This window comes from Lycium barbarum, chromosome 12 (assembly GCF_019175385.1).
Source record: "Lycium barbarum isolate Lr01 chromosome 12, ASM1917538v2, whole genome shotgun sequence".
NCBI lineage: Eukaryota > Viridiplantae > Streptophyta > Magnoliopsida > Solanales > Solanaceae > Lycium > Lycium barbarum.
The window spans coordinates 18,451,910-18,523,998 of NC_083348.1; the positions used below are offsets into that span (position 1 = coordinate 18,451,910).

Below are 72,089 nucleotides of genomic sequence, written 5' to 3' on the forward strand. Positions count from 1 at the left end.
GTGGACACTTATTTTGAACCAAAATAAAAATAGTAAGTGGACACTTATTTGAACGGGGCGAGTACTATGAGCCTGTTTGTCTTTTTCATATTTTGACACTCAAAAGCACTTTAAAAAAACTTGATCAAATACAATCTACTAATCAAATACTGAAAAAAGTATTTCTCAAATGAATTGGCCAAACACAAACTGTTTTTCTCCGGAAATAATTTTTGAAAGTTGTTTTGACAAAAGTGATTCTCAAAATAAATACAATTTTTAACTACTTGACCAAGCAAGCTCTTAGTTTATTCAAGTTTACTTTTACTATTTTATCTTTAACATTTTTTTTAATTCTCAAAATACGTCTAAAAAAATCTCTGACTTTCTCGTTACCCTGTGTAATTTAAACCCTTAAACTTATAATGTTTTTGTAAAATTTTTAAGGGTATCTTAGTCATGTTAGTAAAGGAACAGTTCGTTAGTATTTTTTAACAAGCACATCAACTGCTCATTATCTGTTTAAATATTTATATTCAAAATGTACGTAATTATTTATTTATAAAATCAATTGCTACACTTTAAAACATTTTTCAACACTTTGAGACTCACCATTTACCCTCAGCTAATCCAAATGAATTGGAATTAACTTTTTTCCGTCACTAGATGAATTAAGGTACTCACAACAGTCACAAGTAGGGCTGGGCATAAATACCGAAAATCGAAAAACCGAATCAAACCGAACCGAACCGAACCGAACTAGTTTGGTTTGGTGTTTGGTGTCCATCGTCAAAAAACCGAAACCGAAATAGCCGAACCGAAGTTTAATAAAACCGAACCGAAAAATCGAACGCGCACCGAAATTTAATACATTACCCAAAAAAATTTAAAAAGTCCAGGCCCATTAATTAAAGCAAAAAAAAAAACTCAATTGTAATAAGTCCTCTTTTGCATTTGTATCCCTAATTTTCCACTTCAATTAAAAAAATCAAATATCCTTAACAAAGAAAGGTAACTAGGATGTCTCTTTAGGATTAATGTATGTCCTTTATGTGTTTTCTTAATTATTCTTACGGTATGTATAAAACACCTAGTAATCCTATGTCATGATTATAGTTTTCTGTTCTTGTGTATCCTGTTTGTTTGATTTTGATTTCAATTTATCAGTTTTATGTTTTATTGCTTTTGAGAATATGAATTAGTGTCAATGGAATCACTTCTAATATTATATTAAAAAAACCGAAACCGAACGGAACTTTAAAAAATCGAAACCGAACCGAATTAGTTCGGTTCAGTGTTTGGTGTCCACCTTAAAAAAACCGAACCCGAAATAGCCAAACCGAAATTTGATAAAACCGAACCGAAAAACCGAACGCTCACCCCAGTCACAAGTCATAAATAGATCAACCACTACGACCTTCTCCAAAAAAAATTAATTAAAAGGAAATCAGACTAATTTGATCTTTGGACATTTAATTTAAATTAACTAGAGCAATTGTCATCTTTAGATCCGCGGAAATGTTGTGAATCCAGTGAATCGAAAGAGGAAAGTGACAATAACTTTAATACACGTACAGTCATATACGCGTTCTCAAGACTCAGCAACAACAAAACCCCAAAATACTTTGCAATTCTCGGCTCCACTCTTACAAATCGTATACCACAAAGTCAGTAAAAATAGAGTCAGATCGGAAAAGGAAGTTGAAGACATCGATCTCTTCAACAGATCGACCACCAGATAAGCACAAGAAAAAGTCCAAAATGTCCTCCTCATCTGAAAAAGTGAAGGCATCACACATACTCATTAAGCATCAAGGTTCTCGTCGTAAGGCATCGTGGAAGGATCCAGAAGGTCGTGTTATTTCCAACACCACTAAAGATGCTGCTATATCTCAACTGAAATCTCTACGTGAAGATATTGTGTCTGGTAAAGCTAAGTTTGAGGATGTAGCAAAGAGTTATTCTCATTGTAATTCTGCCAAACGTGGTGGTGATTTGGGTTAGTATAAACCCTACACTCCTTTTACGTCCGCCCCTCTTTTTTTTTTTCCGCTTTTGTGTTGTTCCTGTTTGTGCGCGAAATATGCTGATGGGATTAATTTGCGTGGAAATTAGTTAAAAGGGGTCTTTACAAAATGAATTTAGGTATGCATGGGCGATTATGTAATAACAGAGAGGCGATCTATTATATTTTGTAGAAGGTCATTTAATCAATTCATGAGGAAACGTTTGACCATGAGAATTAATCACTTTATTTTAATCATTTTATTTGAAAATTAGTGTTTGGCATGAAAATTCTAAGTAGGCGTTTGTCCATAGAAAGTAGAACATTTTTTAACTTTATTTGAAAATTTTGAAGTTGAAGGTGTTTGGTTATAGTTTTTTGCAAAGAATATTTGGTTGTTTTAATGTCTAGAAAGTGAAAAAAGTGAATACAGGGTTTGAGGTGCTTTCCAAACCAAATACAACTTACAACTTGGAATTTTTATGGCCAAACGCTGATTTTCAAATGAAGTGAAACAAATTTTTGGAAAAAAGTGAAAAATTCTCATGGCCAAACGGGTCCTAGCGTCTGGCCATGAAAATTTTAAATACAACTTGAAGTTATTTGGAATTTGGAAAGCACCTAATACCCCGTTTTCACTTTTTTTCACTTTCAGTATATTTCAAACAACAAAATATTCTTTGCGAAATCTATATAACCAAACACTCCCTCTTCAACTTCAAAAATTCCACATAAAGTGAAAAATACTTGTTTTCTATGGCCAAACGCCTATTTAGAAGCTACAGGAAAGTAGGCCAATTTCTTTTATAACTAGTATACATAGAAGAATTGGTGAGAAAAATAGAATTACTTGAAATTATATGAAAAAGTTCGTAGTTAAAGGAAAATTGTTGGACTTTGTAAATAGTAATAGTGTCATATAGGATCTGAGGGATTTTGGTGAACTAAACCCCCTTCTATTGGAGTACTATTTTGCTAGTTATCCATCAACTATATAGAAAAATGGGAGAAGTTTTTGAACTGTTTATACTTTGAATTACTCTTGTGAAGTGATAGAGTCACCATGAGGACTTTTTTTAAGTTTCTTGTTTTTCCATTATGGGAAACCCATTTACTTGCTTAAGGCTTCATGACCAAGTGGTTTCTGATTCAATACATTCTTAGTTGGGTTGTCTTGTCTTTGCATTTTCTTCCGTCTATGTTATTTGACTTGATCTATGGAAGCAAGTGATGGTTCTTTTAGTTCAGTTACTCTTAAGGAAAAATAATCTTTGCATTTTTGACTTGGTTGATTTAGTTTCCTAAATTGTCATGTGAGCATGAAATCCCTGCATAAGACTTTTATTTTTGTTTTTGGAAAAAGAACTTGCCATGAAAAATGTGCAAAAAGAAAAAAGCCAATTCATTCTTTGAGCCCCATGAGGACATATATTTAGAGACCCTCAGTCTCCTTGTGTAATATTGTTTCCTGTGTAGTTTCTACTTAGTTGTAGAGGGCAAAGTTGGTCACCATCTTCTTTCCTTTTCTTGTCCTCCCCAGTGTCACCTCCCATTATATTTTGAATCGGATCCCTGCCCTTTGTTTGCATGCTTTCCCATAAGAACTAATGCAAACGACACAAATAACTATGCCTCTCCATCCCAGACTAGTTGGGGTCGGGTATCTGAATCAGTTTTGCTCTATTTGGGCTAATTTCATTTCAATGCTCAAGTTGTCTTACAGGACAAACTATGTAGTGCTTCTCTAAATCTCAAACATATCCCTACACTGGCATACACAGTATCTAACCAAAAAGAATAAAAACCCTCCCCAGCAAAGAGTGGCAGTACTGCTTCTAGTGATAAGATTCAATCTAAGGAAACTCTAAGAATTCAAAAACAAGAAAATAAAAGGAACTTGGAAAATTGGAAAAGAGGAGATAGAAGGATAGATACTAGACCCAAAGGATAGTAAATCTATGGGCAAAATTGGGTATATCAAACCCAATCCCTCCCAATTTGATTCAACCCTAAGAACCTAAGTAATTTGAATTCAAAGAAAGGACTCAAGTGATTCCACAAATGAGCAACCTAATATGAATTCAATGGAACTTGCAATTCAATGCACACCTAAGAAATTACACTTAGTCAATAATCAACCAAACAAACTATCTATTAACTAATCTCTCAAAATATAGATTCACACAATATCCAAGCTAACTTCCAAATGGATGAAAAGAACTATTTATACTAATGTCTATTACACCAAAAGGCCCTAAAGTGGCTCTTTCGCAAAAATGCCCACATGGGTCTTCAATTGCCTCCAAAGCCTCATAACTTGCAATTATGACCTCCAATTGCCATTCTAACCCCATAACTTGCAAGTATGACCTCCAATTGCACTCTTAGCCCCATAGTTGCAACTTTAGCCATTTTGTGCTTCTAGCCACTTTGCAACTCTTCCAATGCCAACTCCCAAACGTTGTAAATCCGCGAAGTCTTCTCTCCAATCTCCTCCAAGGCATCCTTTTTCATGAACAAGGCTTGCAACTCTTGAAGTTCTCTTGCTTGACTTCTAGTGAAAGGCCTTGTGTTTGTTGGGTTCATATCATCCTCCCCTTCTTGGAGAAGATTTGTCCTCGAATCTAAGGGCATACCTACAACACAAGAGGAAAGATCACTCACATTGAAAACATTATGAACATTATACTCACTTGGCAAGTCGATCTTGTAGGCATTGTCATTGATCTTTTCAAGTACTTTGAATGGTCCAACCAATCTTGGATGTAAAGAGCAGTTCCTTGGACGCCTTATCTCTCTATCTTGGATGTAAAGAGCAGTTCCGGTTGAATTTTATTCAATCCAACCAATCTATCTTATCTCAATCTTTGGGAGCAGGATAATCATCACTCTCTAGCCAGATAGTCTTCTGCTTCTTGATAAATATCTATTCCAACTTTGGTAGAAACTAACTAAATGACGAAGTGGAGAACCCATAGGGGCTAGAGATATTGTCTGTTTCCTCCTCTCTCCCCCTCTTTTCTTCATTAACTATGTTAGCATTGTTTTTACATGATAAAACATGATCTTAAAGGGATGAGATTTCCTGTCTTTTGTAAAACATCTCTTGCTTCTAAAGAGTCAGTACCTCATGTTCTTCAGTATCTTGTCTGCTATGCGTTTGTTGGAGGTGTTCAATGGTACACCATGTAAGATCTGGAGATAAGGGTTTTTGACCTCGTTCTTAAGGCTCCATTTGGTTTCATGATGTTCCCCTACATGTATTGAGCTATAAAGCATAATCTGTTTCAATTCTTACTTTTTGTATCTTAGTATTTCAGGTGCATTAAATGTTTTTCAACTCTCCTTAGTTTGTGTGTTATTTGATATGCTTTATTTTGTGCTTCTATGTCTTAAGTTTATTTTTTCAAGAAAAAGTTATAATCTTAAGATTCTGCTTTTAGATGCTTTCTACTGTTTCCCCATGAATTTTGTTTGACTAATGCAACAATTAAAAGAAGAAAGTTGCATGAATTATTACATTCAGAAATATGTTTAAATAATGGGTGAAAATGTTAGGAGAGGGTAAGGAGGTCATTGGAAGTGTAAAATAATACAAAGCAATAACTCTCATATGTTTTAATCTTTGAAGGTTGTGATTTTGTCACTAGAAGATAGGCCAATATTTGTAGAACATAGTACAAGAATAGAAGTGGTAGTACAAAGCGGAATGGAGGGTATATTAATCTTAACCTTGCAAGGATTTAAAATGTAGCAATCTACATGAAAGATGAGTGTTCGACTGAATGTATTTTGATGTTCACAGCAAGCTGCTGCCAACTGCAATCAAACTTCATGATTGCAGAGTTCTGTTTAAACTTTGGTATATGTTTATTCTGCAGTTTTATTTGATGAAATAAGCACCTTTTTTTTGTCAAGCAGCAAGAATGCTGTCTTTATCTCTTTTCCTGAGGAACTTTACAGTACTCCAAAAGGTGGCTCAACTTCTATTCCTCGTCTGACAGTTTATGTAATTTGGTGTCATGAAATTCCATCTCTTTCTTCATGCACAGACTTTCCACTCTGCATACTGCATAGCATGCCCAAGGTTTAGGAAAACTTCTACAGGTGTTATGTATTTGGGCACTATTTTGGCAACTAGCAGTTTTAACTAAAATAGTAAAATTTGATTGTTATTAAAAGTCCTTTTTTTTTTTCGCTTTGTCTTTTCTTTGGATTGGTAAAGGGTATTGTATTGGTAAGCAGCAAAACTGCTGGCAAGAATTTACAGAGGAAAGCCTCTTTTAGGAAAAGCCTCATTACAAGTTGTGTAATGAACTCAAAGCCCTGTTTTTTGCAAACACTCTGTATTCTAAAATAGTGCCCAATATAGCCATTTCCTCTAAAAGAGAAGCAATGAAGAGGATTTAATGGCCGGACTTATATTTTGATTGCACTTACACCAAGGTAGCAAATTTTAAAGCTATCATAATGAATGGATGAATAGACAAATTGGTATTTTCCTTGATATGCGGTAAATTTAACTTACTAATTGTCGCATGGTGACCTAATCCATGCTCTCCTAATAATTCCATTTTAATTCTCGTAGGCTTGTAATGCATTTTAAAAAAAGTCATTGTGACTACTACATCTTTGACACACAATTACATTGTTATCTTACTCGCCGGAGGCATTTCACAGTCATTTATCCTATTTATCTGTCAAGAAATTTTGGTTAAATGAAAATTCCTACAAGGAGATGATTATTAAGGAAGAAATATGTCAAGTTGTCAACGGCACCTAATTGTTTCTTTCACTTGAGAAGGGCTGCCTCCTGTGCATGTACTAAGATGTTCTAAATGTGGCATTGAAAGTCTGTTACCTTATTCAAAAAAATAAAAATAAAAATAAAAAATTGAAAGGCTTTGAGCTTCTGGAGCTGTGGAATAGAGCAATCTGATACATTTTTTCTCGCTAACTGAATGTTTGAAAGATGACAAATAAGTTGTTCGCACTTGTCAAAAAAGAAAAGGAAAAAGTTGTATCCAGATTCATGCAGGTCAAGTTTTGTATAGTAATTTTCTCTATAAGATGTTGCCCGATTCCAAAGCTCAGCATCTGTCAACAAAGATGTTGCGGGTGTTAATTTTGTCTCGCTTCTTTTGGGTTCTTATGGCTTCTTAAAAGCCACAAATATGGAGTAACTTTGATTCTTGGTGGATAACTTAGTTCCGGGTCGCATATACTGAAAAAAGAAATTATGTAATTCTGAATCAGCTGCTGTTGCAGGGGCCTTGCAGAACTAACCTACTACATAAAGCACAGATACTGCTCTATAACATCGAATGGATCTGAGCAAACGCTTTGATTGCCAATGCTTTTAATAGACATGCGTATTTTTTTTACTCCCACGGCATAGTTTTGGTTCGTTAATGATCTTTTTTGCCTTGGAAATTGCTTGCACTGGTTATCAAGCTATACTAACCTCTGAAGAATTCATGTTCAGGTCCATTTGGCAAAGGTCAGATGCAGAAACCTTTTGAAGAGGCAACTTATGCTCTAAAAGTTGGCGAGATAAGTGACATCGTGGAAACCGACAGTGGTGTTCATATCATCTTGAGAACGGTGTAATTGTGAATGTAATTGCAGAAGAATGATTTAGCTGGGTGGTGCAATAGGCAGCCATAAAATGTTGCCACTATAAATACTTAATCGATCATTATTGACTATTAGAAGATTGCACAAAGAATTTTTTTCTTAGGCTCTTCTGTTCCCATGGGTTGGGGGTGAAGAATTAAGAAAAAGAGAAGAGACTTTCTTTGGTTGTCTTTCAGTTGGTATTTTTTGGGCATTTTTTATTTTTGCCAGAAACCTTTTGACCTAATTTTGTGTGTTCATGCATGCTTTTGATGTGTTTTCTCTTTCTTACAAGCTTCTATAGTCATCCATGTGAGATTCAGCAAACCTATTAATTTGGTACTCATTCGTTTTCATTTTATAGCATTGTCTTTTGACCGGGCACCGTTAAAAGAGAAAAGACGGACTTATTCATTATATATACTTAGAGCTTGTGACAGAAATAGGTCACACGACGTTTCTACTATTATAAGAGCATGTCATAAGGGTAAAATAAGAAATATAAATTAAAATTTAAAGAGTTTTCAAATGAAGAAAAAATTGCTACTAATTTTTTTCGATTATACTATATATTTTTTCAAGCATGCTATAGAATAAACTGTCATGTAATAGTAGAGTTGAGGATTAATTAGCCAAGCTGATAGTGAACATATGCTAAAAATGTAGAATATTGAAATGAAACAAGCTCTAATGAAAGAAAATATCTAGTAAGAATTCATAACTGAATCGAGTTAGGTTGAAATCGAGGCAAACTAATTGTGATGGTCCATTTTGAATGCCATAAAAAATTAGCGTCTTCGAGTATCCAACGTCTTCACTACTTATCTGCCGCCCTTCACGATCTTCCCAAGGCTGCGTTTTCGCCATCGTATGGTCTGACTTATCTATCTTTTCGCTAGTTACACTCTCGTATTCAATTGGAATACTTTTAAGGGTTAGGTCCAATTCTAATGCCTTCTTTTCCGTCTTTTCACACCTCTGTCTTTTATGACTAACGGTTCCTAGACCCGCAAGTTAATGGGGACATTGAGATTCACCGCGTCATTTATGAAGTCTTCGATTATACCTTATTCCTCGTCTCTTTTCCCGACTTTATTTATAACATATCTAAAACTTCTTACCCTGAGTTCTTCTTCCATTTATACCATCATTCTTTTGTCAATATTTCCATACCCTTCCATCCATCACTAGTCCTTTCGCCCGTTTAACTCACTTATTTATAATTCTTCTTAACTACGCGTTTGTGTTGCAGCTGTGCATCCACGTTTTCCAAGTGTCCTGCTACTTTTTGCTCTTAGCATAGAATTCTTACAATGTACACTATCTCTATCCTCGTTCATCGAGTCTTCATCCGTCTTTCTGATGTCACGGCCAGGTTGTCCTCTATGCACGTTCCCTACATTACACTTTATTCCCTTTATAATTGAATCTCTCGGTCTTTACAGGAATTCTTGCCTCATGTCATTAATTTTCTAATCATATGTATCGGCCCACCATCCTCGTTCTTATCTCGGTGATTGATCGGTTTCCTACCGCCAACTCGTTAAAGTATCCTTCTTACTTCCATGGTTAAAGATTTCCAGTTACTTTGCTGCTAAATGCTCTCCTTTTTTTTTTTTTTTTTTTTTTTTTTTTTTTTTTCCGATCAGCCCATTGGTATACCTTTCCTATTTTCATCCTTAACCTTCCTTGGGTTCCTTCCTTCTCGAGCGTTCTTCTCCTCTTGTTATTTACAGTATCGCCCCTGAAGTTCATGAGATATTCCTTTAAACGTGCGAATCCGTCCTATTTTTAAGTCATCCTTTAAGAAAGCTTCTCTATATCTGAGGCAACCATATCAATATGACTACAGATTTATCCGTTTATATATATATATATCTTTCGAGAGTTGGAAATCTCTTAGCATCGTTGCAAGGCCTAATCATTCTTTTTCTTACTTCACATTCCTCATCGTGGGCACTATCCTTTTAGGCCCACTTATCGAAATTTGTTTTCTGACCCCACACATTCCTCTTTTGTTCCATACTACCACACTTTAATCCCTTTCACATGCCTACCTTTGAATGTTTACCCAAATAGTCTCGCCTTTGCCCGTCGTCTCTCTCGGAGGCTTCACTTACTCATGTTTCTTACTTTTTACTTTTTCGACACTTTGATCTCCTTACCTTCCATATATTCACTTTCTTTCTTTTCCAAATGTCATTGCATTAGAACTCTCCAAACCTATCCGGTAGTGAAAGTAACGTCAACTTAATTGGTAACGTTCTTCTGTCACTTGAACTTTATTACCCTGTTCGATCAATGCCTTCAATATACCGCAACACCGGTTGCTGGGATACACATACCCGCTGATACAGCCATATATGGGGTATCATACGCATTCATATATATATTTTCTACGCCTCGCTTACAAGGTATTTCCGAACACTATTCAAACTCATCCTAATTCTAGAGTTGTGATGCACCTTCTTTCTCTTCACCGGTCTAGTCTGCCTCGTCCTACGCGACCTCTTATGGTTTGCAACCATTCTGTATACTCCAATTTCCTTTAGACTACTCTAGCTTCTCATTTGTCTCCTATGTCTGAATTTATAGGACCTTTAGTACACTTCCCAGGGGGTCACCCATCCTAATATTTCTCTCACTCCAGCACGCTTAACCTCAAAACTCTGATGAAATCCGATGCGTTAATGCTGGTATGATCGCATCCACCTCACCGCATGACCTTCATCACATAATCTGGAGCAGGTTGAAGTCTTAACAGATTCCAAAACATTCTCATAACACATCTCCCTCCGGATTAGAAAGGGTCTCTTACTCTTCCAACTACAGGATTACTATTTCGGCCTTTTCAATCCTCAACATTCACCTTTCACCTATATGTATGACTACTTTCCGTCCTAGATTTCCAGATCCCCAATGGTGGCGAAAACACCTTGGTCGCCGTTACTTATAAATACTTGGTTATCGGCCCCTTTGGATTTCCGCTCGCCGCTTTTAATTAATAATTTATAGCAAATACACACACATAGAAAATTCCAATAAAGGCCCATAAACCTATAGCCGGTCGGTCTCTGGTCTGATCTGGTGGACTATAAGGTGAAGTGTACTCCTCATCATCGTCTACCCACTATCTGCTCGTCTGGCCTTTATCATCTCTCTCATCTGAGTCCGAGGGATATAGATAACCGGGTAACTCCTGGTTTACCGACGGCCAGGATAGAGGGCTAGAGTAATTCGTAACACTCACCGGGGAGGCTGGTCTGACGTAGTGCTCTACTATAGGAGCAGCTGGTACGACCTCAGGGATCTCCTTCTCCGGTGTCTCAGACAAATACTCAGATGGATCTGTATCATAGCTGTCCTCTGGGGGCTCCTCCTCCCTGGGAGTCAAAAACTCTAGAGGAATCGCTGCTGGGTCCTCCGAGGGATCAGTCTCAATGGAATAATTGAGGCTCCTCCGACTCGGTCCTGGAGCCTGGAGTCCTGGATATACTCTAGGGGCCTTCTTAGCACGCCCACTGTCTGAAGATGATCTCTTCATCTCTTGTCAGTCTGCACTTACCTGCAGGAAAAGGATCAGAAGCGATCTTTCTTAGACTCTAGCTCTATTGCACTATCTAAGATGGAAAGAAAGGTCAATGATTCCTAGATGCCCTGCAGCCTCCAGTTTATAAATGTGGCCGGCTTCACACCCATAAACAGGACTGTGATAGACACGTCTTGCAGACAACCCTAGGACAGAACTGCTCTGATACCAATTTATCACACCCTACCCTTGGTAGGGCGTGATTGGCACCTGGCACCTTACGGAAACCGAGCGAACCAACTTATAACTTACATCCTTTGTGTCTCAAATGGAAACAATTGGATCGAGAGGCTAAATGCGAACATAATATCATGCATGAGTATATGTACATTGGACCCATGATGACAACATTAATATCGTCACACTATGACTAAGACGTACACAGGAACTGTCTGCAAAGCCTCTATGAACATGACTGAAGTATACAAGTCGGGACTGGGCCCCCGACATACCCTGAACAAAATCATACATATGTTTATATATCTATACTCGGTAGTGCTCCAGGAAGAGATGGAGATCACCAATCAGAACTGGTACCTAAAGGCAGCCTTCTATGGAAGATCTTTGTCTCGTCTATCTACACCTGCGGGCATAAACGCAGCGCCCACAAGAAGGGACATCAGTACGAACAATGTACTGAGTATGTAAGGCATGAATAGTAACATATTAAGAAATACCGAACACGGAAAATGCATATAATGAACGTATGGGGATAAAGTAACATAAACAAGATCAACCTGTGCCTTTGAATGCCCTTTTAAGGCGAATGTCGTGCATGCTTAGCTTTTTAAGAATTTTTCCATATATATCCATACATATATAATATCTCGTCCGGTCGTTGAGGCGCGGTAATATGTATATAGATACATATATTTATATACATATAGCATCTTACATGGTATTATCTTACCCGGCCCTTTCGGGACTCGGTGTTATCTTACCCGGCCCTTTCGGGACTCGATGTTATCCCCAACTGATCAGTGGGATGCAATTCATACATACATACATACATACACATAAAAATACATAAATGAAATCAACATCATCATTAGCATTACCATTGTTACTATATCATTACTTGAAGGATCAACCATCGTAAGATGAAATCGACGATGTCACGGGAGTCTCGAGAATCATGAACTTAGGTAATACTGGAAATAGAATCGTTATCATCGCTATGTCTCACCTCGAATGAACGAGTAACATGAGGTGAGACCATCAACAATAAGTATGGTTAAGGGATTCATGGAATGGCTCAATAGTCTCATAATGCCTTCAAATCATAGCTTCGGAGTTTCAAACGAAGAGAATCATCATCATCATCATCACAATCATCATAGAACATATTCCATTTAACATCATAAGAGGCTTTAAGAGTCATGAACTTCGAGCTTTTGAAAACAAGGCGGTTATGGAAACATTTATGGAATCATAACATAGGAATTATGCCTTTGAAAGAAAGGGACGAGCCTTAACATACCTGTTCGACCTCCTACTAGCTACGCTTATGCGTCTGATCTCGCAAGTCTATATTTAAGAGGATTTACACTAACGTTAGCCTCTTCATCGCACAGTTGTACCAAGTTTCAAATCAAACTATTCTATATTCTGCCGAAAATCGGGCAGCATCTCCCCTGTTTATACGCCTAGCCCGAATTCTCAATTCAACAACCAACAATAACAACAATACCAACATCAATAGCATCATTTTCAACACCAAATTATTCCATAGAACAGCCCACACACTGTTTTCTAACTTCCATAACTAACCAACCCATTATACAATTATTTAACCACGCTTTCTTTATAAATAAGTCGGTATTAACATAAATAGAAAGAGATTCATACCTCTCTCTTGGTAATACTGCAATATCTTCACTTATCCACCATAGAATTAAGCCAAAATGCATTACTATACAATTTTGTAGTTGTAACTATACGTCGCCTGGACTGGAATTTGGGAATTTTTACCTGGTTTGGGCTAAAAAGTTGGCTTGGGGGTTTGGGGAGAATTCTCCAGATTTTTGGAGAATATTTGAGGTGTTTGTTGGGGAAAATAAGGGGTAAGCCCCTTAAATTGCGGTCCAGGTTCTGCCTGGACCGACTTAAAATTCCTTCAGCGCGATTGCGCCCCCTTTGGGCGCGTTCGCGCAGGCCTAATTTTCCTGACTGCGCGTTCATTTAGTAAAAAGGTCATAACTCTTGATCCCGATATTGTGTGAGGGCCCACGACCTATGTTTGGAAAGATATTTCAATTATCGACAACTTTCATTCTTGGTGTTTGTCCAAATTCCAAACTTATAATAGCGTTTTGGCCCCTCCAAGTCAGATTATCCGAAAATGTTTCCTTAAATCGTCTTTTTGGAGGGCTTATGCCCATATTTGGCTTAAGGGTCCGTCTTAGGACTTGCTCAACTTCCCATGAACTACTCATATATCTCCTCATATGTCCTTTATAAAACTCCCGATGTGTGGGCCCCACTTAGCTTAGAGTAACGAGGGCTTTTCGTCAAGTGATATATGAACCGATTCACCCCATATGGTCTCCACATATCATATATGCATATTATTACACTCTTATAATATAACCTTCCTCCTTAATCCCTGTATAACTTTACTCTTGTTCGGGCTCACACTAAGCTGTCTACAGTCTAGGTAGCGCGAAATGTTCCAGGGTGTAACATTTCTATCTTTTGGTACTTTTCTGCTAGTGTAATACATATTCAATGTACACTCTCAGAGGCTCATAGACATAGTGGGATATGTAAATATTGTGTATGGTCATGTTGGCCATGTTTTGGTCTGGGATGCTTTCTTGTTAGCCTTGCCGGCTTTATGATACTCGTGATGTTGTAGCGACCTTGTCGGTTAGCATATTTTACTTGCGTTTACATATTAAGGGTTTCGTGCATACAAAACCATATACATATCACTTAGGTCGTCGATTACATTATAACACCTAAATAAATCAGGTTATCGTAGTATATAAGAAAGCCGGACGCAAACCATACATACATCACAGAACTAATGCGACCCACGACCCACATACATGTCTACAGGCCTCTACAAACCATAACAGAAACATATGACAGGACAGGGCCCCGCCGTACCCCTGAATAGTCACATACACAAAAATATGTAAAACGGAAAGATCTGTACCAAAAGTGTGGGCTCCGGATCAAAGGAGCACTCCAAGTAGCAGAACGGCACCCTAGACTGGCGGATCACCACAATAAATGTCTGTACCTGCGGGCATGAAACGCAGCCCCCGAAGAAAGAGGGTCAGTACGGAATATGTACTGAGTATGTAAAGCATGAAGTATAGAAAACAGAACCATAACCGGAACAACGGTACAAAAATAAGTACATTACCCAGATTACCAAAGCGCTGTTTTACCCAGTCACAAATCATATATGCAGATATCATATGTCAGAAAAGTGCAGACTCAGAATATCAGAATGATTGCTTCCACACGCGGATCGTATATGCTGAGGTCTTATGTCAGAAAAAGTAAGGATCCGGAGCGTCAGAATATTTTCTTTCCAGACACAGATCATGTATGCTGATATCGTATGTCAGGAGAAGTACAGAGGATACAGAATGCCAAAATGCTTACTTTCCGAACACAAACCAAACATATCAGAGTCATATATCGTATATACACATATAACAGATCCCGGCCCACCTGGTAAGGGACGCGGTGGACAGAATCATGTAACAGATCCCGGCCCTCTGGTAAGGGACGCGGTGGACAGAATCATCAGATGCCAAAATCGGATACCATATATGCATGTAACAGATCCCGGCCCTTTAGTGAGGGACGCGGTGGACAGAGTAATCAATGCATGTCAGAATCATGTACCGTATATGCAGATAACAGATCCCGACCCTCTATTGCGGAACGCGGTGAACAGAATTATCATGTGCCATCCTGGCCGCCATCCCCATATCATCATCTACAGACATACATATAACAGAACCCGGCTGCAAGGGAGAGGGACGCGGTGAACAATGTAGAGGAAGATGCACGATAACATAACAGAACCTGGCCCGGGCGCAGTGAATAACATACTGAGGCTTGCACGAACAGAGCAGTGAGAAACCATATGCACACATATCCAGACTCGACAGATACATACATTTACCGACATTTGAAGATCATAAACACGTTCTGAACCAATCAGAGTTTGTATGTGAAAGTTACGGACAATCTTTTTATCACATAACTTTTACGGACATTCAAAGCAAATCCGAGATTACTTACGGAAGTTAGGGATATCCAGACTTACAGAACTCTTTAGGAACAAAATTCTTTATGCTTATGTTGTTATTCATTCATATAATAAGCTCCATTATGTCGAGCGTACTCATATCGAATGTGAACAAAATCGTGGACAACTCGCAAAAATCTCAAATAGAGCTTCAAAAGTCATAGATACGTATTAAAACTATATGCATGTAACTGAATAAATAAATTCCAAGACTCGATGGACAAATACATTCACGACATCCGAAGGTTCAGAAATCAGTTTCGGGTCAATCGGAGTTAGTATGCGAAAGTTACAAACTTTTGAGGTACAGAACTTGCTAAAAGCATTTCAGAAGCTCTTTTTAGAAATTTCCAGTAGCAATCATATTAGGGAACTTTCAACTATCGCTAAGGAGCAAATCAAATGGGGTCTTAGAATCATATGTACATATCAAAATACATGTATCCAAAACTTTAGCCATATCAAATATTTTTCGGACATCATTCGGAAGTATACCAACTAGAATCTTTCGAACATCATAAATGCGTAGCAAATCATATGGAACAACTCATGGAGATCAAAGACGTCGGCCATCCTAGTGGCGCTAAGAATAGAATTTTTCTTTAGAAGCACACACATATGTCATTCGTTCATTTCATAAAGGTCATGCCAAAAGAAAGAAAGGTAGACTTTACATACCTCGATCGCTCGCTAAACAAATCCCGACTCAAGTCTCGGGCTCTCCAATATCTACAATAACGTTATCAATTGCCAAACATTAGCTACAAGTACTTAGAACTTCAATTCTAACTAGTACTTGTCTACAAAAATTTCGGCAGCATCTCCCCTGTAAATTCAACATCCCCGAGAATTTAATTCGGCCAAATTCATCAACAACCACACCAACAATACCAACAACCATAATAATAGTCATCAAGAATCAATTTAAACTCATTCTAACATTAATAACTTTCCTTTCTACATATTTCATCATTATTCAATTCAACTACGCATTTTCAAGCCAATTCCAAGGCTCACATATTCATTATTAATTCAAGATCAACCAAATACAATTCAAAAGCATTTCATACAATTCCACCAAATATTCTACAATCCCACTATCACCATATTCCATTCGAAATCTCCACAAATGTGACAAAGTCACAACGTCGCATTTTCTTCTTCCACTTTCATCAACAACAACAACAATTTGCACCTTAACAACTCCATTCCCATAATTACATAAACTATAATAAAATCACATACTTTCCTACAACAACTTAACAACAAATTTTCATGCCAACTTGAACTATTATTCTTCCATTTACATCACAAGGCCATAACACACAAATTTCATACTAAATAAATTTAATTCATCCTCCTTCACCAAAAGACACCACACGGCCATAACACACACACATACACACACACACGGCTCACACACTACACACAACATCTCCATATTTTCCATTCAATTCTACTCACTATAACATATATAAATCTTCCATAAAAAAAGATAAATTTTTTCACCTTTTTCCTTCAAATTCTTCACTTGCCACTAAAGTGATTTTCTTGCCTAAAAAATTATACCACGTTGAAGTGAGTCTTGAGCTTAGTAGGAATACTAGAAAATTATAGTTTTTGGACCAAGGATTGATGAGCTAAATTATTTTTTTCCTTGTGTTGGCCGAATGGCCCTTCTCTTTGTGCTCTCAAGTCTTGTTTCTCTTGAAGATTCTAGATGAAGACAAATGGTGGCCCTCTTTATATATTTATTTGATCAATTAAATTTAGCACATGGGCTTGGGCCCTTTTTCCCTTCTATGGCCGGCCACACACACACCTTGGGCCTCTTTGTTTTTTTTTTTTTTTGATTTTTGCTAGCCCAATTACTTTTGGTTCATATTTTGTAATTCACGAAACTAATTTCCGAAATTCCAATTTTGCCCTTAGCCTTCCTCGATATTTCCGCATCAATATTTTCATAACAACATCTATATTAAATAAAATCAAAATATTTCCTTATCTCTTACTAGTCACAATTATTTCGATTTATCCAAATGTGCGAAATTACGAGATATAACATCTCAGTTCAAGTCTATGTGAAGCTTCTAATCCATAAATACATCAGGTAACCAAATAAGCAACTAAGTCCTTAGTCTATCAAGAAAACAAATAAGCACCCAAGTCCTTAACCCGTCAATCATCAAACGCCGAAAAAGGCAATCCAAACCACAATAAAGGCATAGTAGACAATCAATTTGTTCAAACCATTATACAACAAAGGAGATAGGATGACTGATATGATATAAAGGGCAAATGTATGTAATGCCATGCAATGCAATGAAAGGCCTTTCCATCACCCGGTATACACATTTTCGAATATCAACGAATCATGATCCATGGGGGACTCGCGAGGTCCTTGTACCACCGCTCCGATAAATCCTTGGATCACGGTCTCCACATATCACATCTCAGTCCCTTAGGCTCGTATAATTCATGTCTTAGCCCTTTAGGCTCATATACCTGTCAACTAGCCCATTGGCTCATAATCATCATTACTTCATTAGGAATCATCTCCCTTCGGACCTTTCATTAGTGCCATCAATGCATATGAGATACCATGATAAATATGAATGGGACATGATCAGCAACAAGAAATCAATGCATATAATAAAAGACCTTATATTTAGTCATGATAAGTATGCAGGAGATATATGATAAGCATGGATATGGCATGCATCACAATAAGAAGCATGAATACACATAACATTCCCTTTTTCAAGTTCTCATAATCACAAAGGTTCCACCTTTAGCTTCTTATACACAATAAAGTTCTATCTCAAGATATCATCATCACTTCGTCCGGAAACATTTCCCCTCAGACCCCCATATGTATACTCAAATATATATAAAGCATGAGATACCAAATGAAGTATGATTATGACATGCACAATAACAAGAAGCTAATAAATACAGTAAAAGATATCATCTTTTTTCATTATAAGCTGTAAAGGTCTATTTTTAGTTGATTACGCAATAAAGTCATTATCTTGACATTTTTTCCACTTTTCGACGAGCATTTAGGAGTGAGGAGTACCACACATAACAAACAAGACAGACACACAATCAAAGAGATAGAAAATACGAGCTATATACCCCACTCACATATCCATAGGATCATACTATCTACCAGCTAATACCAAATACATGGCATCCAGACCAATTATATAATTTAAATTGCACAAGTTCCCATAACATGTCACTAGTACCCAATACAAGTTCTCGTCACCTCATGAGTATCGGGACCCCCATATTATCCCCGTTACACCCTCTCATTTAGTCCAATTTATCAACCACAACGCTTAAGTTAGAGTTTAAAGTCTCAACAGGCCTGTTAAGAAGTCCAACCAAATAATAGCAGAACCTTGCCCTTGGGTAGAGCTTCCGAACGATCCAATCTGCTCAAATACTAGACAAACGACGCTCATATTACCTTATAAAAGATTTGGGTCCAAAGAGTCAACCCATAGACCCCGTTCCAAAGGTCAATTTCATAATTTTATTGGAAAATGGTTTCAATGTGGTCTAATTAGTATTCTAGGAAGTCATACGAATCCATTGATACCCATAAGGGCATTCTAATCTATTACACCTCGCACTTTCATAGCATGAGCATGCCACGTAGTTCACCGTATAAATGGAGTATCGGAGACGTCCCATGAAGTTTTGGAATGAACAAGCCATGGAAAGTATGTAACAATGAAGTAAAGGATGAATTAAGATCTCGTAAGTCCTAACCGAGAAGGATAACCTTGGAACAAAAGGACATGACAATTATCAAGCATGATTAATAATAAATATCATGTATGGAGAGTTTCGGAAGGTTCCGAGACCAAGCAAATCAAAGAAAATAAGTTTGTCGAAAATTTGGAAAAAAAGTTAGCAGAATTTTGGACAGAATTTTGGGTCAACTTTGGAGGGGTATATCTCTGGGTATATTAGGAGTTTTAAGGTGTATCAAAAGCCTAAAATGAATTTCGTCGAGTCTAGTTTCCAACACAATAAACCGTTCGTCAATACGACATCGGAACAGGGAGTTACGGGCGTTTTAAAACGGACAGTCAGAGGAACCCGAACCTGGGCGGAAAATACGGAAAGTTCACTTAAAAGCCCACTTATGTTTTGACCCAACCCAATCCGAGTTTGGCACCTATAAAAGGGCCTCTACACTTCATTTTAGTGATTTTCTTCAACTCCACAACCCTCTAGAACTCTCCTAACATCTCCACACCTCTCTAGAATTTCCCACACTTCTCTCTCCATTATAAGAGTGTTCTTGAAGGTTCTCCACCATTCCAAAACATTCTATACCATCACAAAAGAGGATTAAACTCCAAAACCCCAAGCTAAGTCATGGAGAAGGATTGTTCTTGTCTCTACTTAATGTTGGTCTTGGATGAAGTTGATTGGGGTGAAGTTCTTCTAGTGTAAGGTATGTTTTCCATCCTATTTCTCATGATTAAGTTGATTTGAAGGTTTAGCAAGTCCTATAAAAGAAGAGAATCATAGTAGAGAAGTTGCAAAGTATTAAAGTGAAGGTGATGACTATGGAATGAATTTGAAAGGAGATTTTGGATTAATTTGAGATTAAATTGAATATAATTCTTTGATTATGATATTGTGGATATTCTTATGGTTGGTTGAGAAATTGGGAAAAACATCGTGTGTGATGTTTTATGGAGTATATTGGTGTCGATGATGATATTGTTGATATTAGTATTGCTATTGTTGTTGTTTTGTTGGTATTTTGATTTCGGGCTAGGGATATAAACAGGGGAGATGCTGCCCGAATTTCGGTAGATTTTAAAAGGAATTAATTTAAAGACTTAAGATAAGCATATGACGATAAGCTTAACAGTGGTATGAACTCTCTTGAATGTAGATTTACGAGCTTAGGAGGACAAGCGTTAAGTAGTTAAGTTAAGGCGACCGAACAGGTATGTTAAGGCTAGTCCCTTTCTTTCAAAAGGCATGATTCCTATGTTATGATTCCATATATGTTTCCATAACCTTCTTACTTCCAAAAGTTAGAAGTTCATGATTCTTAAAAGCTTCTTATGAGACTAAAAATGAGAAGTTTTCTATGATGAACATGGTGATGATGATTTTAATTCTAGAAATTCCAAAGCTTATGATTTTAATGCTATAATGAGATTATTGAGCTTATTTCATGATTTTCTCGATTTTATTCATTGTTGTTGATCTCACTTTATAATAATTGTTCCTTCAAGGTAAGATATAGTGATGATGATTGTTCCATAATATAAATCGGAGGTTACCGACCTTACGTCACTTCGATAGAGACGTAGCTTTTAGTTGGGCTCTCATGCATGCTTGATGTAAGATATTAACACCGTGCCTATACGGTCGGGCAGCACCACTTCGGTGGGCGGCTATGGATAATGATTGTAACACCGTGCCTATACGGCTGGGTTGCACCACTAGTGGGCGGCGAGAGATGGTTACCCCGGACTCGGGAGGCCCGGACGCGGGCTAATGATTATGTTATATATGTATATGAGACATGTTTTCTTTTGAAAGCTAAGCATGCATGGTTCTCGCCTTATGAGGCAATAAGATGTACAGGTTATCTTGATCTCCTGTTATGTTATATATTCTTATTATGCTATTATTTATGCCTTACATACTCAGTACACTGTTCGTACTGACGTCCTTTCTTGTAGACGCTGCGTTCATACTCGCAGGTTCAGGTAGTCAGCCAGACGATCCAGACCAGTAGGACCTCCCCTCAGCCGCAATCAGTGCGCTCCATTTGGTTCGGAGCTGCAGCCCTTTTTGGTATGCTATTTTGATATGTAGCTATGTGGGTATGTGTCACGACCCAGCTCCGTGAGCCGCGACTGGTGCCCTATTTGGACACCCCAAATAAACTCACATACCAACTCGTCATTTTCTAATTTATCTCAGATTTCTTATAAATCATTTTAACAGATTGGAAACAAAGATTATCTTAAGCGGTCGCACGTGCAACAATATCACATCAAGTTAGAAGGGACGGCAGAATACACGTCGCCGAATATATACACATATACAAACATACAAACCATTTAGGCCGCATCCAAATCTGATGGATTGGCGGAATATACATCGCCAGATACATGCACGTATACAGACAATTAGGCCGTTTTGGCCATAATAGCAAACGGGACCGCATTAAGACGTAGATCATAGACAAACGAACACACATATGACCCATTACCCACATATTTGACTACAGGCCTCTACAAACCAAAACGGAATCATATGACGGGACAGGGCCCCGCCGTACCCCAAATAATCAAATATACAGAAGCGTATACATCACAAAAGATATGTACCAATATATGGGCTTCGGATCAAGAGGAGCACTCTGTAACAGCAGAACGTGTGGCCTACACTGACAGATCACGAACCTCTGTACCTGCGGGCATGAAACGCAGCCCCCGAAGAAAGGGGGTCAGTACGAAAGATGTACTGAGTATGTAAAGCATAAGATACAGAAAACCAAACTATAACTGAAGTGAAGGGTACAGAGAGAGAATACTGGATCAAAATATCGAAATCTGTACTGAAGACACATGTACATAATGCAAATAGAAAATCATGCATAAGGCTCAGGAACGTGGTCACCACTCCGACGCTGGTGCCACAACACAGCATACTCCAGAAGGTTTCAAATCTCCGTACAACCCCGGACACAACATATGATCACATCATATCATATCATCAAAACATATCATAAGCCATATCACAGCATAACTCCATAAACGGAACCCGGCCCTATGGCGAGGTCTCGGGAACCGTAACACATCATACTGCCGAATTTGTCATAGTGCGCACGATCACAAACCAGCCCGGAAACCGGCGAACGATATCATAGTAATAGGCACGAGCAGAGTAGTGCGGAAACCATATGCATATACACAATTAAATTCCAAGACTTGACAAATAAATACATATATATATATATATATATTGAGATCAGAAAGTTCAAAATAAGTATCGAGTCTGTCAGAATTAGTATACAAAAGATATGAGCCTTCAAATTTACAATACTTTCGAAAAATACCTCATAAGTCATTTTCTGAAAATTTAGTGTCGTTCACATTTAGGAGCTTTCAAATAACTTATGGAACAAATCAAACGGAGCCTTCAATTCATAGGCAAAAGTCCCCTCTTTATATCATACGAAAGTAGATTAAGTAAGACAAACGAAGGAAGTCTCGGGGCTAGTGGGCCCACCTCGGGTCAAGTCGAGGTGGCGAACATAAATTACGAACATTGGACTCCATGGAGTCATCCATGTAAGTTTCAAAACGATTCTATCACATTTGTGCAAATTATGGATGTTCGAATAGTTTTCCAACAAAACATAAGAATTATAATTCAATTACATTGAATGAATAGTACCTAAAATCGGACTCGGATTTCCATGAACAGAATTGCCCCCGAGGCTCAAATCTCAACCTAGTATGTTTAGGACATGCCAAAAGAAGGAAAGGGATAGCTTTACATACCTTACTTGCGCCTTACGCTCGCCCAAACTCAAATCCCGTTTCGTCCGAAATCTACAATTCGTCATATTTACCAAATATTAATCATAAGGCTTTAAGAATTCAATCTTGACCAATTTTTGTCTACAGAAATTTGGGCAGCATCTCCCCTATACATACAACATCCCCGAGATTTAAACTCGGCCAAATTAGCAGCAACCATACCAACAACAACACTAACAACATCAACAATCGACTAGAAACGCATTCTAACATAAATAGCATTCTTTTCCAAGTAATGCAACAACTTCCAATCCAACTTGCACTTTCAAATCTATATTAATATTTGCATGTCCATATACAAGTTTAAGGTCATTCAAACATAGGCCAAGGATATTCCAAGCCATATATCCAATATTCAACAATTCCATCAATTCCATATTCCACCCAAAATTCCTACATATGCAACAAAACCATCACGACACATTTTCTACTTACAAATTCATAACCAACAACAATAATCCACACTTTAACAACTTCATTTCCATAATATCATAAAATCATACTAAAATAACATAATCTTCTACAATCAACTTCAATGCCAAATTAAACCATTTAGCCTTCATTTACATTATAAGGATCACAACAAAACAACTAACATACTAAACAAAATTAATCCATTTCCATTCTACCTCCCTACACCACACGGCTACATTCCATATTTCCAACCTCAATCAAACTCATTCAACTTTCATTTCCAATATGAATTCCACCATAACCACAACTAGAATAATACATAAAATTCAACTCATCTTAACTACACAACAATACACACACACGGCCACATGCACACATGCACACCCATTTTGCAAACTTCCATATTTCCATAAATTCTACTCATTTCCACCTACCACAACATAAACAAACCTTCATAACATGATAAAAAGGAATTAATTCTTACCTTTTTGTCCAAGCTTCTTCACTTGGCTAAGGTGTTAAATTGATGAAACAAGTTCCCTATCTTCCAAAATAATTACCCCAAGTTGTAAAGGACCCTTGAATTAGTGGGAATACCACAAGAAAATAATTTTTGGGAGAAGATTTCAAAGGGGCAAAACTTTGGAGCTATGGCCGAATGGCCTTCATTTTTGCTCTTCTTGCTTTTGTTTTTCTCCTTGTCTTATTTTCTTGAAGTTTCTAAGGATAATGATCCTTATATTAATTTGGCACATGGAAAATTTATTAGTTTTGTGGGCTTGGGCCATAAGATGGCCGGCCACCCCTCTCTTTTGGGCTTCTTGTTCTCTTTTGTTTTTGAGCCTAATGACTTTTGGATCACATTTTGTAATTCCCGAAACTAGTTTCCAAAATTCCATTTTTGCCCTTGGCCTTCTTCCGTATTTCCACATCAATATTTTTCATGAATATCACACATACGTTAGATAAAATAAAACATAGCCTTATTTCTTTCAAGTCAAAATCATTTCAAATTTTCCGAATGCACAAAACACGGGTTATAACAGTATGACAGGGCCTTGTCCTGTCTTTTCTACAATTTATATTTCATAGAGGTCTGTAGACAGTTGTATATTGTCACGACCCAGCTAGGGGCCGCGACGGGTACCCGGGGCTAACCACCAAGCACCACTCATTCTGCTACTCATTATACTCATTAACCCTCGTTTACCGAATCCATGTACAAACCATAATAGAGATCACACTTCATTTGGAACATAACCACTATTATATACATAGGCCTCTCGGCTGTCAAAATGATAATACTACATATACATGAAAACTGTGAGACCATACTATACTACCCACACTGCGTATCTACGAGCCTCTACTGGAGTGGTAGACATAAGGACGGGACAGGACCCTGCCGTGCCCCAAAACATGCATATATATAAATATATCAAAAGAATAATCAAGGCACCTCCGGAAGATGGAGTGCTCCTCAATCAGCTGGTAGCTCCTATAAGTCTGGGTCGCCTCCCTGTCTCCCTGTGGGCATGAACACAGCGTCCAAAGAAAACGGACGTCAGTACGAATATTGTACTGAGTATGAGAGGCATAAACAGTAATGATATATGAATGAAATAAAGGAAACATCAATAAGGAGCAACTGTATATGATTGTAACTTATAGAAGAGAGTAGCACATGCTGACTTACCCATAACCATCAACATCTCATGCATACAACAGTGAATAAGCTGCCCGTCCATATAGGATCGGTGTGTAAGCCCGCGTCCAGGCCTCCCGCGTCCGGGGTGATATTAAACGATGTGGGATTCGCCTAAGGCAAGCCCTTACGCTCACCCCCCTTGGGACTCAGCGTCTTTGTTGAGGTTTGCCCCACCACTGGGTTTGATACCAACTGATCAGGTGGCAATGCGTCTATAGCGCAACATGTGTCCCTTTTCCCCATATATATATATACATATATCATATACATGTGTCATATATGCAGCACGCATGAGAGCCCAAAGAAATCCATGTATCTAGCGGGGTGACGTATGGTTGTTAACCTCCGATTATATTATGGAATACTCACGATCGTCGCGTCTCACCTTGAAGGAACAATCATTATAAGGTGAGACTATCAATGAACAATGGCACTAAGGGAAAACATAAAATAAAATCATAATCTCATAAGACATTTATTCATACATTTAGAAATTCTTAAGGAGTAGTCATTATCCGTGAATAAAATTGAGAAGCCAAGAAATAACTCAACATTCTTATGTCGTCACTGAAATCATTACTTGGAACCCTTCAACATGAAATCATTCTCATCATAGTCATCATAGAAATATTCTCACCCTTTACATCATCGTCGTCATTGTAAAACATAGCCATCGTTGTTGTCATAAAAGCTTACGGAGTCATAAACCTCTGGTTTAGGAAATACGAACATTTTGGAAAACATTCATGAATTATTAGGAAAGGCGTTATGCCTTGGAATCATGAACATCTAACTTTTGGAAATAAGGAGGCTATGAAAACATTTATGGAATTATAATCATAGGAATCATGCCTTTAAAGAAAGGGACGAGCCTTAACATACCTTTGAGGTTTACTACTCGTATCGCTTGTTCGTTCCCCTTCAATGCACTCGTGTATACCTTCAAGAGAATTCATGTCGTCATTAGCTAAACAATTATAAGAACGAACTACTAGTGTTAGACCCCGTATTTTATACGTCGAGTTATTCACGGAGGAATCGACGTGAGATAGAAACCTCGGATTTTTAATTTCTAAACTAGAACTAATCGGTTATAAATTTTACTTAGTATAAAAATGTTATTGGAGATTAGGAATTACTTAATTGTGGTGTTAAGTAAAAATTTGTGACAATAGTGAGTCAACAAGAGCATCAACGTCCAAGGTAAAAGGATGACTCAAAGTCATCTAAAATAAGGCTAATGGAAGACATACAAATGTGCAAATAAATGTTGATTCATCCACTACATTTTCAATATATTGTGGACAATTAAATTGGAATAAATATGCATGTTACATTCGGCCATAGGACTGAAAAATTTGAGGAGGAAAAAGTTGAAGCCTACAATTGAATATTTGGGCATCCACTACTTTATGAAAGTATACATTATTTTAGGAGGACATAACATGATGGAGGGATCACTTCACATTAAATATTGCTCATCCATCTTGGCATGATTAAAATAGACAAAGGGTGGTGTATGAATCATTCAACACACATGAGATTGTCTTGTAAAACAATTTAAAAGAAAGAAGAAAGGAAACAAAGATGAAAAATCAGGCAACACACTTAGCCGAAAGTTGTGAGAAAAAATATTGAGTTTTGGTGTAAAGTTAATGGAGTGAATCATGGTCATGATGGAGCATGTGTTGTGTCCAACTTGTAGGAATTATAGTGAACCAAATAATAACTAAGGAAATCAGAAAATACATTCATTTCAACTACACAACACAAAGGAAGAAAAACCTAAATCTAGAGAGAGAAGCATTCGGCCACCTTGGATGATTTTTGAGCCCTTTGAGTCTTGATCCAAAAATTATTTTCCAAGGTGTTTCAACCCTTTAGAAGGTCCCTATAACGTGAAGATATTTTTTGGAGAAACAAGAACCATTTTCATCTCAAGTCACAAACTTTAGCAAAGTAGAGAAGTCAAGTTGTCAAGGTAAGATCTAACTTTCTTTTGCTTGTATTAAGGGTGATGTAGATGATTAAATATAAGTTGTATACATGAAATGATGTGTGTTGATGTTGTAACATGATAGTAGTTATGGGGCTATATGTGTTGAAGTTGAAGTATGGTTGTAACTTGATGAACATGAATCGCATGCATAAAATCATGAAAGTTGGTGTTGGAATGTTAGTTGGCCATAGGGACTGTTTTGGTGGAATTAATAGACTGATTTTCTTTAATAAATATGGTTGTTACTATCATAGATCTCATGGTAAAAAAAAATGAAAAGAATTGGAAGGTTAAAGGTGAAGTTGTGTTAGTATGAAAATAAAGTGAATCTATGATTTTATGTGAAGTGATGTTGAAGCATGTTGAAACCGTGTGTGGACTGTTTTGTGAGGAAGTTAATGAACTGTTTTTACTTGATATTTTGATTGTTATTATAATGAAATTTATGATGTAAATGAAGGTGTTTAATGATTGGAGTTGAAACTAAAGTCGTTTGAGAATTGTTGTAAGGATTATAGAAATGACGATATAGCGTAGTTGCGTATGAATTGATGTTGTACTTGTCGTGTGGATAGCTGGTCATAACTTACTGAAATTATATGAAAAGAAGACATGAAATGATGTGTAAAAATCGTATGTGGTTGGCTTAGTATGTTCGTAAACGTTTGCAAGAATTCCGAACACTGTTATGTTGTCGGTTAGGGACTGTTTTGGATGTGTTGTTGGTTAGGGACTGTTTTGGACTAGTGTTTTCATTAAGTTGGAAAGACTAATTATAAGTTAAGAGTATACATAATATTGTATGTTGGATGGGCTGTTATAAGTTATTACATGCAAACGTTAAGGCTACAAAACTATTAGAAGTAATTTGAGAATGTAGTAGCCGTATGTGAATCGTTATTGCATGTTGTGAATGTGGGCTGTTTGGAATATTGTGTGGGCTGTCCGGTTTGATATTGAACATATAATTATTGATGTTGGGTTGGTTGTATGTACTTGGTTTGGATACAAGAGCAAACGTCGCCTAAACATCTAGAAAGGAGTTATTAACGTTAGAATACGTTTTGAATCTCCCCGTAACATAAACGTAGTTGTTGGCATCTTAATATAGGTTGAAGTATTACTGGGCAGCGTATACATATTGTGTGACGAATAAGCGCTAAAGGTATGTGAAGCTAACTCTTCTTTCTTTTTGGCATGATCGTTGTGAAATGAATATACGATATATATACGATTCCAAAGGAAACTCCTATTCCTAGAGACACTAGGATGGCTATTGATTTTTGATTCCCATAACTTATGTTTTGATTCATCTATATTAATGTGTACACATGATTTCAAAGATTCATTTTGATATAATCCACAGGGACATCCGAAAGGTATATGAGATGACTATTATTTGAAATTGCGAACGATGGTTCGTGTTGACTATTCTATTGAGTCTTTAAAAATGTTTTGAATTGCATATAGTTTCCCATTACTCTGCTCGTGCATATCTCAATATATCTTTCACCGAGTCCCGGGCCGGGTATGTTATTGTCACACCCCGACCTTACTAGGGTGTGATGGGCACCCGACCCCATATCTGGAGCCGAGCGAACCCGCTGACTCTTGTTACATACTTAACTTTCTTAGACTCTTATATCAATAAAAATGGAAAACATAGTAAAACTTTCAAGAGATTTTTTTTTTCCATCGTACTCAAGTCAAACAGAATCTGCAATCACATGGACTTTATGATACAACATATTATCGACACTCTATACCCACGACTCTGTCTGCAAAGTCTCTAACATCAAAAAAACATCATGGCTCAGACACTCTGACTCGGCAGCACTCCAGAACAAGTGGAGCCTGCCAACTCCGCTGGAACATCTTCTATGATAGCTGTGGCTCATCTGGTGTACCTGCGCGACATGAACGCAGCCCCCGAAGAAGAGGGGTCAGTACGAGTAATGTACTGAGTATGTAAGGCATGAATAGTGACATAATAAAGGAATATACAGTATGATTAATAACGGAATAGACATATGGAGATTATCTTGGACAGAAGTAACCTGTACATATGAAGGCCTTTCAGGCAGATGCCATGCATGCTTAGTCCCTTTTTCAGAAAAACAGTACTTCTTACTTACATGTACAAAAAATAGAACATTTCAGAAAACGGTATCCTTTATTCACATTTACAGACGCCGAGTACATCGGCTCTCCCACCCCCCTCCCCAACAGTGTCCCAACATATTATATATAAATATATATATCACATATACAGACGCCGTATCCGGCTCTCCCATATCCCGCGTCCGGGACGAAATCCAGCTGAATCAGGTGGTGATATAACAGTGGCCCTTTCCCTTTTCCCCGTATACATATACATATACATGTTCACATTCATATACATATGTCATACCATTGGCATGCATGAGAGCTCAAAGAAAGTCATGTGTCCATCGGAGTGACGGAAGGTCGGTAGCCTCCGATTACATTATGGAACAACCATAGTCGCTTTGTCTCACCTTGAAGGAACGAGTATTATGAGGCGAGACTACCAATGAAAAGTGTCATTATGAGGAAAACATCAAATAGGGTCATAGGGTACAGTTTCATATACATAGGGACCTTTTAGAGTAGTCATTACCTGTAATAGAGTTGAGATATCAAGAATTAGTTTAACGTTTCCATATTTTCCTTTTCATAGCAGAACATTTTGCCAACACATCTACCGTAGGCATTTTCTCATCTTGGACTACATCGTTATCATTATAAGATCATATTCATCATCTTAGTCATGGAATCATCTTTGTCATACTTATCATAGGCATATTCCCTTTCTTAACATCATCATTATCATTGTCATCATAGAAGTATCCTCATTAGCATAGTTACAGTACTTGTCACTCGGTGAACGGGATAAGGATCAAAAGTTTTCTTTGGATTCTGCTTCAAAATAGATCAAACGGAACAATAAGGAAAATCCGGGGACCATGGGCCCACCTCGGGTCAAATGAGGCGGCGTACCAAATTTACATAAGTTACATGTCATGGCGTTACTTGTGAGGGTTTTAGGGTAGTCGGGTCCTATTTATGCGAGTTCTGGAGGTTTAGGAAATTCTTCCAACATTTTGCACACTTTTTAGTTCAATTCTACTGATTGAAAAAGAGAAAACTTTAGGCGCGGATTCCGGAGGGTAGAGTTATTCCCGAGGCTCATATCCAACATATTCCGTCTAAGACATGCCATAGAAAGAAGGGTGAAGCCTTACATACCTTTTCTGCTTCTTATGCGACTCCAAATTCACGTTCCAAATCCGCCAAAATCTACAAATTGGTCATGTTTACCAAAACTTGATTAGAGCCTTTAGAAGTTGATTCTTTAAAGTAACACTTTGTCTGCCGAAATTTCGGCAGCATTTTCCCTGTAATATGCCACCCCCGAGAATATGGCTCGGCCCAATTCAACAGCAACCCAACCAACAACCAAGCTATAAAGTCAATAATCAATTCAAGAATACATTCTAACATTAAGCGCTCTTCCTACATAGTCCGACAACATTCACAATATTCACAATGATTTAATGCTACCCGAAAACTTCAACAAAAGTGTAGCCACACATTTTTATTCTAGATTCATAACCCACATTAAAACCATGCATTGCTAACATCATATTCATACAAACATAAAGAAGCATACTAATATTACATTAACTTCTCCACCAATCTACAACCAATTTCCATTTCGTTCCAACCCTTTAAACCTTCATATAATATCATAGAATCCGCAACGACATCGACTAGAATATTACATGAAATCAATTCATCATAGCTTACCACACAATAACCTTCTCGGCCACAACAACTACACCCCTATTTTCATGAATTTCCATCCTTTTCCATACATTGCAACAACAACTAACATACTACATAGAATTAATCCATTCTCTTCCAAATCACACTATGACCACACGGCCACAACTACATATACACGGACAACTATTCAACATCCATATTTTCATAATATTCATGAGTTCCATTCACTCCCACACACCACAACATATACAACCATACATAAAATATAAAAGAAGATTAAGTTCTTACCCTTTTTCTTCAATTTCCCACTTGGCTAGAATGTTGATCTTGCAACAATAAATGTTCTACTTGTTCCAATGACCTCTTCTCCTTGCTAGGGACCTTCCAATTAGTAGAGAGTAATTTTTGAGAAATTTTTCCAAGGTTCTTGTTTCCTCCAAGCTTGGCCGAAATTGGCCCTTTGTTTTTCTTCCAAAGTGTCTTCTTTTTTCTTTGTTTCTTCAACTCTCCAAATTGATGAATTAGTCCTCTCCTTATATATATATATATATATATATATATATATATATATACATATATATATACTCTCCTCCAATCTTATGTGGCCACCTATCCATCTCTAGATTCTTCTTAATTTGGTGGCAAAGATGACTTATTTGTCATTTTGTTTTTCTAGAGTTTTCTTGAAATTTTAACAAAGAAGACTAATGTCTTCTTTGGCAAGCTTTGCCCCTTATGTTGTTATAATTTACCATTAGCCCTTATTAATTAATAAAAATGTGGGCATATAGGGGCATGCCACAAGGCCAAGGGCCCTTCAAGAACATTCTTGATATTTTTTGTGAAATTCCCATTTTGCCCTTAGTCCTTCGCAATATTTTCCATGAACCCTTTTCGCGAATTTTCTTTTTTACCCTTAGTCTTCCTCACTATTTCCATACTACCAATGTTCGTAAATAATATTCACAACAACTTATACATTATAATAAATTTTTGAAAATGGTCATTCCCTTTACTTCGTCACGACTACTTTGGGATATCCGAACGTACGAAATATGGGATATAACATCCTCCCCCCCTTTAGAACATTCATCCTCGAATGTTCAACTGGTCTTATGGAGTGTCATAATATTTCAGGTGGGTCCCTTTGTAGTCGTCCTTTCCTTCACGCTCACTCCTTATCCTTTACCTCATTCCTTTTATAATCGAACTTCTCGGTTTTTACATGAATCTTCTTCCCGTGTCGTGGATTTTCTACTTTGTTGGGCCAACGTATTATCCCTGTCTTTCTCAGATCATCTCTTTTCCGTTACTGTTTCGTGACCATATCTTAACAAAAGCCACACCTTTGGATTCTTACTACAATTCTTCTTCAGTCTCCTTTCGTACCTTCTTGATACAGGTGTACTTGTCTTTGACTTCATGTGTTGGTGCTCATTTCATTCATCGTTATTCCTTGTAAGCCTGATATGGCTTCCCCCCCCCCCCCCCTTTAAGGGGTTCCTTATATGCTGATAGTCCTTTATGAAGTCTTCGCTTATACCTTATTCCTCACCTCCTTTTCCAACTTTGTGCCTACATATCGAAAACTTCTTATCTTAAGCTCTTCTTTTACTTCCTGTCTAGGTCCTCATTTGTCCACATTTCCATGCCTTTCTATCCTTTATTCGTCCTTTCACTTGCTTAGCTCTCTTGCTCGTAATTCTTTCTTAACTACGTGTTCGTATTGTAGTTGTGCGTCCATATTGCTTAAACGTTCCGTTACTCTCTTAAACCTCTAAGTATATTACTATGGCTACATACTTGTCCTTTTACAGACCTGTCACCTCAACACCATCACCATCCTGAGCATTCCTTTTCTTACTTCACATTCCTCTACCCTGGTCACCATTCTCTTAGACCTACTTGTTGAAATCAACTCTTAACCGCTCCACATTTCTCCTTGTTTCCTTTTACCTCACTCTATCTCATCTCACATGCCTACTTGAATTTTCATCCTAGTGGTCTCGTACTTTTACCATTAATTTCTCGCGGGGGTTTCACTTACTAAGGTTTTCTTAACTTTCCCCTTTTCCGACATTTAAGCTTCCTATCTTCCATTTACTCACACTCTCTTTCTTTTCCGAGTATCGTTATATTGTAATTTCCAACCTCAACCTATCGTAAAATAATAACAGTTCACTCGCCGCACTTGTACCATTTATTCTTGTTGTCACTCGTACTTCGGCATCTTTGCGTAATTAATACCTTTCCTCCCGTAGTCTCGGTTTTTGGGGCTCGCACGCCACCGATACAGTCGTGTGCGGGATATCTTATACATTCACATATACATACATATTCACTGTCAACTAGTTCACCAAATACTTCCAAGCGCTGTTCAAGCCTATCCTAATCCCGGGACTGTGGTGCACTTTCTGTCCTTTCACCGAGCTAGTCTGCTTTGTTTCACGCGTCTTCTTATGGTTTCCAACCGTCCCATATACTATAGTTTTCCTTAGGTTACTCTATCTACTCATTTGTCTCTTATGTCCGCATATGTAGAATTTCCTGTAAACTTCCCAGGGGGTCACCCATCATGGAATTGCTCCCACCTGAGCACGCTTAACCACAAGACTTCACTGGAATTCGATGTCTTAATGCTGATATTTTCGCGTCCGCTTCCTCACATGACCTTTATTACATATTCTGAAGCAAACCGAAGTATTACAAGCTCCGGGACATTTCCGTAACACGTCCGTTCTTTCTTAATTACCATTTTACCCTTCTTGGTTCCCATTGTTCACCTTTCACCCGTGTGTATGGCTACCTCCTGTCCCGGACTTCCAGATTCCCCATGATAGCGACCCCACCTTCGTCGCCACGTCCAAGGCCATAACCTTTCTGAACTAACGCATCTCAATTACTACCTATTCACACCCGTTCTGGCAGAACCTCTTTTACTGTTTCTATTATTCAAAACCTGCATGCGGCCAATGTCATCAAGGCCTCACAGAACGTACGACTATATGGCACATTCCCGCCATCCAATACTTCCAGTTCAGGTAACAGAACAATTACGTCGGGACTTACCTTCATAAGCTTCCGCAGCCTTGCTCGTTTTCTTTCGTTATACATATAGCTCATATAGGGAAACCTTATTCCTTATGACTTGGCTCTATCGCACGATCTAAGACAGAAAGAAGGTCAATATTTCCTAGATGTCCCGCAGCCTCCTGTTTATAAATGTGGCCGACTTCACACCCATAAACAGGACTCTACTGGACACGACTTTGCAGACAACCCCTTGGACCGACCAACTCTGATACCACTTTGTCACACCCCGACCTTACTAGGGTGTGATGGGCACCCGACCCCATATCTGGAGCCGAGCGAACCCGCTGACTCTTGTTACATACTTAACTTTCTTAGACTCTTATATCAATAAAAATGGAAAACATAGTAAAACTTTCAAGATTTTTTTTTCCATCGTACTCAAGTCAAACAGAATCTGCAATCACATGGACTTTATGATACAACATATTATCGACACTCTATACCCACGACTCTGTCTGCAAAGTCTCTAACATCAAAAAAACATCATGGCTCAGACACTCTGACTCGGCAGCACTCCAGAACAAGTGGAGCCTGCCAACTCCGCTGGAACATCTTCTATGATAGCTGTGGCTCATCTGGTGTACCTGCGCGACATGAACGCAGCCCCCGAAGAAGAGGGGTCAGTACGAGTAATGTACGGAGTATGTAAGGCATGAATAGTGACATAATAAAGGAATATACAGTATGATTAATAACGGAATAGACATATGGAGATTATCTTGGACAGAAGTTACCTGTACATATGAATGCCTTTCAGGCAGATGCCATGCATGCTTAGTCCCTTTTTCAGAAAAACAGTACTTCTTACTTACATGTACATAAAACAGAACATTTCAGAAAACGGTATCCTTTATTCACATTTACAGACGCCGAGTACATCGGCTCTCCCACCCCCCTCCCCAACAGTGTCCCAACATATTATATATAAATATATATATCACATATACAGACGCCGTATCCGGCTCTCCCATATCCCGCGTCCGGGACGAAATCCAGCTGAATCAGGTGGTGATATAACAGTGGCCCTTTCCCTTTTCCCCGTATACATATACATATACATGTTCACATTCATATACATATGTCATACCATTGGCATGCATGAGAGCTCAAAGAAAGTCATGTGTCCATCGGAGTGACGGAAGGTCGGTAGCCTCCGATTACATTATGGAACAACCATAGTCGCTTTGTCTCACCTTGAAGGAACGAGTATTATGAGGCGAGACTACCAATGAAAAGTGTCATTATGAGGAAAACATCAAATAGGGTCATAGGGTACAGTTTCATATACATAGGGACCTTTTAGAGTAGTCATTACCTGTAATAGAGTTGAGATATCAAGAATTAGTTTAACGTTTCCATATTTTCCTTTTCATAGCAGAACATTTTGCCAACACATCTACCGTAGGCATTTTCTCATCTTGGACTACATCGTTATCATTATAAGATCATATTCATCATCTTAGTCATGGAATCATCTTTGTCATACTTATCATAGGCATATTCCCTTTCTTAACATCATCATTATCATTGTCATCATAGAAGTATCCTCATTAGCATAGTTACAGTACTTGTCACTCGGTGAACGGGATAAGGATCAAAAGTTTTCTTTGGATTCTGCTTCAAAATAGATCAAACGGAACAATAAGGAAAATCCGGGGACCATGGGCCCACCTCGGGTCAAATGAGGCGGCGTACCAAATTTACATAAGTTACATGTCATGGCGTTACTTGTGAGGGTTTTAGGGTAGTCGGGTCCTATTTATGCGAGTTCTGGAGGTTTAGGAAATTCTTCCAACATTTTGCACACTTTTTAGTTCAATTCTACTGATTGAAAAAGAGAAAACTTTAGGCGCGGATTCCGGAGGGTAGAGTTATTCCCGAGGCTCATATCCAACATATTCCGTCTAAGACATGCCATAGAAAGAAGGGTGAAGCCTTACATACCTTTTCTGCTTCTTATGCGACTCCAAATTCACGTTCCAAATCCGCCAAAATCTACAAATTGGTCATGTTTACCAAAACTTGATTAGAGCCTTTAGAAGTTGATTCTTTAAAGTAACACTTTGTCTGCCGAAATTTCGGCAGCATTTTCCCTGTAATATGCCACCCCCGAGAATATGGCTCGGCCCAATTCAACAGCAACCCAACCAACAACCAAGCTATAAAGTCAATAATCAATTCAAGAATACATTCTAACATTAAGCGCTCTTCCTACATAGTCCGACAACATTCACAATATTCACAATGATTTAATGCTACCCGAAAACTTCAACAAAAGTGTAGCCACACATTTTTATTCTAGATTCATAACCCACATTAAAACCATGCATTGCTAACATCATATTCATACAAACATAAAGAAGCATACTAATATTACATTAACTTCTCCACCAATCTACAACCAATTTCCATTTCGTTCCAACCCTTTAAACCTTCATATAATATCATAGAATCCGCAACGACATCGACTAGAATATTACATGAAATCAATTCATCATAGCTTACCACACAATAACCTTCTCGGCCACAACAACTACACCCCTATTTTCATGAATTTCCATCCTTTTCCATACATTGCAACAACAACTAACATACTACATAGAATTAATCCATTCTCTTCCAAATCACACTATGACCACACGGCCACAACTACATATACACGGACAACTATTCAACATCCATATTTTCATAATATTCATGAGTTCCATTCACTCCCACACACCACAACATATACAACCATACATAAAATATAAAAGAAGATTAAGTTCTTACCCTTTTTCTTCAATTTCCCACTTGGCTAGAATGTTGATCTTGCAACAATAAATGTTCTACTTGTTCCAATGACCTCTTCTCCTTGCTAGGGACCTTCCAATTAGTAGAGAGTAATTTTTGAGAAATTTTTCCAAGGTTCTTGTTTCCTCCAAGCTTGGCCGAAATTGGCCCTTTGTTTTTCTTCCAAAGTGTCTTCTTTTTTCTTTGTTTCTTCAACTCTCCAAATTGATGAATTAGTCCTCTCCTTATATATATATATATATATATATATATATATATATATACTCTCCTCCAATCTTATGTGGCCACCTATCCATCTCTAGATTCTTCTTAATTTGGTGGCAAAGATGACTTATTTGTCATTTTTTTTTCTAGAGTTTTCTTGAAATTTTAACAAAGAAGACTAATGTCTTCTTTGGCAAGCTTTGCCCCTTATGTTGTTATAATTTACCATTAGCCTTTATTAATTAATAAAAATGTGGGCATATAGGGGCATGCCACACGGCCAAGGGCCCTTCAAGAACATTCTTGATATTTTTTGTGAAATTCCCATTTTGCCCTTAGTCCTTCGCAATACTTTCCATGAACCCTTTTCGCGAATTTTCTTTTTTACCCTTAGTCTTCCTCACTATTTCCATACTACCAATGTTCGTAAATAATATTCACAACAACTTATACATTATAATAAATTTTTGAAAATGGTCATTCCCTTTACTTCGTCACGACTACTTTGGGATATCCAAACGTACGAAATACGGGATATAACAGTTATCGTGCTCACTTTCACTGTATTGTTCGCCGAGTCTCTCATTAAAGGGCCGGGTACAATATATATATATGTATATTCTGAAGTTATGCCGTGTTATGAAGTTATGCTGTGATATGAAGTTATGCTGTGTTATGGAGTTATGCTGTGTTACGGAGATATGCTGTGTTACAGAGATATATATTATATTCTGAAGTTATGCTGTGTTATGGCGCTAGAGACGGGGTGGCGACCATGTTCACCGAGTCCCATAATGGGGCCGGATATGATATATGATATTGACATGCATGATTTATGTTTCGAAAGCAAGTACTTGGTATTCTGGTTATTCTACTCATTTTCTGTACTTCTTATTTCAATTATGATCCCGTTTTCTATATTTCATGCTTTACATGCTCGGTACATATTCCGTACTGTCCCCCTTTCTTGGGGGGGGGCTGCGTTTCATGCCCGCAGGTGCAGATACTCGCTTTGGTGATGCGACAGCTTAGGATTCCCCTTCTGCTATTTTGGAGAGCTCCGTTGTTCCGGAGTCCAGATTTTGGTACAAATCCTTCTCGGAGATATATATATATATATATATATATATATATGCATATGTTGACTATGGGTACGACGGGGCCCTGTCCCGTCATATGTTACGTTACTGTTGATACTCTTAGAGGTATGTGGACATATGTGTGGGTTGTGTATGGGTTTTGTTAAGCTGTGTCTATACGATGTGCTGTGGTATGATGTTCGTATATGATGGCGGCCTTGTCGGCTTGCATATGATATTATATTATGGCAGCCTTGTCGGCTTGCATTTATATGAATATTTATGTGACAGTTTTGAGACCATGGTTTGGTCGTTATAAGGTCCATATTGAGTTTGATGTGAAATGAACATATAGCTAAAGAGTATGTATACGGGTGTCTATGTCGGGCACCAGTCACGGCTTACGGGGTTGGGTCGTGACAACTAGTTCTAGGGAAAATTGGGCAGTATTTCCTTTGTTTCTACTACGTTTCCCATATTCTATTTCAGCTCCCAAGCATTCGCAACAATAATCACAATATAGAGACCAACAATCACCATTTATATACATTTGGCAAAATCCACCAATTCCCTCCAATTTCTCCACATTTAATGGCTTGGGTTCGCTATCGTATTTTCCCATGTATCACACATATCTCATGGTCTACATGTCATTTACAACGTATTCATACTTGCAACACACTAACATTCATGATTCAATTTGACTACCATTCAATCATGACACTATTCACTCTTGAATGACCTATTTGCTATGCTTTTCTACAATTCGGGTATCTTAACCTTCCAATACCTTAAACAACATGAAATGGTCATGAAACTTACCTTGGATGATGGTGGAACAAGCTTAGAGTTGAATCCTTCCTTTTTCACCAAAACCCTTCTTCACCTTCCTTGGGATTTTCTTGTAGGAGATGACTTCCAATTAGGTCTCATACACTTTGTTTCATAGATTTGGTGTTGATAATCATTGATTTCCTTGGTATTCTTGTGGTTGAAGTGTTTGGAGTGTTCTAGAGATTTCTAGGGAGAAGTTTCGTGAAGATGAAATGAGAAAATGAACTGGGATCCCTCCTTTTTAATAGCTAAAATCTGATTTTTATGAACAGCGGTCGAAATGCACAGTGGTCGTAAACCCCACTTTATGGGTCGTATACTGGTTTACGGTCCGTCCCCCATGGTCGTATTTAAGCATATCAGAAACAGAAAGGTTGGCTGAAGATCATGGCAGTTTATGACTCAGTTTACGAGCCGTATTCCAATTTACGGTCCGTATTCCAAGTCGTTTTTAACCATTTGAAGCATTTGATAGAAAGTTGAAATTTTGGAAGGTTGGAGGACGATAGCAGTTTACGGTCCGTAAATCACTTTACGGGCCGTATTCCACTTTACGACCAACTGGGTCAAAGTGCAAACCTGCAACTTTTCATTGTACGTTCGCGGAAAAATTTCCGAGGTGTAACATATATAGTTGAAATGTCGTGTAGTTCAATCATCTATTATTTTGTGTACAACACATGTAGCAGCCAAGTCGGCCTGCGTTGTTATCCTTAGCACGTACGCTTATATATCCATATGCATGGTTTATGAGTTTCAATGTAAAGTTTGTTGTATTGATTTTACAGAAGTTGGCATAGCTCAGATATAAGTAAAAATGGGCCACCAGGTTACTCAGAATAGTGCATGTATGAGTTTAGGGGTGCTTGGTCAGTAGTGGTCGGGCACTCGTCATGGCTCATCTGCATGGGTCGTGACAAAAGTGGTATCAGAGCAGTTAGTCCTAGGGTTGTCTATAGACCGTCTCCAGTAGAGTCTTGATTATGGGTGTGAAGTGCGCCACACTTATAAACATGAGGCTGCGGGGCATTTAAGAATCATTAACCTTTTTTTTCTTAGATCGTGCGATAGAGCTAGAGTCTAGGAAAGATCGTTTCTGACACTCTCTCCCTGTAGGTAAGTGCAGATTGACAGAGATAAAGAGATCGGCTTCAGACAGTGGGGGTGCACGGAAGGCCCCCAGGGTGGATTCGGGACTACAGATCCTAGGACCGAGTAGGAGGAGTCCTAGCTATTCTATTGAGACAGATCCTTCCGAAGACATCGAGATGATCCCCCTAGAGCTCGTGACTTCCATGGAAGAAGATCTGTCAAAAGATAGTTACAAGACGGACCCGACTGAAGGTTAGTATGAGACGTCAGTGGAGCAAGAGGCTCCCGAGGCTGCACTAGTGTTGACCCCTCCAGCTTCTCTTATGATGGAGCATTATGTTAGGGCAGCCACGAGTGTGAGTGTTACCGAGTATTTTAGCCCTCTATCTTAGCCTTCGGTAAATCAGGAGCTGCCAGAATATTCGTATCCCTCGGACTCAGATAGGGGAGATGAGGAGGGCCAGACCAGTAGATGGTAGGAGGACGATGAGAAGGATACTTCACTTTACAGTTCTCCAGACCAGGATCAGGACAGGCCGGCTACAGGTATATGGGTCTTTTACTAAAATTTCTTATGTGTGTACAATTATTGCAGGATAGCATTTAATAGTTGGCGAATGGGAATTCTAAAAGAACCTATAAGCAAAGTATTTATAGGTAACTGCGACGAAGATGTTTTTACCACCACTAGGAATCTTGGAATTAGGAATGGAAAGTAGTCGTGTGCGTTGATTGATGGTTATTATTGGGAGTTCCAAAGTTTAAGATAGCATTTGCCTAGCCAGGAGAGTAAGGGACTTTTCCAACCTGGAGGGAGATGCATTACATAATTTTACTTGGGATCCATTAGAACTTCAAATTGTTTTTTTCTAAGTTATATGATAAAAAGGCCACGCAGCAAGACAAATGTGATTCTTATAAGTAGGGGCACCTTGAATTATTAGAAAAAGGTGATAAAGGTTATTTGGCAATAAAAAAAAAAAGTGACGTCGACTTATGAATAAAAAGGAAAAGAGAGTTGGTGTTTGAGTGGAGATCGATTATTAAGCCTATATTGCCAGAAATAGATAATCAAAAACTTTGGAAATGTGTTACGAAGTCCCGCAGACTTAGACATATGAGAAGTATGAGGAACTAAAATAGCCCGAGGGAAATTAGAAGCATGTGAGACTTGCTGTTGGAAAATTTTAAATGATTGTGAGATGTAAGACGGGCTAGCGTGGCGAAGAAAGAGAAGATGTGTTAAAACCATAGATTTAGGACAAGTTTAAATAGCATTGGGGGTACTTCGTAAGTAAGGTGTTAGTAAACGATATACATGATAACTCATGTGTGATCACATTAACCAGTATGTGTGCTCTGGTAACTGATGTTACGATATGTTAAAGGTATTGATTGGACGGGGTATTGAAGTTCAAGTAGTAAGTGTTATAGGGCAGGTTGACATTGTTTCCTCTAAAGGTTAAAGTTGGATAATTATGATGCAAGAATATTAGGGAAGAGAAGGAAGTGAGTAGACAAGAGTAAGAAGATTATGATGTCTTGAGAAGAGAAGAAGTGTGAGCAAGGGAAGTATGTTGCTAACGAGGGTCAAGTAAAGCTTCCAAGAGAGAGTTTAGGACGACAGTAGAGGTAAAGGACCATTCGGATGAATCTCGAAAGTAAGTATACCGAAAGAATAGAGTATGGTAGTATGGAACAAAAGATGAATGCCCAGGGTTCGAAAATAGATGTTGATAAGAGGGATTGAAGGGCAATAACAATGAATAGGGATGTGAAGCGGGAAAGAATAAGCAGGTTTTGCAAAGATGTTAAGGTGTTTCTGACTCTTGAGGGGTGTCCGAAGAGGTGAATGCGCAGTCATACTGACACAGCACGACTTCCTCGGAAATGGAAAATCCCTCACAAAAGACGACTTTAGAAATAGAATGGATTTGTACTTCTAATAGGATATTCTACGAACTTCAGGGTCAATACTATAAAATGGCAAGTGAAGAAGAGCACTTATGAGCAAAGGAAATCAAGAAAGGCCCTGAAAGTGAAAGTAAGAAAGGTACACTAATGGATTGGTTAAAGAAAGTCGGGCAATCACCAATGACAGGAGGGAGGATAATAAATTAACAAATCTGACCAAGAGGCAAAACATTAGTAACATGGGATAAGAATCTTGATAAAGTGTACAGGGATTCGATTATAAAAGAAATAGAATGATGTATGGGGGAAATGCATGAATACGAACCTGCCTTAGAGTCAGAAAGAAAGGTGAGAACTCAACCAAGGAAAAAAGAAAAGGGTGTATTTCGGGAGGATTTCATGGTAAGGACGGGAGCCGGTAGAAGATCAAAAGGGCTATGATGCCTGGCTGTGATGCAAACAAGTAGTTAAGAAGAATTACGGGAAAAAAATAATCTAAGCTAATGAAAGGACGAGTTGTGGGAATGGATGGTATGAAATATCAACTTTTAATGGTGTAGTATAGACATAAATCGGAATTGGGAACACAGAGTAAGAAGAATTTCAAGGATATTAAGAAGATAGTCGTGGAGAAAGACTATGATTAAAGGAGCATGGTATAGTCGGACACTCCGTAAAGGGCCTAATGAATTTCGATGTCCCTATTAATTCATTAGCCCAGGGAAATACTAGCCATGAAAGGTAGAAGTGAAAAGACAATAAAAAAGGTATCTGAATTGGATCTGATATGTATGAGAATTTTGATTTGATACAAGAACTCCGACATTATCAGGAACAGAGGAGTGAAGGATCGTTAAGGTCAGCCAGATGATTATCAATGACGGTTAATACTCGAAGGTTACTGGTATATGAGAACATCCTCTAAAAGGGGGAAGAATAAATTCAGTTCTAAGATGAGCTACAATATTTCCAAGCTCAAAAGAGGGAAATATATTAGATTGAAGGAGTCAAATTTCGAGATGAACCGATATGTCAAGAATGTGCTAAAGAAAAGTGAGAATGGATTAAATGCAGGTATATTATGAGACAAATATGGGAAGGAGAATAAGTTTCGCCAATGCGATACGTTGCATTCCGGACTATGACTCGAATCACTCACGCCGAAGAAATTTTAGGTACATTTAGATATGCAGTAAAGTACTCCAAGGGGTAGCAGAAGGAGTGAGGAAGGCTGCATGTGACCAGGGATAAGTATAAGGGACAATTGGGATTACTAAAAAAAAACTTGTAGCACTAGAAGAGATGAAAGCTTTAAAAGTGGAATATTTATAAGAAGTTCAATAATCTTCAAAGGAAAGGAAGATAGTGTGCCTATAGATAGCAAGACAGCAGTACTGCCTGAGATTAGGGAGTACCTTGTAAGTTATGAAATTCCAAGCTGTTGGTTATATCAATTGTGAGAGTGTATGACATAGAACCATACAAACAATCGCCATGATGAAATGGCTAACAGAATGGTGCAAGGACGACGATAAGGAGCCGAAGAAGAATGGAGGTTAGTTTAAGTCTCAATTAGTCACCGGTATATGAGAGGCAAGGACTTAAGGAGGGAAGCATACTCGTATTGGGAGGAAATTATGATTAAGTAGGGCTTTACCTTAGTTCCATGTTCATGAGTTTATTTTGTAATTATGCAAAAACTGAGGAGAGGAAATTAGAGGAAAAGTTCAAATATGAATATGATGATATTGTAAGGATTTAAGGGGGGTTTGACCAAGGCATTAAAAGGGGATGCTATGGTATGTATATAAGGTCGGCGAGTACAAAAAGGGATAATCTAAAATAGCACCAAAGAAGCAAGCAAGGAAAGGTGTCATATCTGAACTATAGAATTTGTTTACTAGTAGAGAAATAAAGAGCAAGGCTAAGGAGTACAACAATTAAGAGTGCTCACAGATCGACAGGGAGCCGTAGTAATCATGAGTTAAGACCATCTTCATGGCAATAGGTCCCAGGACGGTAGCTAGATATCTGTCGACCACTGGGTACATACATAAGAACAAGAGGATATGGAACTAATGAATGAGTTCGACAAAGAATTGGAAGAGTATGGAAGAAGACTAATGAGCCTATAGTATAAGAACATGGAGATCAGGAACTAAGGGAGGACAACCATTTCAAAAAATTAATAATAGCATCGTAGCTACAAAATTCGAGGACGAATGTTTCTAAGGGGGGAAGGATGTTACAGCTCACACTTTCATAGCATGATTATGCCGTGTACTTCACCGTATTAATGGAGTATTGGAGATGTCTCATGAAGTTTTGGAATGAACAAGCCACGGGAAGTACGTAACAATAAAGTAAAGGATGAATTACGATCTCGTAAGTCGTAACCGGGAAGGATAACCTTGGAACCAAAGGACATGACTATTATCAAGTATGATTAATGATAAATATCATGTATGGAGAGTTTCGGAAGATTCCGGGACCAAGCAAATCGAAGAAAATAAGTTTGTATAAAATTTGAAAAAAACGTTGGCATAATTTTAGACAGAATATTGGGTCAACTTTGGAGGGGTATATCTCTGGGTATATTAGGAGTTTTAAAGTGTTTCAAAAGCCTAAATGAATTTCGTTGAGTCTAGTTTCCAACGTAGCAAACCGTTCTTCAATACGACATTGGAGCAGGGTGTTACGGGCGTTTTAAAACGGACAGTCAGAGGAACCCGAACCTGGGCGGAAAATTCGGAAAGTTCACTTAAAAGCCCACTTATGTTTTGACCCGGCCCAATACGAGTTTGGCACCTATAAAAGGGCCTCTACACGTCATTTTAGTCATTTTCTTCAACTCCACAACCCTCTAGAACTGTCCTAACATCTCCACACCTCTCTAGAAATTCTCACACTTCTCTCTCTATTATAAGAGTGTTCTAGAGGGTTCTCCACCATTCCAAAACATTCCATACAGTCACAAAAGAGGATTAAATTCCAAACCCCCAAGCTAATTCAAGGAGAAGGATTGTTCTGGTCTCCACTTAATGAACATTCTATATCATCACAAAAGAGGATTAAACTCCAAAACCCCAAGCTAAGTCATGGAGAAGGATTGTTCTTGTCTCTACTTAGTGTTGGTCTTGGAAGAAGTTGAGAGGGGTGAAGTTCTTCTAGTGTAAGGTATGTTTTCCATCCTATTTCTCATGATTAAGTTGATTTGAAGGTTTAGCAAGTCCTATAAAAGAAGAGAATCACAGTAGAGAATTTGCAAAGTATTAAAGTGAAGGTGATTACTATGGAATGAATTTGAAAGGAGATTTTGGATTAATTTGAGATTAAATGGAATATAATTCTTTGATTATGATATTGTGAATATTCTTATGGTTGGTTGAGAATTTGGGAAAAATATCGTGTGTGATGAGAGATTGCCCTTCAGCAAGAGGTAGAGTTGGGACTCAGCCTACGGGATCAGCAGCTGGGTCTTCTTCAGTACGTCCAATAGCACAGACTCCTCAGACTACAGCAGGTAAAGGCAGAGGCAGAGGGGGAGCATCCATTTCAGGTGCCGTTCAGCCCCACGTATATGCCTTGGCTGGGCGACTGGATCTTGAGTCCTCCCCAGATGTTGTTACAGGTACATTGGCTATATTTTCCCATGATGTATATGCTTTGATCGATCCGGGTTCTACTTCTCTTACGTTACTCCGTATGTCACAGATTGTATTGGGGTGAAACCCGAGCCCATTAAACCTTTTGAGGTATTCACTCCGGTTGGTGACCCGGTAATAACAAGGAAAGTGTACAAAAATTGTGTCATTGTGATATGTGATCGCCAGACTAAAGTCGATTTTATTGAGCTTGAAATGATAGATTTCGATGTAATTATGGGTATGGATTGGTTGGCCTCATGTTATGCTAATGTGGATTGCCGAACAAAAATGGTTCGATTCCAATTCCCGGGAGAGCCCGTACTTGAATGGAAGGGTAATACGGCATCCCCAAAGGGTAGGTTTATTTCCTACCTTAAGGCAAGAAAAATGATAGCTAAAGGCTATATTTATCATCTAGTTCAGGTTCATGACACCGAGGCAAGGTCGCCAGCTTTTCAATCTGTTCCGGTAGTGAATGAATTCCCAGATGTATTTCCAGACGAACTACCAGGTCTTCCTCCTGAGAGGGAAATTGATTTCACTATTGATGTATTGCCGGACACTGAGCCCATTTCTATTCCTCCTTATCGAATGGCTCCGGCAGAATTGAAGGAGCTGAAGGCACAGTTGAAGGATTTGCTTGAAAAGGGGTTTATAAGGCCCAGTTCATCGCCGTGGGGAGCACCAGTCTTGTTCGTGAGAAAGAAGGACGGATCTCTACGGATGTGTATCGATTACAGACAGTTAAACAAGGTAACAATTGTTATATCCCGTATTTTTATACATTGAGACATTTTAAACTAAACGCGACAAGTTAAAAACAAGACTATTTTAAGGTACGAAGTAGAGACTTTAACTTCCGGTTTCGTTTCAAGTCACAAGTTGCCTATAAATTTCGTTTGGTATAGTAGTATTAATATAAAGTTGGGATTAAATTAACCATGATTAGATTATTAAGTGGGATTAAAAACTAAATCATTCCATTAAACAAAGCCAAGTGTGGCCATGTATATATGTGGAGATGGTCAATGATAATTGACTCAAATATTGAGTGGGACACATGTCCAACCCATGAACATCATATATATAGTAAGAATGTTGATTCATTCATCACTAACCAAACCATTTTCATCTTCACAAAGTCAAGAACATTAGAGATAGAGAGAGAGGGTCTCGGCTAGAGTTAGCCGAGAATGGAGTTGTGAAATTGATAAAAAAAAAATCAGTTTCTTAAGCAATTCAACTCCTTTGAAGGTGCATAATAACGTGTAGCATTCATTGGAATAGCAAGAACAAGTGTTAAAATTCAAGAAGTGAATTTGAAGGGCTAGCCGATTGAGGGATTGAGTGACAAGGTAAGAATTGATCACTTCTCATATATTTTATGGTGAATTGAATGTATATGATTGTGCATGTTGGTATTGGATTGTTGTTGTTGAAGTTGAAGTGGGCCGTGTGCTATAGGTTTATAGGAAATAATGCTTAATCTTATTTTACATGTATTAGGAATGGAAGGAATGTGTTATAGTATGAATAAATGGATGAAAATCATGAAGTTGTTGTAGTTGTGTTGAAGCCGTGTAGGGGCTGGTTTAGAGGAATTAATGGACTGTCTTATGTGATGCTTTAATTGTTGTTGTTATGGACATTGTGGTGCATTGTATGCCTTATGAATATGTGAGTTGAGGTGTAAAAGAAATTATTTATGTTGAAGTAGAAAAACAGTCCAAACCGTGGACTGTTTTAATGAAAGGGGTATATTAGTGTATTTTGAACGTTGATTGTTGTTATGGACGTATAGTGAAGATGAAGTTCAATGATTCAAGTTGAATTGAGATGGTTTGTGGGCTGTTGTAGGAGTTAATATGATGCTAAAACAGTTCCAATAATCGTATAAGTAATGTTGTTAAACGTGTTGTTGTCGTTGTAGTTGAAGTTGGAAAATTTCGAATTGAAAATGGTAATGTTGTGTGGACTGTTTGGCCGTGAATAGGGGACTGTTTTAAATAATCCCGGGTTGGTACTTGAAAGTATGACTAGCAATATTAGCTTGGAGTACTAGTTGGGTTGAATGCTAACGAAACGTCGTCTAAATGTTAGAAAGGGATTATTAACGTTAAAATACGTATTGAATTCCCTCGTGGACTAATCGTAACTCTTGATATCTTGATATAGGATAAGGTACTATTGGGCAGCGAGTACGAGTTATAATACGACTAAACGCTAAAGGTATGTAAAGCCTAATCCTTCCTTCTTTTGGCATGTCCTAGATGTAAGTAAGAAATGATATGAGCCTTGGGGTAAACTCTACTCTCTAGTTTCAAGCATGACTTATGATTCTATTCATTCCTTAATGTTATTGTCATGAGCCTACTATATGATTGACTAACAAATGATGTATGGAAATTCCTACTCTAAAAGAATTTCATAATTAGAGTCATACTTGACCTTCAAAAGCTATATCATGCTAAATTGATACATGTATATGAATCCTGAAACGTTCCTTGCTATGGTTTGTAATAAGATTTAGAAAGAACTTAATATGATTATTATCCTGACACTTGAAAGCTAATTAGTTACTTATCTATTGAGCCTCCAAAGATGATTTGCATGTATGTGGTTGCTTATTATTCTGCTCGTACTTACCGTTACATCCTTCACTGAGTCCCGGGCCAGGATACGTTTTCGTGCTTATATTTACTATATTACTCACCGAGTCCCTCACTAGAGGGCCGGGACACGTTATATATATACATGATGATATGATGTTATGATGATATGGGGACGGCGTCCAGGAGGGCATATGATCATTATTTCACCGAGTCCCTCACTAGAGGGCCGGGACACGTATATGTACATGTTTATAATGCTATGATTTTAATTACCGAGCCCCTCACTAGAGGGCCGGGACACGTTATATATGTTATGTATAGAATGATTATTCAGCTTTGACTACTAAACTCTATATTGATATTGGTATGAGGTTGATAAATATGAATTATGTTCAAAGGTAAGTTTTATGGATTTCTGTTTGTTGCATTAGATCCTACACTCCTTGTCTCAGTATGATTCTATTTACTATATTTCACGCTTTACATGCTCAGTACATATTCCGTACTGACCCCCCTTTCTTCGGGGGGCTGCGTTCATGCCCGCAGGTACAGACGCTCGTTTTGGAGATCCGCCAGCCTAGGATATCTATCCAGCTACTTTGGGAAGCTCCTTTGTTCCGGAGCCTAGCTTGTGGTATAAATCCCTTTTGTTGTATATATATGTGTTTATTCGGGGTACGGCGGGGCCCTGTCCCGTCATATGACACTGTCATTACTCTTAGAGGTCTGTGGACATTTGTGTGGGTCTGTATGTAGTTGTTGTTTCGTTGTATGGATATGACTTATGTTTGGGGCGTACCCATTCGTAGTGGCAGCCTTGTCGGCTTGCACATATATATATATGTTTGGGATGTTGCGTGTAGTGGCAGCCTTGTCGACTTGCGTAGATATATATATGTTTGTTGTTGGAAATTGTAACTCCTCAGGAGACAGGTGGCTATGACATGCATATATGAGGCAACTTTAAAATAACGTCTTACCTTTTTATACAAATAAGTTCTCGATATGCTAGCAGTAGATGATCATAGTTAACAGGTGGTATGAGTGTCCAACTCGGGCACTAGTCACAGCCTACGGTGTTGGGTCGCGACAACAATAAAGAACAAGTATCCTCTCCCCAGAATTGACGATTTATTTGACCAATTACAGGGTGCCAAGTGGTTCTCTAAGATAGATCTGAGATTTGGTTATCATCAAGTGAGAATTAGAGAAGAAGATATTCCCAAAACCGCTTTCAGAACGAGGTATGGCCACTATGAGTTTCGAGTGATGTCGTTTGGGTTGACGAATGCTCCGACAGTGTTTATGAATCTAATGAATAATGTGTTCAGGCTATTTCTGGATCTCTTCGTGATAGTATTTATTGACGATATTCTAGTGTATTCCCGCACAGAATCAGAACATGCAGATCACTTGCGAATTTTCCTGGGAGTTCTTCGAGTCCGGAAATTATATGCAAAATTCTCTAAGTGCGAGTTTTGGCTAAATTCTGTGGCATTCCTGGGTCATATTATTTCAGATGATGGCATCCGAGTTGACACTCAGAAAATAGAAGTTGTGAAGACTTGGCCAAGGCCTACAACGCCTACGGAAGTTCGTAGTTTTCTGGGTTTGGCAGGTTATTATAGAAGGTTTGTAGAGGGTTTTTCATCTATTTCAGCTCCATTGACGAAGCTAACCCAGAAGTCGGCAAAATTTCAGTGGAACCATGCATGCGAGCGTAGTTTCCAAGAGTTGAAGGACAGGTTGACCTCAGCTTCAGTACTAACACTTCCAGAAGGGCCAGATGGCTATGTTATGTATTGTGATGCTTCCGGTGTGGGACTAGAATGTGTATTAATGCAGCATGGGAAAGTTATTGCATACGCTTCAAGACAGTTGCGGAAACATGAGAAGAATTATCCAACCCATGATCTCGAATTGGCCGCGGTTATTCACGCCTTAAAGATATGGAGGCATTATTTGTATGGTGTGCACGTCGATATCTATACAGATCACAAGAGTCTCCAGCATATTTTCAAACAGAAGAAGTTGAACCTGCGGCAGAGGCGGTGGTTAGAATTGTTGAAAGACTATGATGTGGACATTTTGTACCACCCTGGAAAAGCTAATGTAGTAGCCGATGCGCTTAGCCGTCAATCAATGGGTAGCTTATGTGAAGTTCCTCCAGAAAAGAAGGAGATGGTTCGCGAGCTCCATCGATTAACAAGTCTTGGAATACGTGCAATTGATTTGGGTAATACCGGCATCAACATTAATGACCCCACAGTTTCATCCTTGAATATAGAAGTGAAGGAACGGTAATATGAAGATTCTCAATTAAGCCGATACCGAGACCTGTCTCTTGAAAAAGAAAAGTCTCCATTTGAAGTTTCCGTAGATGGGATCCTTAGATATCGAGGCAGGCTATGTGTACCGGATGTGGCAAAACTGCTCCAACGGATTTTAGAGGAAGCACACTATTCTCGGTATTCTATTCATCACGGTGCAACTAAAATGTATCATGACCTCAAATTGATATACTGGTGGGATGACATGAAGAGGGACATAGCAGATTTTGTGGCACAATGTTCGAATTGCCAACAGGTAAAAGCCGAACATCAGAAGCCAGGGGGCTTGTTGCAAGCAATGGAAATTCCTACTTGGAAATGGGAAGTGATCAACATGGATTTCATCGCGGGATTACCCTGTTCCCGTGGCAGGTACGATTCAATATGGGTGATCGGGGACAGACTCACGAAAGCAGCTCATTTCCTCCCAGTCAGAACCACGTATTCGGCAGAAGACTATGCCAGGTTGTACCTAAAAGAAATTGTGCGACTTCATGGAATTCCTTTGGCCATTATTACAGACAGACGGGCACTGTTTACAGCCAAGTTTTGGAAGTCCTTTCAAGAAGGTCTAGGTACTCAAGTTAAGCTCAGCACGACGTTTCATCCACAGACCGACGGGAAAGCCGAGCGCACTATTCAGACCTTGGAAGATATGCTACGAGCATGTGTGCTGGACTTTGGTGGTAGTTGGGATGAGCATTTGCCCCTTATTGAATTTGCCTATAACAACAACTATCATTCCAGTATTCAAATGGCTCCGTATGAAGCTTTGTATGGAAGGAAATGTAGATTTCCAATTGGATGGTTTGAAACCGGAGAAACACAATTGATAGGCCCCGACTTGATCCAAAAAGCAGTCGAAAAGGTTAAAGTGATTCGAGACCGACTATTAACAGCCCAAAGTCGTCAAAAGTTTTATGCAGACAACCGCCGACGAGACTTGGAATTTCAAGCTAATGATTGGGTATTTTTGAAAGTCTCGCCTATGAAAGGAGTAATGAGATTTGGTAAAAAGGGGAAGTTGAGTCCAAGATACATTGGACCTTATCGAATCATCTGCAAGGTGGGTCGAGTAGCCTATGAACTGGACTTTGCCTCAGAACTCGAGTCCGTACACCCAGTTTTTCATGTTTCAATGCTCCGCAAGTGCATCGGAGACCCCATAAGAATAGTTCCGGTGGATGATGTCCAGGTGACAGAAAAATTGACATATGAAGAAGTGCCGGTTGCTATCCTAGATAGACAGGTGCGAAGGCTTCGGAATAAAGAGGTCACTTCAGTCAAGGTTCTATGGCGAAACAACAACAGGGAAGAAATGACTTGGGAAGCGGAAGAGAAGGTGAAAGCCAAATATCCGTATCTATTCCAATTTCCAGAAGAGGTTCGTGATGACACGCCGAGATCGCAAGGTATGTATGCTTACCTTTATGCTTTTGGTAGTGTGTGGCCATAGATATGTGATATTGTGATGTATCCCTGTGAGTCGATGATATTATGGGTTGTTGTGACAGGTTGGTAGCGCCAAATTACAGGGGAAACTCTGGCGAAATTTTTGTAGAATCTCGACTGTTTAACATTCGAGGACGAATGTTCCAAAAGGGGGGAAGAATGTTACACCTTGGGAAATTCCCCGTACATGTATAGTGAACAGGACAACGAAGGTCATGGCGTATACGGCATTTCGATGAGTGAGGAATAGTATTTGATAACCCCAAACGAGATTTCAAAACCATCCGAGATGAGGGAAGGAAGTTGTTAAGGAAAGCGAGTCGTATGTTGTATATCGGATAAGAATAACGAGCAACGATGTGGTGAGGGCATAATGGTGTCTTAGAGACATGGAATGACGTCCTTTAGATTGGTATTGAAGTGTTAAACAAGTGTTAAGAAGGTTCCATAAGGGTCGGGGATCAAACGAATCGACGAGAACAAAAACGGAACCACTGGGCATTATACGGTCCAATCTACGGACCGTATAAATTATACCAGCCGTAGATTTGGCCGTATAATTGGCCAAAGGAGGGACCAGCCACTGGACCAAATGTACGCCCAAACATACGGTCCGTATAAATAGTACGGACCGTATGTTGGTCCGTATAAGTTGGCTCGGCCAACTTTTAAGTTTAAGTGTAAGGGTCCATTTTATTTCATCCATTTCATTTCCTCCACTCTCCAACTCAAGAACTCTCTAGAAAAGTCTCAAAACACTTCAACCACGAAGATACCAAGGAAATCAATGATCAACAACATCAAATTCATGAATCAAAGTGTATGAAACCCAAGTAGAGTTCATCTTCATCAAAGAAAATCAAAGGAGGTGAGATAGGGTTTTGGTGCTAGAGGAGTATTATCATTCAAGGCTTGTTCAACTATCATCTAAGGTAAGTTTCATGACTTTAGCATGTTTTTTAAGGTATTAAAAGGCTAAAAAGCTTGAATTGTAGAAGGACATGGAAAGTGGGTCTTGAATGAGTGAACAGAGTCGCCATTGAATGATAATGGAATGGAATCATGAAAGTTGGTACGTTATGATTATGAATATGCTATAAATGATGTTTAGACCATGATACAAGTATTATACATGATAAAATGCGATAACGAGCTAAAATCATTAAATGTGAAAAAATTGGAGAAAAATGGTGGATTTCTCTTAATGTGTATGAGCGAGGAACGTTGATACTATAGTGTGAGTGTTGTTGTAAATGTTTGGGAGATGAAATAGAACATGGGAAAAGTAGTAGAAACAAAGGAGATGCTGCCCAATTTTCTCTAGAAATAATGATGCGTTCTTATGGTCGATTGACTAATTATAATGCGCATCCTCTCGTGAAGGTAGCGACGTGATACTGAAAGGAGAACGAGTGAACGATAGCGAAACTAAGCGACAAAGGTATGTGAGGCTAGCCCTTTCTTTCTAATGGCATGAATCGTGTATCATGAATTCCTTTCCTCTTCAGGAGTTCCTATATTCCGGAAAGCTAAAAGCCTATATCCATAAGTGCTCATATAAGATAAAGAGATATGATATGATGGTGCCATATTGATAATGATGTTATTTATTGCTCACACTCACCTTAAGTACTACTTCCTTCAAGGTGAGGCAGAATGCTCATATATATCCATAATGGAATCGAGGGTTCACGACCTTACGTCACCTCGATAGAGCACAGTTGTCTAGAGCCTTTATGCATGTATGGTGACAAGTATATTTTGATGAGCATATTATTATAATCATTTTATTATGAGCATGTCATGATTGCATCACACCGGGCCTAATTGGCCGGGCAGTCACTGCCAAGGCGGGCAGCTATACGGATACACCATGACCTTTTGGCATGGGCAGACACCACTAGTGGGCGGCATGGGATGGTACCCCGGACGCGGGAGGCCTGGACGAGGGGCTAATGTTATTGATTATCACACCGTTCCGACATGGACGGGCAGCTTACATATTATGCATACATGACACAATAATGAGTATGAGTAAGACAACATGCATTACTTCCTTTATGATGGTCATTCGGATCCAGATGTTTCATATTGATGTTTTTCATTATATTATTGTTGTCTTTTTTCATTGTTTATGCCTCTCATACTCAGTACAATATTCGTACTGACGTCCGTTTTCTTTGGACGCTGTGTTCATGCCCACAGGTAGACAGGGAGGCGAGCTTGATCCAGATTATTAGGAGCTGTCAGCTGATTTGAAGCACTCCATTGTCTGGAGGTCCTTATGATTATTCTTTTGGTATATATATATATATATATGCATATTTTGGGCACGATGGAGTCTTGTTCCGTCTATGTATACAGTATGTCAGTAGAGGCTCGTAGATACGCAGTGTGGGTTAGATGGTCTCACAAGATGTTATCATATATATATATATATATATATATATATATATATTTTTTTTTTTTGATGGCCGAGAGGCAAATGTATATAAAGCATCTATGTTTCTATATAAAATATGTTTTCCTATAATTTCATGTACAAGTTGATAAAAAGGGCATTAAGTGAGTAAGATGAGTAGTAGACCAAGCGGTGCTCGGTGGCTAGCTCCGGGTACCCGTCGCGGCCCCTAGCTGGGTCGTGACAGTCCTATCTTTTCTACAGTTTATATTCCATAGAGGTCTGTAGATAGTTGTATATAGTTGAAACGTCGTGTAGTTCTGTCATTTATTATTTTGTGTATAGCACATGTAGCGGCCAAGTCGGCCTGCGTTGTTATCCGTAGCACGTACACTTATATATCCGTATGCATGGTTTATGAGTTTCAATGTAAAGTTTGTTGTGTTAATTTTACAGAAGTTGGCATAGCTCAAATATAAGTAAAAATGAGCCACCAGGTTACTCTGTATAGTGCAAGTACGAGTTTAGGGGTGCTTGGTCAGTAGTGGTCGGTCACTCATCACGGCTTATCGGCTTGGGTTGTGACATAATCCAAACCCAAATTAGGCCCTAAAATTGGGATCCCGTGCCACGAAGGACAAAATAGAAAATTCGTTCCAAAATCAGGTTACCCAAGATTTATAGATTCCATAACTCAAAATTCAGCCAAACCTATCATCACATTCATGCTTAATTGAAAGGATCTTAATCTCTTAAGTTAGGGTTCCAACACCCACAATTTCCCCTTCTTACAACATGATTTCTAGCATGAATTTGCATAATATTATATGATATAACCATAAAGGAGTGATTAGGAACTTTCCCACTTGGAGAACCTTGAAGAATCTCTCAAAAATCACCCTTAGCCGAGCTCCCAAACTCCAACTATGGGAATGAAAGGTCTAATAACGAAATGGGGAATAAATATCCAAACCTGTTCAGCGAATAGCGCACCAACAAAAATTTCCTCACACTCGCGAGTTCGCTCCTGCAGACAATACACCGTAGGGGAGAAATCACTTAAGATCTCGGAGGTGCGCTCCTGCGGACCAATCCACATAGGGGCGACTCCGCTTCTGCAAACATATCTTCGTACCAGCGAGAGCCAACATCATTTCCCGAACCTCGTGTCATGACCCAACCCGCCATGACTGGCACCTACACTAACTCCTAGTGGGCGAACCAATACGCTAACCATCTACTCATTCAAAGTCATTTTTATTTATCCAATTCATAACAAAGTAAACGTAAGATTAATCAAAAGTAGCCATGCCAATAAAACAATAACGTAAATGCGGAAGTACTAACTATTACAACCCCAAAATTCGAAAGTCACCGTATAAGGACTCTAATCCAGATCATGTCTAAGGAATTTATACTGTTTGAAATAAACAAACATCAATGTTTGGAATGGAAATAGACATTAGATAACGAAGATCTTCGGGCGGCCTGGCATGGATAGAAGCTCACCCTCAATCTGTCAGCAAATGGCCTCAACGCTAAATGTGAGGTTGAGTGACAGTCTCTGGATCAGAATCTGCACCCAAAAGAATGTAGCAAGGTACTATCAGTACAAACACTATGTATTGGTAGATATCATAGGCCGACTAAGATTAGTATCATGCATGAATCACAAAATCAATAAAATAGACAAATCAGTCAACAACACATAATCAAATAGCCAACATCAAGTCAATCAATGATATAAACAACAAAGTCAACCAATGATATTCACAGTCAAGTCAACTAATGATATTAACAATCAAGTCAACGGAAGCAAACAATGAAATAAACCTCCCAACAACAGTCTCCCTTACTCAGCCACTGATCACTCATGTACATATATGCTAATTGGTGTCTTTGCCCAATAGCCATGACCTGCAGGGAACCCACGGTGTACCACTCATTCCGGAACGAACCTCAGACCACGAGCTCACAACTAGGCCATATTCTCACCCCCTGTCAAATATGCCATTTCATATCTAGGCCACATCCTTACCCCCTGTCAAATGTGCCTTTTCATATAAATATATTTATTGTCACATCACTTTCAATGATCGATTATCAATTCGTAACTCAATTTCATCAAGAAGATTATATTAACTTCTCACCATAATTATCATCAAACTGTAGGTCACAACACATCGAATAGTGGGACTAAGCCCACATAATCACTCAATCAACAGCATATAGGAATTCTAACAACACATTATGCCTGAAAACTAGACATGCTTTCTCCTATCCATCTCATAAAACATACAATCAACAAATCAAAGTCTAACTCAAGTAGACCGTAACCTACCTCAACTGCAGAGCTGGAATAATGGAAATCACTCCGCTATAGCCTTTCCCTTCCGTAATGCCTCGGAATGCTCAGAGTCTAGCAATTAAGATGCTAAATAAGTCACAATCACTCGAGTCAACAATATCAATTCAATGAACACCCTTCCACCTTACCCCTTTCTAATGGATGAATGATTACTAGGCGTAAATCATCTTAACATTAGCGTTAGCAGCCACAAACTATCAATTTAAAAGGTTATTAAATCAAGTTATCTGTTATAGCCTGAATTTTGTACATTCGAATATCTCAAGGCAGCCGTGGTAAGTTAAGGGCAAGACTATTTTCCAAAGTTATTTTAATATACAAGTTGTTTATTAGTATGGAAATATTGAGAAAGGCTAAGGGTAAAAAGGGGAAATTTACAAGAAGGTTCATGGTAATATTGTGAAAGGCTAGGGGCAAAATGGGAATTTCACAAAATATTCAAGAAGGTTCTTGAAGGGGCCATGTTGGCCGTGTGGCATATGTCCACATTTTTATTAAATGGAGCTAATTATAAATATATATGGACCAAAGCTTACATAACAAGACAAATATTCATCTTTGTCTATTTTGAGAAAGTTCAAGAAAAAGGGAGAAGGGGACATGTGTCCACTTTGTATTGGTAGAAGCCATATATATATATATATATATATAATTGATGACAAAATAAGGCATATTTATCTTCTAAATCAAGAATCTTGGAGAAGAAAAACTTGGAGAAGAAAATAGGGGCCATTCGACCATGGTTCCAAATATTTGGCTCATGGAAATTGATCAAGCAAAATTATTTTCTTCTAGTTTTCCAACTAATTTGAAGGCCCTAATTAATGTGGGGTGGTTGTTGAAGAAAGCAAACCATTCATTTGTGCAAGTTTACAACTCTAGCCAAGTTAACAAGTGGAGTGAGGAAGGTATGTGTTCAATCTTCTTTTACATGTGTTATGGATGATTTATGTATATTGAAGTATGTAGAAATGGATGGAATTCATGGTACATGTGTATGTGGATTGTGGCCATGTAGGTGTGTGTTGTGTAGGAGTGATGAATTGATTTTATTTAGTATTTTGATTGTTGTAGTTGTGGATTTCATGATGAAAATGAAGGTTTGATAACTTGAAACGAAGTTTTGATCATTGTGGGATTATTGAAGAAATTAATATGACACTAGCATGGTTTCTTGTGTTTGCGAAGATAAAGTTGTCAACGTGTGGTTGTAGATATAATGCATGGATTTGGAGGTGAGAAATGTGTTGATTTTATTGAGTTTGGAAGATTGTAAGTTGGTTGTTGTGATTGAATTGAATATAAGTAAAATGTTGTCGAATCATGTAAAAGAAGTTACTAACGTTAGATTGTATTTTGAATTGATTGATGAAGTTGTTAATGTGTAGATTGTTGGTGTAGTTCGTGAATTTGGAAGAAAGCAATGTGTTGTTGTTGTCCTTATTAAGTTTGGAAGATTTCGGATTATTGTTGATAATGTGGCCGAGTGGAATTCTCGGATTATTGTTGATAAATTGGCCGAGTTGCATTCTCGGGTTTGTTGTTGATGATTTGGCCGAGTTAGATTCTCGGGGATGGTTGTATTTTACAGGGGAGATGCTGCCGAAATTTCGGCAGATTATAAATGAATTCATTTGAAGGACTAAGACAAGTATATGACGATGAGTCTAATGATTTTGTCGATTCTTTTGAATGTAGACTAGCAAGCTTGGATAAATAAGCGTAGCTAATAGGACGTGGAGCAGGTATGTAAGGCTTACCCTTTCTTTCTTTCTTTCTTTTGGCATGATCCTTGTGAAACAAACAGACAATGTATATGTATGATTTCAAAGAAACTCCTATTCTTAGAGACACTAGGATGGCTAATGTTCTTGGCTTCCGAAAACTGTTTTGCTATGTCTTGATACGTTTGTATGGTTCCAAAAGTTCTATTTTGATTTGATCCATAGTGATATTCGAAAGGTATTTGGTATGACTATTGCTTTGATTTTCCAAAGATAGCTTCTGAAACGTTCAAAGAGGTTTCTCTAAGGGACAACGTCCATAACTTTCTCATACTAACTCGGATTGAGTCGAAACGTGTTTATGATCCGCAAGTGTCAATTTGTGTACTTACCTATCGAGTCTTAAAAATTGTTTTATATGCATATAGTTTCTTACTACTCTTCTCGTGCATGCCTCAATATGTCCTTCACTGAGTCCCGGGCCAGGACATGTTCTCGTGCGTACTCCACTGCATTGTTCACCGAGTCCCTCTCACTTGCGGGCCGGGACACGTTATATGTATATGTATATGTATATGTATATGATGATATGATGATACAGGGATGGCGGCCAGGATGGCATATGATGGCTTCATTCACCGAGACCCGCAATAGAGGACCGGGACACGTTATATGCATATAAGATATATGCTGTTGACATGCACGATTTTATCCACCGAGTCCCTCACTGGAGGGCCGGGACACGTTATATGTATACCTGATATATGATGTGGATATGCATGATTTTCATTCAAAAAGGCAAGTGTATTGATGTTTTAAAAGTCATGTTTGTTCTGGTAAATCTTTGTCTCAGCTATGATCCTATTTACTACATTTCATGCCTTACATGCTCAGTACATATTCCGTACTGAACCTCTTTCTTCGGGGGATGCGTTTCATGCCGCGCAGGGACACCCAGATGAATAGAAGCCATTATAGAGGATGTTCCAGCGGAGTTGGCAAGCTCCATTTGCCCCTGGAGTGTTGCCGGGTCAGAGTATTATGCTATGATGTCTTGTTCGACGTTAGAGACTTTGCAGACAGAGTCGTGGGTATAGGATGTCAGTTTTGTAAGCGGCTCCATCATCCGACGTGTCATTATATGCTATGATTACAGATCCTACTTGATTTGAGCACGATGAAAAGAAAGTTTCTGAAAGCTTTACTATGTATTTCATTCTTATTTGATTTAAGAGTCCAAAGAGATTATGTATGTAATAAGAGTCAGCGGGTTCGCTCGGCTCCGAATATGGGGTCGGGTGCCCATCACACCCCAGTAAGATTAGGGTGTGATAAAGTGGTATCAGAGCAGGTTGTCCTAGGGGTTGTCTGCAAAGTCGTGTCCAGTAGAGTCCTGTTTATGGGTGTGAAGCTGGCCACATTTATAAACAGGAGGCTACGGGGCATCTAGGGATTGTTGACCTTCTTTCTGTCTTAGATCGTGCGATAGAGCCAAGTCATAGGGAATGAGATTCCTTATATAAGCCTTACATACGACGGAAGAAGGTAAGTGGTGATATGGAAAGTCACAGGGGTAAGTATTGATATCTTGTTCTTTTACATGCGCTTACACATTGCTTTCTTCCAAATTCATGAACTACACCAACAATCTACACATTAACAACTTCATCAATCAATTCAAAATACATTCTACCGTTAGTAACTTCTTTTACATGATTCGACAACATTTTACTTATATTCAATTCAATAACAACAACCAACTTACAATCTTCCAAACTCAATAAAATCAACACATTTCTCACCTCCAAATCCATGCATTATATCTACAACCACACGTTGAAAACTTTATCTTCGCAAACACAAGAAACCATGCTAGTGTCATATTAATTTCTTCAATAATCCCACAATGATCACAACTTCATTTCAAGTTATCAAACCTTCATTTTCATCATGAAATCCACAACTACAACAATCAAAATACTAAATAAAATCAATTCATCACTCCTACACAACACACACCATATTGATTTTATTTAGTATTTTGATTGTTGTAGTTGTGGATTTCATGATGAAAATGAAGGTTTGATAACTTGAAATGAAGTTGTGATCATTGTGGGATTATTGAAGAAATTACTATGACACTAGCATGGTTTCTTGTGTTTGCGAAGATAAAGTTGTCAACGTGTGGTTGTAGATATAATGCATGGATTTGGAGGTGAGAAATGTGTTGATTTTATTGAGTTTGGAAGATTGTAAGTTGGTTGTTGTGATTGAATTGAATATAAGTAAAATGTTGTCGAATCATGTAAAAAAAGTTACTAATGTTAGAATGTATTTTGAATTGATTGATGAAGTTGTTAATGTGTAGATTGTTGGTGTAGTTCATGAATTTGGAAGAAAGCAATGTGTAAGACCAGGCTTCCCTCCCCTGTGGTGAGCCTGGTCCCGTTATAGTGTAAGCGCTACAGCCGCCCAGTGCCCACCATAGCGGACATGCCAAAATCGGACTGATCGCGACGGCGAGAGGTCTGCTGCTACAGTGGTACCACTGAGCCAGTAAGCTCGTTAATTCCCACAGTTTTTCACTCCACCACCCAACACTTCATCCGAGGCCTCACAAACACAAACAAAACATGCACATTAATGTAGAAACACCATATGGAATTACGCACTCACCCGTAGCCTCGAAATTCCCAACAGAGGTCTAATTTCCTATGTCACCCCCCAATGTACTCAACACAACCAAACAATAATCACAACAAGCCAAGTTTTCAGTTCTAAGACTTCTACATTTTGAGTTTCTATTAACTCGTTCTACCCTTGGAAAGGTTCTATTTGGTAGGGTGTTCCTAGATTTTTCATAACGACCGGGGGCTCGTTACACGTTGCCCCGATGAGCCTCCTTCCATATAAGCCACACAGCAGGGGCGAGTACACCAGAACCAGCAAAAATCAGGTTTTTGACTCTCACACCCCAAATCCCGAGACTCTCCCGGAACCTCCCCGATACAAACCAAATATGCAACCCCACATAAAAACACGCTACGAGCTCAGTTGCGCACTCAAAATTCCCAAAAGAGGTCTCGTTGACAAGTCAACCCCGAACGGCCAAAAACTACCTTTCCAACTAAATGTCCAAAATGCCCCCCAAGACCCTCGAGAACTGAATCAAATACACAACCAACCTATATTCGATGTTTCGAAGCTAATGGAATGGACAAAATTCCAAAAATGACACAATTCCCCCCGATGTTGACTTTAGTCAACCCAACACTTATGAAATGCAAAAACTCTCATTTTCTCACTCAAATCACATACTATTGCCTCGAGAATTATACCACCTATTCCCACAAGTCAAATATATCATAATGAAGCTAGGGGAAAGGTCACAAGTGCTAAAACGACCTAACGGGTCATTACAGAAGCGAAAGAGTGCAAGCACTAGAACCCCAAGTAAAAATGCCAAGAAACAACATGTTGATAAGGAAAAAATTGTTGAAGGGGATACTGATGTCAATTTGCAAGATAGTTTAGCAACTCAATGTGGTGTAGAAATGTCCCATATTGAAACAGTTGAGTGAAGTAACAGAGGTTTCGACCTGGGAGGGTTGCAAAACACTTCGGCAATTTGGATATGAATGTGGAGTTCAGTTATGAGGTTGAAGAGCCTATTGTTCAGATGGGTCGAGAAAATGAAGTAGAGGTTGATACTGTTGAAGTAATTGGGTTTTTCGAAGGTCTTGATGAATTCCTTAGCAGTATTCCTATATTAAATATTGTGGATGGTGATAGGTGTAGTTCCATCAGCAGGACCATTCTCTTGAAGTGACTCCATAACTGGAGATCTTTTCTTGTTTAGCACAAGAGTAGATGCTAAGAAATGTGATTCACTAGTACTACTAGTTGGCATAATTTGATGAGTCGTCAAAGGATGAAAAATAGGCGTTAGGGACTCGTTTCTGCCGTGTGGATGAACATAATGGTGAAAGAAGCAAAATCTCGTTCCTTGATTATGGTGTAATGGGGATTATGGATGCGATGAAAGCTCCTTAAACACCCACACTTAGCACAAATGTATGCTCCTTTAGTTCCATCCTCACCACTCTTTGCAAACATACATCATCCATCGAGCAAATACTGACCAAGCCTAATAGTATGATTTTTAAGGAACTTACCATACCCTCCCACAGGGATGGCAATATGGCAGTGAAGGTACGGGGGAGGGTGACTTTGAACCCGTGAGGGGCAGGGCAGGTTTAGGCACTGATCATACCTTGTCATCATTTGATCAGTTCTATTTGAGCTTGAGTTGCTCGCCATTTGCTTGGTCTTGCTAAAATACACACTGAAAGGGAAAAAGAAGACTTAGAATGAACGCTTTTGTATTGCTTTTGCTTTGTGTTTGATCTCTCTTAAATAGTGTGTATAACAAATATTTTTTGGGTAGTCAACAACTCTTTAAATATTTATTTGACATTATTAAATGATGAATTATCTAGTAGATGGTTTTGATTATCCTTGATTTAAAGTACTTTTACAAAACATTTGACACGGTATATATCGCTAATAATAATTAAAAAAGTTCGAATATATATTAATTAATCATAATTAAGTGAGAAAAATCTATGTGTAAGTAAATCTATGCATATATTAATTTGATGTAAATATTTAATACTTTTAAACTTTTACCTCTCATGAGATTTAGCACCCTATTTCAACACATATATCTCCTAATGAGCTGGAGGGTTATAAGAGGCGCAATTATATTTCATTTATGACTCTCTCATTCTAAGAAAATAGTTACTTCCATATTGATTTAAGTAACTTAATTGTAAAAATAAAACTTGACAATTGAGTCCATATTATTTAATTATGATTAAATAATATCAAATAAATAAATATCATGCATCTAAAAGTTTTGTGTAAATATACATCAGATACGTACTTTGTTTCTTTTACTTTCGAGTTATTTATCCATTTTAATTTCTTTTGAGTGGGTGGCATTTGGGTGAGTATTGAATAAACATTTATTGAAAAAAAAAAAAAAAACAGTTAGAGATACATTTGACTCTTTAGTCACTACTATTTGTGAAAGTAACAACAGACAAAATGTTCAAGAAACCTTGTGTTAGTATATAGGACAAGCAAACTTAAATATATTAGGTCATCATACATTTTTTTCAAAATATAGAGAAAATCTGAAATTTACTTCTATTTTCCGGAGTTGATTTTTGGGGAAAAACATTAATGACTTAGCCTTGATTTTATGAATTTGAGTTGGATTTTCTTACAAATTCTCTAACAAAAAATGACAAAAGGTTTAATTGATATGTTATCAATAGTTATGATCCAGCTAGGGCCTTCTAGAAGTTTATCATCTTGAGATTATACTTTAGAATATTTTTTTTTTATTTCTTCGGATTAACATAACTTTATGATAATTGAAACAAATAAATATTGGCTTCAGAATTCATATTAATTTTCTTTTAGAGAACTTTACTTGAGATAAAATTTTATAAGAGAATCTTATTTGGATTCATTCTACTGATGAATTCAATGAAAACTCAAGTTAGCATACATTTTTTTCATAGTCAAACTTTCGCATTTACACTCTCTTCTTCCATTGTAACCATAGCCAAATCAAATAATAATAAAAAATTTATTTACATAAAATAAATAAATCACCATTTTACTTCTTTTAGGGGCCATTGATCGTTCCCAGAAGCAAGCACATCTAGTCATCAAATTATCTAACTTTTGAACTGAATTAAAATATGAAAATATCTCAAATTTGCCTGAAATAAACTTGTACCTGTTAGGTTAACTTGGTTCGTTGTTTTCCTCACAACCTATATAAACAATTCAAAGAATTAGTATACAACCCTATATAGAAAGCATAACATAGAAAACTAAAGATAGCAATTTTTTGTAAGTGCACATAAATTTTTGGATAAACATGTGAGCTAATAAGCAAAAATAACATGCCAAATTTTTAATCTTGTTAAGGAGACCATAATTTTATCCGAGAAAAGTGAAAAGGAAGAACCTCCTCAAATTGATCATCCTAGTAGAACACTCAAGAAGCTGCGAATAATTTTTCCAACAAAATGAACATCAGATGGGTTTTGTGGGAATACAAAAAAGATTTTGTAAGTGCCAAAAAGTGCTTTGACCATTATACGTTGGATTTTATGTTTTTATATAATAAGTAGTAGAAAAGACCCAATTTATTATGAGATGTTAGGAGCAATAGAAAAGATCCAATTTAATGAGATGTTAGGTGTAGTAGAAACGACTGAATTTGTTGTTAGTTGTTTTTACTTTTTGGTACAAAAATGCTATAGTAGTGGTATTTAAATGAAGGGCAAAAAAGTCTTGAACTTCTAATAGACATTTTGGTAATTCAACTTCTACCTCCGAAGGTAGGGTAAGGTCTGCGTTCACTCAACTCTCCTGAGACCCCACTTGTTGGATTACACTAGTTATGTTGTTTTTGTTATATTTGACTAACGTTACCCTTATTTATGTCTAAATTATAATATCTCCCCGTTGAATATTTATTCTATTTATGTGTCATCTTCATTAATGAGTAAATTCTACGAAGGGTAAAATGGGTAAAAATTAGTAATTGTGCCTTGAACTTCTAAAATGAAAAATAATTTGAGACAACTATTTTTAGTAACCGCGAAAAAATTTGAGATGGATGGAGTATGTAATAAACTCTTTAATCCTGAAACCCATATGACATGTTTAAACCACAATCTCCAAAAAGTATTTTGGTACATTTTATACATCTTCAATTTACGATCGCATGATCCAAAAGTCTCGGTAACTTTTTGTAAATTTCCGTGATCAAATCAAACTGAGAGGCTAAGACACATTAAATGAAATGAATATTAAGTAGATACTCCATTTGTCCCAACTCTCGACCTCAAAATCTAGCTCATGAAAGAGGATTGCACAAGACCATATAATAATACCATCCATCCCATTAACTACTGATATGGGACTTATTCAAGCTAGGAAAAGAAACAAATGTTAAGAAGTCAAGTATGTTCGACGATTAACTTGTTAATACATCTTTAGTCCAAAACTGTACTAGTAGTTAAATAATTTGGGGATTTCACATATGTATTAACAAAGGGAAAATGTGGATTTATCGATCGATCGATCACAAGTTGGAATGGATTTTATCTTCCTTATCTTCAAATGTTGTTAGTGTTGGAATTTACTGAATATGGACTAACATTAATTTGATTATTAGGGTTTACAAAACGGGCTAAACAAATATAGGGTGGATATGACTTGGGCCTATTATATGTTGGGTTCATTGTTGGGCCCAAATCACTTCATGTATAGATGTGCGTCGGCAGTAGTGCTTGTTGAAAACCTAATAAGCCTTTTATGAGGAGGTCCATTAGGTCAAGACTTGATCCCTATATCTTTATGTCTAGGTTCCCTCTGATCTTCTCAACCTTAAGACAGTCGTCCCATTCGGCCTCCACTTAGTGGAGGAGCAATGAGAGGAAGACCTAGTCAATCGTTTCATACATCTGGAATGCACTTCCACATTGATTAACAAAACAACTTAATAGGCACTTTCGCATTGATTGACAAAACGGCGTAATAGGTACACATCTTAATCTTATGTCCTTATAGTGTTTTTGATCTATTCAATAATCCTTGGCTACTATAAATTAACTTAAAGTTAGAAGTATATATGTTGTTTACCTTAAAAAGAGAACAATTAAATTTGTTTAGTGGTTTAAAGGATATGTGATTTGATTTTGTTATAAGCAGTGAAAATAAACAAACTAATATGAAAATAGATGAATTAATTGACTAAAAGAAATTAAATATAAAGCAATTGATCCTGGGTTTGAAAGATTTTGAAAGAAAATCCTTTGATAGGTTTGCACAAGTGGAACTGTAAATTCCTTAAGCTTTCTAAGAACAAGTATACAAATCTGGAGCAAAAGAGCAATTTAAAATAATTGTAACGACCCGTTAGGTCATTATGTGCTTTTTGACCATTTTTTCACTGTTGACCAATTCCTGAGATAATAAAGCGTTTCTAGTGAAAACTGAAGAATTTAGAATCCTTAAGTGAAAGTGTTTGACCTATAGTTGACTTTTGAGTAAATGAACCTTACTCGGATTTTCGTCCATTCCGTGAGGTCTGGAGGGTCGATTATGACTTGGTGGGATGGATGGTTTGGTTTCCGAGGTGTTTGGTTGCGTTTTGGGTAATTGGTTGGAAACTTGATTTTATCCGTTTGGGGGTTGACTTGGTAAATTAGACTTCCGTTGTAAAATGCGAGGCCAGGGGTGAGTTCTTAGCATGTTTTTATGTGTGTGTGCATATCTAGTTTGTGTATGGGGGCCTCCGATTGATGACAGAATTTTGGGATAAACTTGTGAAAAATTAGATTTTGCTGGTTCTGGTGTGACCGCCATAGCGGGCTTAGTGCTGCCATAGCAGGACCGCCATGGCGATGGCTTGAAATTAATGTGATTCCGCCATGGTGGATGGTCTGGCCGCCATGGTGGATGGTCTGGCCGCCATGGAGGGACCGCCATGGCGCAGTCTTGACCGCCATTGCGAGGGACTGGTTTTTAATGATTTTCTCCATAGCGAATGGTCTGACCGCCACGGCGGGACTGCGATGGCGATCCATGTGACCCCTGTGGCGGATCGACGGGGCCAGGAACTCATTTTATATTCCTAAGTTCGAATCATTAGTCCAAAAAATTCTAAAACCTAATTCTAAGAGCTTGGGGAGGCGAATATTGAAAAAACTTGGTGGTATCATCTTTGGGGGTAAGTTCCAACCCATTATCTTGCTTATTTACCTTTCTTCTTTGAGTTTCCATGGTGGTTTAAGGTTCTAGAGTGGTGGGTGATGAGACCTAGGCTCCTAATCATGAAACCCTTAGTATAAATTGATTATTTTTATTAACTTACTGTTTATATCATTTAGAAGTGTAGATTAACACATTCTAGGGTTGAATTGCTTGATAGTCGAAGAATCTAATTATGAGACTTAGGGTTTCACCCAAATTTGGGGGTTTTGACTAATTGATGAAATTGAAGGGTCTAATGTGATTAGAAACCCATGAATTTAAGGATTATGATTATTGGGACTATGGGTAAGATAATTTCGCCCTTAATTTCCCATATTACCTTTGTGACTCGTTAGGGGTATTTTGGGTATTTTTAGTAACCTTTCCCGATTTGATTTCTCGTTCGATTAGTTGGTTGTCGTGGTCATTTACTTACTTGTGATGTTATTTACTAGACTACCATCATTCTGAGGCACTTCAAAAATAGAAGGCTCGTGTGGAGAAGTTCATGGCTCCTGTTCTGCATTCGAGGTAGGTTACGGCTTACCTTAGTTAGACTTTGATTAGTGAAACGTATATATCGTGTAGAATTTACGGGAGAGAGCATGATTAGGTCTTCGGACATGATGTCTGGTTGGATATTACCTAGGTTGCGATAACTTCTGACTATATGGGATTGTCGCCGTTATTTACGCATTGTGATGATGTATTTGTATTCGTATTGTGGTGATTTGAGATGGTATTCTATTAGGTTGGTTTATTGTGGCTTGTTGCCCTATTATTGTGATTAGGCTTGTTGCCTTAATTGTTGTGTTGTGATACATGTTGCACTCATTTCTCTCTTGTTGTGTCATTTATCATCGAAGAAAGGAAGGATAATGAGATTTGGCCTGAATCGTGTATTATGATGATATTATGCATGGCATACATTCCCATTTCACATATATATTGATATCGAATTGTGACTTGGTACTGATGATGATAAATGAGAAAATGGAGCACTTTGTTGACACAAAACTTAGTTATGAGGTGTACTTGTTATATTTGAAAGTAAAGGGTGTCATAGATTCTTTATGTTGATTGAGATGGTTTGTATGATTCATTCCATGGTTGAGCTAATTTATCTAAGTCCTGATATGGCTAATGGCATTGTACTAGTATTTTCATTGGCATTTGATTTCATAGATTTATCATGCTTACTTTGGAGTTAGTGTTTCATATTGGGATTCTAGACTTGAACCCCATTTTGAATACTCATCATGCATACAATATATGTATATAAGGTACATCTGACAAGGGGTGAGGATATGACCTATTTTGTGATATATATATATATATATATATATATATATATATATATATATATATATATGACACATTTGACAGTGAGTGAGGATGTGGCCTATTTGTGAAATCGTGATCCGAGATTTGTTCCGGAGCGAGTGGACTCGTAATCCGTGGTATATTCCGAAGCAAGGAGTACATGGACCTTGCGGGTCCCCCATGGGTCATGACTATTGAGCGAACAATGCCTTTAGCATGTGTATACAGGTTTGAGGTATTTGGCCAGTGCATTGCATTACATAACATTGCAATTTATTAGGCATCATCATATGGATTTTCATGTCTGATTTGGTATGGTTTGTTCATATCATTATGGTGGCATAGATTGGATTAGGGACTGGGTCAGATTGCGGAGTAGTGACTTTGACTAGGTTCAGAACTTGGTTTTTGTGATTATCGTTTGAGATTATTGAGACTCGAAAGACTTGTAGTTTAGAAGTATCATCTTAGGTTGTGATTCAGTTATGGGATATTCTGTGACCTTGGTTTGGGTATTACGTGCCTATCTTCTTATCTTTTTGATTTTATGCTTATATGCGTGAACTAATCTTAGTCGGCCTATGATGCTTACTCAGTACTTGTTGTTTGTACTGATGCTACTCTTGTTGTACTCTTCTTTTGAGTACAGATTCTATTACAGGTTCTATTTCTGATCCTTGACAGTGTTTCCCGAGACGGTGTTGTTGAAGACTTAGGGTGAGTACTGACAGATCTGCAGCCTGAGTTTACATTCTTCGTATACTTGTCATCTATTTCCAGATAGTATTCCTTTTGATGTTATGAGCCTTGTATGGCAACATTCAGATAGTTCTTGTTTTATATTCAGACTTACATGTTTATTAGTAACTCTTGTGCTGGCTTAGACCAGACGCCATCGGTAGAAGATTTATTCCGCACTTATTCTCTTTTAATTGATCTTGAGATTTATTATTATTACATTTCTGCATTGATAAATTGCATGTTGGGTAAGGGAAAGGTTCGCCTACCAAGGTGGGAAATGGTAAGTGCCCGCACGACTTAGAGATTTTGGGTCGTGACAAGTTGGTATCAGAGCCCTAGGTTATCAGTCTTACAATTACAAGAGCATGTCTAGTAGAGTCTTGCGAATCGGTACGATGAGCTCCATACTTATATGTGAGAGGCCATAGGATATTTAGGAAACTTTCAATTCTTTCATTCTTTCGTGCTACTTCATTCAAATTGGTATCTACTCGATTCCAATTGGTAGCTGATTTTTCTTGTCTTATTCTCCCACGAATAGTGGAAGCTCATTTCCTAAACTCTTATGCGAGTGGTTTTGTTATAACATGGCTTGGTAAGGTACTAGATGTGTCTTCCTGATTCAGACGCGTGACTAAGTTCAGTATCCAGCTAGGACTTGAAGTTCTCGTTGTGTGGGATGGTGGTTGAGACTAGTTCATTATGTGGGTTGTCTTGAGAAATAGGGGAGATGGTACAAAGGGTCACAAGATTTCCATGTTTTCAGCGTTGCGTTTCTCGGAAGTCGCAGAAGTACATTTATGACTTAACAAGAATGATTTGTTAGAGATATCATTGGTTTTGCGAAGAAGTTTCAACTTCGTCAGGGTATTATGATGGTGTGCATGGCACGAGGATCATCGGATTTGGGCAAAAGTATAGTGACCATGTGTAATAAAGAAGAGAAGTTGAGAATAAGGACTTGAAGGATGACTTTTATTGGAAACACATAGCAAAGTAAGATTTCTTAGGGTATTTGGGTATAAGCACTTTCGTATTAATGGGACAGAGGTGTAAGAAAGAGGATTTGGATAGATTAATCTCCGCCTTTAAGAAGGGAACAATTGGTGTCTGACGTGCTCGCCAGGTTAAGGTTGCAATTTGTACGAGAGTGGATTTAGTATTCGGTTGTGAAAAGTTAGTTGGGTTTCAACGTGAATGTATGGTAATGGTTTGTGGATTCTTTCAAGAAGGTGGTTATCGATTTTAGATCAGAAGGAAATGTTATTTGTGATGAGTGGAGACTTAAGTTGTTGGACAGTTGTGTTCCCAGTCCTTCAGTAAAGGGTATGTTCACCGGGTCTTCGTGTTTAGAAGAAGGACAAGGATATCGTGGAATCGAGAGCTAGTTGATTTGAGGATTATGTTGCAGTCATGCATGGTAGAATAGACATAAGGGTTCTGTGTCAAGTTGGTAGGTTTGGTTAGAGCCAGTGGTTGACTAATAAGAACGACTTTAGTGTTGGTTAAGTGCAAATTTTTAGTACTCAAGGAACTATCGGGTGTTGCATATAATATTGGATTAGGATTGAGAGCCTTGTACCCATTGTGTAAGTTCGGCTAGTTTCTACTACTTGTGTTACTACTCGGTTGAGTTGATCGAATGAAAGGGACTATCGTGCGAATGGTAGAGGCGTTCTGTTTCAACAAGTAAGGCAAGAGGTGGTTCTTCGGGGGGTTTGTAGTGTTTAAAGGCGTTAAAGTGGAAAATTAATGGTAAGGTTAGAATTAATTGGAGTTGCAGATAACATTTCGGAATTTGAGTTAAGGGAATTTCAGCAAAGGCACCTTGGTGGTTATACATCAGAGCAGTAGTAGGCCTGTTTATGTGATATGCTGGATTTAGAAAGTTTTTAGTTTTAGAGTGGAGTGAGTTAAGGGAACTCTAGGGTGTAGAATGTGTGACATGTTACTATCTTCAGGATTGACTCGGCTAGTTTGCAAGACTTATGATTTTGCGTTATTCTATTCAGTGGGTTTGAAAAATGGTTAGACGGTGACGATGATTGTGATTTGATTAGAATTGGGGGATTGAAGAGTCGGTAAAAAGTATAGTTGATCGAGAATCGGTAAAAATAAGGTACATCTTCAGGATTACTTGGGTCAATATAGGTAGTGGAGATGTTGTCTTACATATTTCTGACGAGGTGTGATCGTGAGTACGCTTAAGGAAGTGTCACAACCCATTTTCACTAAGTCGTACGGGCACCTACCATTCCCACCTCGGTAAGCGAACCCTTATCCTAACAATCATAAAAGAATAAATTAAGCGGAAGAAGATAGAATAACGTAGGTCTCACGATAATAATATAAGAAAATGCGGAAGTAAAAGAAATACACCCTAGTATCTGGTCTAGTCATACAAGAGCATCTAACTAAATACTACAAGTCTGAATAATAATAATACATCAATAGTCTCAAAATAATGTCTCAGAAAGGAAATAAAGACACAATAATATAGCAAGAGTCTTCGGGTAGCGAATGCCCTCATGCTTACCCTGAAAGAGTCGAATCAACAATCCTCAATATCAGCCACGAGGAGTAGACGTCGATCCCACCTGGTACTCTGCATTCATAAAAGAATGCAGCAAGTGCAGGTTAGTACAAACAA

General features: G+C 38.2%; 1 protein-coding gene and 3 long non-coding RNA genes across 4 annotated transcripts; 1 reads left to right on the forward strand and 3 right to left on the reverse strand.

Moving 5' to 3' along the window:
* The first annotated feature begins 1,487 nt into the window (after positions 1 to 1,487).
* LOC132621186 (peptidyl-prolyl cis-trans isomerase Pin1-like) lies at positions 1,488 to 7,894 on the forward strand. Its single transcript, XM_060335355.1, has 2 exons — positions 1,488 to 1,978; positions 7,470 to 7,894. The coding sequence occupies exons 1-2, from the start codon at positions 1,741 to 1,743 to the stop codon at positions 7,592 to 7,594; spliced, it is 363 nt and encodes a 120-aa protein (XP_060191338.1). The 5' UTR covers positions 1,488 to 1,740; the 3' UTR covers positions 7,595 to 7,894.
* A 20,829-nt stretch (positions 7,895 to 28,723) lies between these two features.
* LOC132625110 (uncharacterized) lies at positions 28,724 to 31,486 on the reverse strand. Its single transcript, XR_009576647.1, has 3 exons — positions 31,277 to 31,486; positions 30,449 to 30,499; positions 28,724 to 29,088 (listed from the first exon to the last, which is right to left on the reverse strand). It is a non-coding gene; the product is annotated as an uncharacterized LOC132625110 (long non-coding RNA).
* A 2,854-nt stretch (positions 31,487 to 34,340) lies between these two features.
* Positions 34,341 to 37,061, reverse strand: LOC132625184 (uncharacterized). The gene is made up of 3 exons (XR_009576692.1): positions 36,854 to 37,061; positions 36,026 to 36,076; positions 34,341 to 34,665 (listed from the first exon to the last, which is right to left on the reverse strand). It is a non-coding gene; the product is annotated as an uncharacterized LOC132625184 (long non-coding RNA).
* Positions 37,062 to 62,807: 25,746 nt separating this feature from the next.
* On the reverse strand, positions 62,808 to 64,704 carry LOC132623582 (uncharacterized). The gene is made up of 3 exons (XR_009576296.1): positions 64,578 to 64,704; positions 64,344 to 64,380; positions 62,808 to 62,876 (listed from the first exon to the last, which is right to left on the reverse strand). It is a non-coding gene; the product is annotated as an uncharacterized LOC132623582 (long non-coding RNA).
* Between the last annotated feature and the right edge of the window lie 7,385 nt (positions 64,705 to 72,089).

What these genes read in the sequence shown, in the direction of transcription:
- LOC132621186 (XM_060335355.1), top strand. Translation starts at nt 1,741, where the DNA reads ATGTCCTCCTCATCTGAAAAAGTGAAGGCATCACACATACTCATTAAG. An exon ending in CAAACGTGGTGGTGATTTGG is followed by an intron (nt 1,979 to 7,469) that starts GTTAGTATAAAC and finishes ATTCATGTTCAG; the next exon opens with GTCCATTTGGCAAAGGTCAG.